Source organism: Hemiscyllium ocellatum, chromosome 35 (genome assembly GCF_020745735.1).
Source record: "Hemiscyllium ocellatum isolate sHemOce1 chromosome 35, sHemOce1.pat.X.cur, whole genome shotgun sequence".
Lineage (NCBI taxonomy): Eukaryota > Metazoa > Chordata > Chondrichthyes > Orectolobiformes > Hemiscylliidae > Hemiscyllium > Hemiscyllium ocellatum.
This window is the reverse complement of record NC_083435.1, coordinates 31,615,913-31,688,001: the sequence shown is the minus strand read 5'-3', so window position 1 is coordinate 31,688,001 and position 72,089 is coordinate 31,615,913.

Sequence of the window (72,089 nt, the reverse complement as noted above, 5' to 3'; positions counted from 1 at the left end):
TAGGTAGATTGTTTATACTCAGTCGAGCCAGGGATGGGCAGGCTCGGTGGGTTAACCATGGGAAATTCGGGATAATGCAGATATGGCTCATTGGGCGGTCAGTTAACATGCAATTCGCCAAATGAACGCTTTTCTGCATTGGCGGATCCCATGATTCACTGATGATAACGCCATTGAATGTTGGGGACAAGGGTTACACTGTCAGTTATTGATGATTCTCTTGGATTTCTGTGGTACGAATAAATTATCATTTCTCTGGAGAATATCCAACTGTTTTTTTTTTGCTTTTGAACATTGATTGCGTCATTTTATGGGAGTCATGAATGGTGCAGAGCCTTTTGCAATGGTTGGTGAACATCCTAATTCTGGTGAAATGATGGAGCGAAATTAATTGATGAAGCAGACACTGCCCTGAGGAACTCCTGCACTGATGACCTGGAGCTGAGGTGGCTAACCTGCAACATCCAGAACCATCTGTTCATGTGCCATAGATAATTACAACAAGCAGAGCGTTTGCTTCCCGTTGCACACGAATTGCAGTTTTGTGAGGGATTCTTACTGCCACACTCGGTTGAATGCATCCTCGATATAAAGGTCGGTGACTCTCACCTCATCCTGGAATTCAGGTCTTTTGTCCATGTTTGAACCAAGGCAGGACTGTGGTCAGGATCTGATAGGCTTGAGTGGAAGCGAAACTGGGCATCACTGAGCAGGTTATTAATGAAAAAGTACTGAGTGATAGCACTGATGGTGAAACCTTTCATCGCTTTACAGATTATCAAAAGTAGACTGGAGGAGCAGTTATTGGCTAGGTTCGATTTGTACTCGAGTTTGTCTTTTTGTATACAGAGCACACAGAGTCAGTTTCCCATGTCAGTTTGAGTGCATGTTTTAAATGTACTAGATGAACTCTAGGCATGGGGATTTCTGGAACGCAAGTCTTCAGTACATTTGAAGGAATGGTAGTGTGGACCATAGCCTTTACACTATCCAGTGTCTCTATCTGTTTATTGATATCAATTGGAGAGAATTTAAATGCTTGAGGACTGCTATCTGCTCTGCTGGGAATATGTTCAGGAGGCCGAGTTGGATTATCCATTCAGCGCATCAAGCTGAATGTTGTCGCGAATGCTTCTGCTGTACCTTTTGCACTGATGTTTTGGGCTCTTCCATCATTTAGCATGGGAACATTTGTGGAGCCTTCTCTTCCAGTGTTGCATTTTCACCAACTAGATATTGGAGGCACCGAAGACCATGGGGACGCCAGGAATTTATTTGGTCAGCGACTGAACCCAAGAAACTACATGTGCAGTGTTTCCTAGCCTACCTCCTCCTCTAACTTGTGTTCGATTGATACATTAAGGCTTTTCTATTTCTTTTTTTTTCTGTACTATGTGATTATTTAAAAATTTGCTTGCATTTTTTAATTATCTATTAATCGGTTATTTGAATTAGACCATAGCAGAGAAGTACTAGAAATTATTTAGATCATAAATTTGTATAAAGGAAGTACCAAAGAAGAGATGGATTGCAAGGTGATGTGATGTAGCTGTATGATGTGGGAGCTGTCTGATCCCATTGTGAACGGCAGTGCTCACATTTGCAGCAAATTTTGGTTGCTGGAAGAAGTCTGGTTCAGAGTTGTTGACATGGAATCTGATATTCAAACACTGCAGCACATCCGGGAAGCGGAGAGTTACTTGGATCCTTTCCATCAGGAATCAGTCACAACTGGGAGATTATGTGATTCAAATTCAGGTAGTAATCAGGGACAACAGCGTGTGATTGCAAGTAAGGCATGTCGGGGGTGGGTGTAAATTTCTGAGTTCAGGAGTGGAGGAGCCTTTGCTTTTGTCCTTATTCAAGGTATGAGATTCTTGCTCCCCATGTGGTGGAGAGAAAGGGGGCGGGGAGGATGAGCCAACTGACCATGGCACGATTCAAGAGGGGGGAGCAAAAAGACAAGCAATTGTTTCAGGGGATTCTATAATTAGGGGGACAGACAGTATCCTTTGCAAGCCAGATTGCGAGTTCTACATTGTGTGTTACCTGGCTGGTACCAGCGGGTAGGATATCGCTGACAGGCTTGAAATGATATTGGAGCCGGAGGGGGAAGATCCAACTGTGGTGGTCCACATTGGGACTAACATTATAGGCAAGGCTAGAATGAAGGACATGTCCCTGAATTTTGAAGCACAAGGAACAAAAGGAAGGAACATGTCCTTGAAGGTCATAATCTCTATATTACTGACCGAGCCATGATCGAATCGGCTTAGGGGTAAGAAAATTGGGGAAGCAAACACGAGGCAAAGAAAATGGCTTGGGAAAATGGGGTTACTTTCATGGGGTATTTGCATCAATTTTGGAACCCAAAGCATCGGTACCAATGGGATGGTATCCACCTGAACTGAAAAGGAAAAATAGGTTGATCGCGTGGACATTAAACCTGTGAGAAAGTGAGGATTGTAGATGATGGAGATCAGAGTCGAGAGTGCGGTGCAGAAAAAGCACAGCAGGTCAGGCAGCGTCTGAGGAACAGCAGAATTGACGTTTGAGTCAAGAACCTTCCTGATGAACGGCTCTTCCCTGAAACATCGATCTCCTGCTCCTCGGATGCTTCCTAACCTGTTGTGCTTTTCCAGCATCACATTATCGACTTTAAGATTGTGAGTTGGGTGGAAGCGAATGGGAAATCTGCAGGAAGTATTACGATAAATAAAAAGGTAAACAGCAGGATCGCCTGCATGCAGCAGGGTTTATGTTAAGAGTGGACAATGAAAGAAGCAAAACAGAAGGATAATTCAGGAGATAATAGAGATGTTGTGAATCATGACGGTGCTAAAGCTAGCATAAAGGTGCTTGACCTCAATGCTCAGAGCATTCGCAACAAGGTTTGTGAGTTAATGGCACAAATCATCGCAAATGAAAGTGATTTGGTAGTTATTACAGAATGGTCACGACTGAGAATTAAATATCCAAAGGTACAAGACTATTCAGAAGGGCAGACAATAATGTTCATTAGCAGAGGGATTGAACACAAGAGTTGTGAGGTAATGTTGCAGCTGTACTGGACCTTGGTAAGACCACATTTGGAGTACTGTGCGCAGTTCTGGTCGCCTCACTTTAGGAAAGATGTGGAAGCTTTGGTGAGGGTGCAGAGGAGATTTACCAGGATGTTGCCTGGAACGGAGAATAGGTCGTACAAGGAGAGGTTGAGAGTGCTGGGCCTTTTCTCATTGGAACGGTGGAGAATGAGGGGCGACTTGATAGAGGTTTATAAGATGATCAGGGGAATAGATCGAGTGAACAGTCAGAGACTTTTTTCCCCGGGTACAACAGTGTTACAAGGGGACATAAATTTAAAGTGAAGGGTGGAGGTATGGGGGGATGTCAGGGGTAGGTTCTTTACCCAGAGAGTGGTGGGGGCATGGAATGCACTGCCTGTGGGAGTGGCAGAGTCAGAATCATTGATTACCTTTACGTGGCAATTGGATAGGTACATGGATAGGTGCTTAAGTTAGGACAAATGTTCGGCACAACATCGTGGGCCAAAGGGCCTGTTTTGTGCTGCATTGTTCTATGTTCGATGTTCTAATGTAAGGGAGGTGGAGTAGCTCTGACATTCAAAGACGACATTAGGGCGTTGTTGAGAAATGACATTGGGCCGACAGAGAATGTAGTTGAATGCATTTCGGTGGAAATTAGCAATTCTAAGAAGGAAAACGTACTCAGAGGCATAGTCGATAGGCCACCAAATAAAAGTATCAACTTGGTTCAGGCAATAAATAGGAAATAACTGATGCATGCCAAAATGGTATGGCTGTTATCATGGCGGATTTTAACCTGCATGTAGATTGATCGAAGCGGCTCGATCAGGGTTGCCTTGAGGGTGAGATCATTGAGTAAATCCGTGATAGATTTTTTTAACAGTCTGTAATGGAATCGACGAAGGACCATGCTATCCTCGATCTGGTCCTGTTTAATGAGACAGGATTAATTAATGACCTCATCGTTAAGAATCCTCTTGGAAGATGTGATCACTCTATGGTTGAATTTAGAATACAGCTGGAGAGTGTGAAGATAAAATCCAACACTGGCGTCCTGAATTAGAAGAAAATAGAATGAGGGCGGACCTGGCTAATGTAGACTAGAAACAAATATTTTATGGCGGGACAGTTGAAGAGCAGTGAGGACTTTCAAAGAAATTTTTCAAAGTCCTCAAGAAAAGCACATTCCGGTGAAAAGGAAGGTCTGGAAGAAGAGATGTAATCTGCCATGGTTGTCTACGGAAATAAAGCATGCTGTCAAATTGAACGAGGATGCTTACAAATTGGCCAAAAGCAGCATGAAACTAGAAAATTAAGAAAACTTTAAAGTTTATCAGAAAGCTACAAAAAACAATAAGAAAAGTAAGATAAAGCATGGGAAAAAATTAGCACAGAATATAAGATGGATAGCAAACGTATCTATAAATACATAAAGCTAAAAAAAAGTGGCTAAAGTAAATGTTGATCCTTTCGACAATAAGAAGAGGCATTTAGTTATGGGACATGATGAAATGGCCGAGACATTGAACAGGTATTTTGCATCGGTCTTCACAATGCTAAAAATATGCCACTAAGTGACGAAGCGATGAAGGGCGGTGAGGGCATGGAAACTATCATTATTATGGAAGAGCTACTGTTGAGCAAACTACTGGAACTAAGGACAGATACGTCTCCAGGTTGTGATGGAATGGATCACAGAGTAGGAAAAGAGATGGTGGGAGAAATAGCAAGTGCACTGGTTGTAATTTTCCAAAATTCCCTGTACTCTAGTGCAGACTCAGCAGATTGGAAAACAGCAAATGTGATGCCATTGTTTCAACAGGGAGGTAGACAAAAGATAGGGAATTATAGACCAGTTCACTTCACTTCTGTAGTGGGCAAAACGCTTGTGTCTACTATCAAGGAAGAAATAGAAGGGCATCTCGAAGGAAATTGTCCCGTTGGACAGAAGGAGCATGGGTTCATGAACTGCAGGTCATGCTTAGCAAATTTTCTGGAATTCTGTGAAGACATTGCGAGAAAGTTAGACAATGGGGACCAAGTGGGTGTGGTGTACTTAGATTTCCAAAAAGCCTTCGATAAGTTGCGGCACATGAGGCTGCTGCATAAGATAAGGATGCATGGCGTTTGGGGTAAATTATTATCATGGATAGAGGATTGGTTGACAATAAGGAAGCGAAGAGCGGGGATAAATGAATGCTACTCTAGTTGGCAATCGGCGGCTAGTCATGTGTCTCAGGGATCAGTGTTGGGACTGCAATTATTTACAAATTATACGGCTGATTTACAGTTGGGGACCACATACACGATGTCAAGGTTTGCAGATAACCCTAAGGTGAGTGGCAGAGGAAAGTTTGCGGACGACTGGGAAACTTTGATGAGGAAAATACATAGATTGCGTGACTGAGCAAAGGTCTGGCAGATGGAAAACAATGTTAATAAATTTGAAGTCATACATTTTGGTAGGAGTAACAAGAAAAAAGATTATTAGTTGAAAGTTAAAAAGTTGAAGCATGCTGCGAAGCAGAGGGACCTGGGTGCTTTTGTGCATGAATCGCAGAAGGTTCATCTGCAGGTCCAACAAGAAATTAGGTTGGCAATTTACAGTTTGTCCTTCATTACGAAACGTAATGTTGCCGCTATACAAGATGTTAGTGAGGCCAAGCCTGGAGTACTGTGTGCAGTTTTCGTCTTCTTACTTCAAAACAAAGGATGTACTGGCACTGGAGGAGATTCATTAGGTGATTTCAGAGTTTATGGACTAGATTATGAGGAGAGAACTTGTAGACTGGGATATATTCAATGGAATTCAGAAGAATGTGGGGGATCTTATGGAAACATATTAACTGATTAAGGGAATCGATAAAATTGAAGGAAATAAAATGCTTCCACTGGGAAGTGAATAAAGGGTAAGAGGCCATAGCCACGAGATTAGTGGGAGCAGATTTAGGACTGAATTGAAAAGGAACTTGTTCACCCAGAGGGTTCTTAATTTATGGATTTCCTTGCCCAAGGATGTAATTGACGCTACTTCAGTAAATGCTTTTAAAGCTATGGTAGAGACACTTTTGAAAAATAAACGAATTAAGGGATATGATGAGAATGTGGATAAGTGGGGCTTAGTCCATGCAAAGATTATCCACGATCGGATTGAGTGGCAGAATAGGCTAGAAGGGCCAGATGACTTATTCCTGCTCTTAGTTCTTATGTTCTTATGTGGCAGGACTGCTGAGTTTAGATCTGAAGCTTTGGTTGTACGAAACCTCAGAGAAGTCTGTCTATCACTTGCTGCCGATGCTGTTAGGCATGTAAACAACTGTAGCCGTTAACTGCCCTGTGAGTTTTCTTCGGCTGCCCTCTAAAAATGGCCCGGTAATTCATTTTAAAAGAAACACATATTTACATCTTAAAAATGAACCTTATTCAGGTAGTTTAAATCTGTACTCATGACAGCATGGGTCTTCCTCTTCTTGAGAATATGTTACCTGAGACTTAAAGGCCCACACCCTGCTTTACCAGTTAAATAAACTCAATTCCTCTTGATGCATTGGTACTGGGTGAACAACAGAGAACGTGCAGGTGAACATACGAAGAAGAAAGTTTTCCATTCGAAGCAGCTGAGTTCAAGAATTTCCAGAGCAGATTGTAGTGCAAATTTGTTATTTTAATTCATATTCTTTTGATACATTTGGAGGGATAGTATTGTGGAACATGTTCATCATTGAACTCTCATTTACAACGCACGTTAAGAAAAGAATTGGAAATCGAAGACAATCCCTGATCTTGCATTACTTAAAATTCAAGGGATAGAAAAACTCGTTGGGATACATTTTAACATGCACTTCGTTACAATCCCATTTACGAAAATGGTCAAGATTAATAATAAAGTCCTTATTTCATTTAGTAACGTGTTTATAGTAATTTATAGTACAAAGCCAGAGTATTGCTGAAAAAAGACCAATTTTCACAAAGGTTTTCACGTTGCTGTCAACAGTTCAATTCATAAGGAATAATAAAGTAAAAGAGAGTACACCATTTACGCTGTACAAGAGAAGGGTGCTGGTTGTTTCATAAGTGGACTGTCATTGGGAGAGGCGTTTCCATTGAAATGAAGATGTTTGAAAGTCACTTGTGCACACTAAAAGCTGCAAATATTAATAAACCAAGCTCTGTTATCTACAGAGAGATAGACCATAGATGACAATGCGCCTGTTTTAATACAATAATAAAGGATAAAGCGATTACCTGGTTCAGATTTCAAGGGTTGCCTTGATCAATCAATGTCACCTTGAGTAATTTAGGAGCTGAAAACGTGTTGCTGGAAAAGCGCAGCAGGTGAGGCAGCATCCAAGGAACAGGAAATTCTACGTTTCGGGCATAATTAAGGAGGCCAACAAAGTTTATCTATTAATTATGACCATCGTCAAATCAATGCATTGTCCATGATCATACATCTACTTATAGAGTCTACTTGTCAAACTGACAGAAACCCCCACTCATAGAGCATGAATGTTAGTTTCACTTGATCTTAACATTTACTCAAAATTGTACAGATGAATGAAAGAGTAAAAGTTTCAGCATCATGTGCTTTCTTTTTCACAGTAATTCATTCAAGCTTCCTTGCACGAATGCATGATTAGAGTCACGGGACGCGTAATTGTGTTGATCATTTCCTTTCTGAATTTGCGCTGGGTAAATGCATAAATAAACGTGTTTATGCAGCAACTCGTGGACTTCAGGATATATCCAGATTGTTCGACAATAGTAAACGGATTGTTTTAATTTGATTCTAAAAACAATACGTCAGCAAATTGTATCCAAAAGTAAGACACGAGTGTCAGACTCCACAAAAGCAGAAAGCTGCCAGAAATAGCAAGTAATAAAATAATTGATTTTCTTCGGTTCTCTATCACGGGATCGTTGTAATTCTGATCTTTATTCTTTCCAATGATACTGCTTCTTAGTGTATTTGCCTGTAAAATACTTCTGATGGTAAATACATTGAACAGGAATATTAAAGCAAACGGTAAAGCTGGGGTTAGAATAGTTTCAATCCACAGAAATGTAACCCATATCGGTAAAATATAAAAGCTTGCTTTTGCAATGCAGGACCATGAGATGTCATCAATTATTTCACGGGCTTCATACGGAAAATAGATGGGAACGATCTGCAAAGTACTCAGACAACACACCACAACTATCATTGTTGTTGCAGTTTTAGTAGTGCAGAAGTTTCTTTGTAGCTTGTGACAGCAAATAACAATAAACCTATCAATGGTGAATGCCACAGTCAACCACACAGAACAATCAACACAAACAAAGCTCAGGACGAGGTTCAGACGGCAAATTGGAGTGTAGTTTAGGAATGAATACGGAAAACACGAATCTTTAATCTCGTAGAGCATTACGTCAACTACCAGCACAAACAGATCTGCCACCGCCTTGGCCACGAGGTATGTGGTGATGCATTTGGAGAGCACACAGCGTCCGCGGGAGAGAATTACAATTGCCACCATATTTGCTGCGACGTGAAAAAAATATATTTGATAACATTGCCTATAGTATGAGGATGATCAGTCAATTTACAATTTTCTGATCAAAATATCGTGCACTGTTTATGTTGGTACTTGCCAGCTAGCGAGAGTTGGAAAATGAGTCACATTGTGGTGTTTTGCTCGCAATCAGTATTATCATGCTTCACAGCTGCAAGGAATAAAATTTTTGCACTCTGAAATAAAGCGTCGACTGGTCATGACAGTTTCCAGAAATTTGGAATGTTCTAATTTCTGCTACATTGGGTGGGTTGGCTGATGTGTGAAAAGGAGTGTCTGTTCCAAGATTGTGCTGACACAAAACTTTGTCTTTTCATTTGATTCATAAACTGAGTATGATCATTGATTAAATATTTCAGAAGGGCTTGCTTGATACAAGTAGTGTCTCCTCTTTGCACATACAATCGAGCAAAATTTGATTTTTTAAAAAATTGTAGTGTTATCTCATAAAAGGAGGAAATCAAAAGATTAGTTTAATAAATTTATAGGATGGGTAGGAAAACAGAACTTCCACACAGGTGTGAGTGACATAGCCTATCTTATCAGGAAAAATAAAGTTTTAATGCATCATTTAGAAATTAAATGACAAAACAGTGTGCGGGACAAGTGGATATAGGCGAATGGATCCAGAGTTCATTAAAGAAGCTATACACTAAAAAGTCCGAAAATATCCCAAAAATCACAAGGTTTCATCATTGCACGGCCATAGATATGAACTTTAAATCAATGTTTTATATCAAAGTAACATGACATTTTATAAAACCAATCTTAGAATTCTGCGAACAGCATTTGTCTCATTAATATTGTAAAATAAATGAGGCATTGCTAAGATTAATGTTATTTGGAGAGTGAAAGTGAATTAACAGACTGTATCCATCAACAGGTATTGAAAGTTTTCCCATTGGAAATCCAAATCGAAGAAAGAAGTGTGAAGACAGTTCAGGAGATCGTAAAATCACCACTCAAATGCACATGTATAAAGGGTATCCAATTGCAATCAAAAATGGAAAAACAATTCACCATTTGTTCGTGAATCCAAGAGAAATATTATTTAAAAAGTCATATTCAAAATGTGGAACTGGTTTCCATAAGCATACGCAGAAGGGAATGTTAAGAATGTATCCAATCGAATATAACTGACCTCATGAATAAGAAAGCAATATAGGTTTCCAACGCTGCAACCTGTTTTTATGACGGAAATTATTCCATTATTTCGTAAAATGTTTGGCAAAATACAATATTGGTGCAAAGTAAAACGGATTCTTTTTTCAGGTTAATCAACATTCATAAAATTTGTCCATAAAATTATTTGATTTGTCTTTCTCCAGAGAAACTGGGCGAATTTGTGAATGTTTCTAGTGTTCGAATTCTACATCAGATTTCTAATCTTCACAGTGTTTGCTTCTGAAGATACAAAAGCAATCTACAAATGAAACTAACTGACTATGTACATTTTTTTTAAAAAGGAGAAATCGTGTTTCCAAGAAAAATATTCTGACCAGAATTTCTAACATAGATGGAGTGTTCTTAGTATTTAATTTATGAATGTAATTAACATCAATGGCCTATAGGCAAACAGAACATATCATTGACAGAAAGAAAAGTACTCCAGTTCAACAGAATTGATCATAAATTTTAAATGATTATAAAATGCTGACCAGGAATACCAACTGCTACAAGAATAGGGTAGAAAATATTTTCCACCTGTATGAGTGCTGGTTGAGCCATGTTCGAATAATGTTCTCAAACCAAAATACAACTAAGCTTGCCTTTATACTTCACCTCACCTGACAACACGAATATTACACAATGATTGACATCAGTTTCAGTGCTACGAACAATCAGATTACCCCAAGGTGTATATTCAATAAATTTACAATTTTTTGTTCAAAATATCATGCACTCTTTATGTTGGTACTCGCCAGTGAGGGGTTGTCGGAAACATCGTTCTGTCTCACTTCCAATCAGTACGATCACACTTCACGGTTGCATGGAATAAAATTGCTGCACTCTGAAATAAAGGGTTGAGTGGTCATGACAGTCTTCAGGAAGTTGGCATGTTCTAATTTCTATATTGGGTGGGTTGGTTGAGGCGTTAAAAGGAGTTTCTATTCCAAGGTTGTGCTGCAACAAAACTTTGTCGTTTCTTCTGATTCACGTCCTTGGCAGGAAAGTCGAATGAATATTTCAAAAGGGTGTGCCTGATACAAGTAGTGTCTACTCTTTGCACAGACAATTAAGCAAATGTTTAAAAATGCTAATATTGTGGGGTCAGCTTATACAAGGAGGAAATCGAAAGATTACTTTAATACACTTTTACAATGGGTACGAAGCCCCTGTGAAGAGAATTCAGTGTTAACGTTTCGAATCCAGTAACCCATCCTTGAGCCTCTGTACCTGAAACGTTAAATCTGAGTTCTCTGCGTAAGACCTGCTGAGCATTTCCAGCTACTTCTGTTTTTCGAAATGAAAAATAGTGTTAAATGAAAAGAACATCTTACTTATAATTCAAAGGAATATTAACCAAAAACCAATGGAGTTGAATGACTTACTTGATCTAATGTTGCTTAAATTTGTCAAAATTGCGATGAAATGTTCAGTGTGATTAGAATAGCATTCGACGTCGGAGAGTATAGACAAAGAGTTATATCAAACTTCTTACCATCAAAGTTATGTTTACTGAAGCGTGCATGTAAATTTCAATATCATATAATGAGGTATTCTGACCATCATGGTCGAGAGATAGCAAATATACATTTTCAACATACAGTTGAATTTTTCAGCTTGGAGCACTGTACGCTGATGCAATATTTCATTTTCATCAAAGCGAAACTGATGGATTGAATTCAGTATGTTGTTCCGGGTTAATGGTTTATGCCATAACCTTGAGTAACCACTTGGTGCAAAAGTTAATTGCAGACCAATCTCTATTCTTTTGTCCATGTACTTAGTAAATAAATAAATTCTGAACATTAAGATATATTCTGAGAATTTACGTGGAGCTGCTCAATTCTCCCTCATTCTTATTATGGTAGGACAAGATAGGGAAATGTTTTGGTGGTCATTGTCTTCTCACAGTTTAACCAGTAAGCAGATACACACTTGTACATTTTGACCTTAAGGTCAGTGACAAGAACAAGCAAGGCTTCTGTAAAACCAAAAGTTGTCACTACTTCAAAATGACCGGAAAATGGTGGAATGTAGTCGGATAAATGAGAGAATCAGCATGTATCTCAATGTGCAATTAAATCAGATGACATGAGTAATCACATAAATCACTGTGGGACACGACATAAGCTTCAAATACGTGCCTGAGGTTTTCAAGATTGGAGGATATTTGATCAAAGACTTCAAGTTTGCGGCCAGGTGCAGTGCCACTTTAACTAAGATTTCAAGCAGCAAAACCATAGCATATCATAGAGGAAAGATATTCAGACTGGAAACTCAGAACAGATATCTGATAGTCCTCCTTTCACCAAGATATGAATGTCATAGCCCCTTAGCAATGGAGAAAAAAAGATGTTTGGTAAAAGTTATCAATCGAGGCATGATCCCCTCAGTCAAATCATCTTCGGAACCCATCATTCAATGTCTAACGTCTGAGAAGATGCAGTAGGCCAGCAGCAATGGATGCAGAAGTGATGTCGCCAGTGGCTGTAGAGAAAAAAGCACATTGTGAGGAGTTGATAAAGCGTGGAGCTGGGAAAAAGCACAGCAGGTCAGGCAGCATTTGAATTGCAAGAGTTGATGTGTCGGTATAAGTCGAGAGTGTGGTGCTGGAAAAGCACAGCAGGTCAGGCAACATCCAAGGAGCAGGAGACTCGACATTTCTGGTATAAGTTTTTCATTAGGAACCTTCAGCAATTATTGTCTTTCCAGATCTTCTACCCCACACCCGCAGCCATGCGGCGCCATCTACTCTCCCCACAGTCAACAGTCAGCCCTCGCTCAGCTCATAGCCACACTCTCCCAGTCTCCTGCTCCTCGGATGCTGCCTGAACTGCTGTGTTTCCAACGACACACTCGCTACTCTGATCTCCAGCATCTGCTCTCCTCACTTTCTCCTAGTTTCAGGCACCACCCTTCTTCAGATTTCGGGTGGGCAAAGGAGACTGACAGATGCATAAGGGAGGGGGTGTGACGCTGAGAAAAGATAGCTGGGACAGCGATAAACGGGAGAAGGTTGTAAGTCACAGTGATCGGACGGTGGGAGGTGTTGAGCTGACAGGTGTGAGGACATTGCCAGGACTTCGAGAGCAATATAGGACAATGGTCACTGGAGGAGCGGAGAGTGTGAAGTTGATGGGCACACAAGATGAATTTTTTAGAGCTGTTTCAGTTTTAGTCATATTCATTTATTCAATACTTTACCATTTGTAGAATGTATTCAGTAATTTATTCAGTAATCCATGATGGTGCTGGAAGGCAGAGACATTATTTACTTTTCACTATCCCCAGTTGCAAGTGACAGTCTATTAAATACGTAGACAAAGTAAGTTGTTATGGTGATCTGATGTCGTTATTAAGAAGAAACTGGTGCCTCGAAATTGTGTAAATGGGAAAAAAGTTCTCACAGCTCTCAAAAGGGCAGAGGATGCCGGCGAAAAGACCACCAACTTAGGGGAAATGGGGGCCTGGAACCGAGAGAAAAGTTCAAACATCTCGTGTCTAAAAGGATACTACTTAAAACAGAGATGGGGCGAGGCTTCCTCAATGAGAAGCTTTGAAATTTTGGAGAGACTGGTGATAAATATATTCATAAACATAAACACATTTCTCAGTATTGAAGATATTTGCAGATGCAAGAAAGGAAAACTCAGGAGTGAGGAGGGTTATGGTGGGCGCTGCCTTGGAATTTGAAATTTGTTTACTCCTCCAGTCAGAATGCAGATCTAAGTTTGTAGATGACAAAAATGGAAGGGCATGTAAGTTCTTGGGCAACCAAAGATTCCCAATAGTTACAGATGCGTTAAGGGCAAAACCAGTGAATGACGGAGTATTTTCAGAATTAATATTGTACATCAAGAAGCCATTCCGCCCATCAAACCTACGGCACTCCTTTGAGCACTTCGGCGTTCTACTAAACTCCTCCTATGATTTTTCTGCATAACCCTACACTTTGTTTTTATTTAAATAACCATCCAGTGTACTCTTGAATGTCACAATCTAACCGTCCTCCACCAAAAGGCAGTGTATTCAAAACTGAGACCATTCACTCCACACTCATATAAAGGATTACGATGACAATTTAGGAGACATGTTGAGTAAGTGTGCAGATGACACCAAAATTTGTGGCATACGGAATAGTGAAGAAGGTTCTCAAATTTTCTTAAACTTTATACGCATAGAGCAGAGACATTTTTAATATCGCTGAAAAGACATTTTTTAAAAACATCGTGAATAGAGATTTATTATTTTAAATGGAGGTGCGTTTAGAGAGCTATTGGACAGGGCTACAGGTGGATGGCCATGAAGTGAGACTTCTTTTTATAACAACAGAATGAAAGCTGCCTGCTAGACTTTTTTTTAATTTGATAGATCTAATAAGTGATTGAATGTATTCAAGGTTCATATGCTTGATTCTTTATCACATTTTCGCATCGTTTGTATGAATCATTTGGTGAAGAGGGAGTTCATTCAATGTTTAACGTGCAGTTGTACTTTGCTTCTTTTTAGGCTTAATGAAACTGAGGGCATAAAAGAGTCACAGATTTGGAGGACGAGTAGATTTAGAGAAAATTATACTCTACACCCCTTCAATTTTCACCCAGAAATGGAGAAATAACTTTGTTACGAGATCTCAGTTAACTGTAAGAATAATAGGGTGGAAATGGTGGGGAATTTTAACTTACCAAACACAGACTGGGATTGCAGTTGTGTTAAGGGATGGACATGAATTTATTAGGTGTGTTGAAGAAACGTTTCTGTTTCAGTGGAAGTACCTACAAGAGAAGTAGGGAAATACTGTTGAAAAGCATAGTCTATCCGAGGAAAATAGAAGAAACTGCAATATGTTGGACACAAATTTTGTTTTAGGTGGGCTTTGACATTGCAAAGAATTTTTTTACGTTCTGTCCTGTCAAAGGAACAGACAGGAGATTCTACAGCCATGACCGTGAGCCTAGGATAATATGCTGTCTTCTCGGTGCCAGGATTAAGGATACGTCTAAAGGTTTCAAGCATGTTGTTTAAGGGGAGAGTAAGAAACCAGATGTTATTGTACACATTGGTCGGAATGGCATTGTGAGGGAAAAGATTAAGACTTTACAGAGTGAATGTAAAAGGTTAGGTAGAAGATTTGATACAAAACCTCAAATGTAGCAATTTCTGCATACACCTACTGACAAGCTCAAATGAGGGATATTGGAGATAAACTGCTGAAGATATGGTGCAATTTTCAGTAATTCCGATTATTGGATCATTTTGGTGTTTTCTGGGGTAGAAAACACCTGTTCAAAAAGGATGGCTTTCGCATCTGCTGGAATTTGTCGATTATCTTAGTCGGAAGAAATGCTAATCCTGTTAAGGGACACTGTAAACTATTAGAAAGAGGAGTTGGAAAGTAAATGGGAAAATGGATGAGGATAGTTTTGATTCTGAAAGTAACAAGTTAATAAAAAAATGACAAACAAGAACAAGTCAGAAAACGAAGTGTGCTGAAGAATTAAACTTCATTTATAGCAATGCGAGGTTCCTTACAAGTAAGGCTGATAAGCTCAGGGCATATTTGGAAAACTGGGATTTTAAGGTACCAGCTGTCAATTCGCCCAGCGATGAACAGGACTGGCAGCTCAATCTACCAGACTTCAAATAGAAAAAGATGCAAAAAAGGAGTGGGACTACCAAATGACAGGACCAATGAACAAATTAAACAGGCAGCTACATCGAACCAGCAATTTTATCATTCATGGTCTCACTTTATTTTTATTCATTCTTGGTTTGTGGGTATCGCTGACTGAAAAGAATTTATTGCCTGTCCCAAGTTGCCCTCGAGAATGTATTGGGGAATTGCCCTCTTAAACCTAATGTAGTGGCTTGAACCATAATGCCCGAAAGGAGGAACTCCATGACTTTGATCCAGATGACCCAGAGCTGAGGTGGCTAACCTTCAACATCCAGAACTATCTGCCCATGTGCTACGGATAATTACAGCTGGCAGAATTTGCTTTCCGATGCACAACAAATTGCATTTTGATGAGGTCTTCTAACTGTCACACTCGGTTGAATGCAGCCTCGTTGAAAAGGGTTATCACTCTCACCTCAGCCCGGAATTCAGCTCTTTTCTCCATGTTTGAACCAAGTCTGTAACGTGGTCAGGAGCTGAGTGGCTCTGGTGGAACTGAAACTGGGCATCAGTTATTGGATCGCACTGGTGATGACACCTTTCATCATTTTACATATTGTTTGAAGTATACTCCTGACAGGGCAGGAATTGGCCAGATTGGAGTTCCCCTCGAGTTTTTCTTTTTGCACACAAGTGATGCCTCGGCAATTTCCTATGTTGTCAGTAGCGATACATGTCTTAAATGTACGAGAAGCGCTTGTCTTTCGGAATGGGAAGTTCTGGACCACAAGGCTTCAATACTATTAATGGAACGGTGGCGTGGACCATAGTCTGTACAGTATCCAGTGTCTCTAACCATTTCTTGTTATCAATAGAGAGAATTGAAATGGCTGAGAACTGCGAACTTCGATGGTGGGAACATCTGCAGGCGACTGAGATGGATTATCCATTCCATGTTTCAAGCTGAAAGTTGTTGCGAATATTTCACCTTCACCTTTTCCGCTGATGGATTGGGCTCTTCCATCATTGAGTATGGGAAAATCTGTGGAGCGTTCTCCTCCAGTAAGGTGTTTAATTTTCAACAACAAGATGTGGAAGACACTGAAGGTCAGGGGACTGCTGGCAATATATTTAGGCAGCGGCTGAACCCAAGGCACGACACGTATAGTGTTTCCCAGCTGCCTTCCTCCTCTCACCAAAAACAGAACTCTATGTTAGGTTGATAAGGTAAGACATTTCCATTTCTATTTTTTTTCTTCTTCTGTACAATGTGATTGGTGAAAATTTACTTTCTTTTTTATTTATCTATTAGTTTTTTTTCATAAGCCCATAACAAGGAAGTACTAGAAGTTATTTAGCTCATAAATTTGCATAAATTAATTAACTAAGTAGAGAAGGCTGGGCAGTTGATCCGCTGTAGCTGCATGATGTGGGAGCTGCCTGACCCCATTGTTAATGGCTGTGGTCATATTTGCAGATGGTATTGGTTGCTGGAAGAATTGCTGATCAGAGTTGATGATCTCAAATCTGAGCTTCAAACACTGCGGCACATTCAAGAGGGTACGCATTACCTAGACGTTTTGCTTTAGGAGGCAGTCACACCTGCTAGATTAAGTCATTCAAATACGATTTCTGATCAGGGACAAGAGATGAAGAGGGGATCTGAGTTCAGGAGTAGAAGAGCCTCATCTTTTGACCTTATCCAAGGTATGAGGTTATTGGTCTCTGTGTGAAAGAAGAAATGGAAAGTAGGGAGGATAAGCTAACTGGCATGGCACCATGACGAATTTCAATTCAACAGGGGGGAACAAAAAGACAAATCGTTTTTTAGGGGATTCCATAAATGGGGGACAAATAGTATCCTTTGTAAGCCGGATCGACATTGTGTGTTACCTGTCAGGGATAGGATATCTCTAACTGGCTTGAAAGGATATTGGAGCGGGAAGGAGAAGTTCCAATTGTTGTGGTCCACGTCGGGACTACCAATATAGGCCAGGCTAGGATGGAGGACCTGTTTGGGATTTTGAAGTACGAACAATAAAATTAAGAAACAGGTCTTTGAGAGTCATAATCTCCATATTACTGACCGACACATGATCAAATTGGCTTCGGGATAAGAAAATTAGGGAAGTAAACGCGTAGCTCAGGGATTGGTGTGGGAAAGAAGGTTTCCATTTCATGTGACATTGACATCAATTTTGGAACCCGGGTATCTGTACCAAAGGGACAGTCTCCACCTGAATTGATCTGGAACCAGTGTTCCAGCAAAAAGGATAAATAGTGCGGTCCCTATGACTTTAAACCTGTGACAAAAATTAGATCTGCAGATGTTAGAGATCAGAGTCAAGAGTGTGATGCTGGAAAAACACGGTAGCATCCGAGGAGCAAGAGTGACATTTCAGACAAGAACCTGTCTGATGAAGGATCCTTGCCCGAAACGTCGATTATCCTGCTCCATGGATGTTGCCTGAACTGTTGCACATTTGCAAAACCACACTCTCGACTTTAACCTTGTGAGTCGGGCGGAAGGGAAAGAGAATGCGACAAGAAGTATTATGATCAATGAAAAGGTACGCAGCGGGTTAGCATGTATACAGGAGCGTTTGGGTTCAAGGCAGACTATTAAAGAAGGAAAAAAGGAAGGATAATTTATGAAATATTCAAGATGTTGGGATTCATGATGGTCAGAAAACTCGCATAAAGGCAATTGACCTGAATGCTCATAACATTCATAACAAGGTTGATGAGTTAACATAACAAATCATCATGATTGAATGTGATTTGGTAACCTTATGGAGACATGCTTACATGATTGTCATGAATGAGAATTAAATATCCAAAAGTACAAGACTATTCAGAAGGACGGACAGTAACGTAAGGGAGGTGGAGTAGCTCTGATATTCAAGGATAACGTTAGGGCAGTGCTGAGAGATGATATAAGCTCTAAGGAGAAAACAGTTGAATCAATTTGGGTGGAAATTAGAAATTCTAAGAAGAAAAAGGCACGGGTAGGCATAGTCTATAGGCCAAAAAATAATAGCATCCCATTGGGTCAGGCAATGAACAAAGAAAAGCTAATGCCTGTAAAAATACTACGGGCTATTATCAAGGCGGATTTTAATCTGCATGTAGATTGGTCGAAGCAGCTCGATCAGCGTTGCCTAGAGGATGAGGTCATTGAGTGTATCCGTGATAGATTTTTTTGAACTGTCTGTAATGGAGTCGACGAGGCAGCAAGCTATGCTAGATTTGGTCCTGTGTAATGAGGAAGAGATAACTAATGACAACGTAGTTAGGAATTCTCTTGGAAGAAGTGATCACAGTATGGTTGAATTGAGAATACAGCTGGAGAGTGTGAAGATAAATTTCAAGATCGGGGTCCTGTGCATGAAGAAAGGGAGGACGTTGATAAGGTAGATCAGACAGAATTATTTTATGGTGGGACAGTTGAAGAGCAGTGGAGGACTTACAAAAAAATGTTTCAAAGCCCTCAGCAAATGCATATTCCAGTGAAAAGGTAGAACTGTAAGAAGAGGGGTAATCTGCCATGGTTGTCAAAGGAAATAAGGCAGGCTGTCAAATTGAAAGAGAGGGGATACAAAGTGGCCAAAAACAGCATGAAACTAGAAGATGAGGAAAACTTAAAGCTTACAAAAAGCCACAAAAGGAGTTAGAAAGAAAAGTTAGATCGAGCATGAGAGAAAAAAAACTAAAACAGAATATAAAGACGAATAGCAAAAGGATATATGAATACATAAAATGAAAAAGAGTGGCTCGAGTAAAGATTTATCCTTTAGAGGATGAGAAGAGACATTTAGTTATGGGACATGATGAAATGGCCGACACATTGAACAGGTATTTTGTATTTGTTTTCACAGTGGAGGACACTAAAAACATGTCAGTAAATGATGAAGAGACGTAGCTGGGTGAGAATCCGGCAATTATCAATATTATGGAAGAGCTAGCGTTGAGCAATTTACTGGAGCTAAGGATAGTTACGTCATAATTTTTCGAATTTCTTGGACTCTGGGGCCGAACCAGAATATTGGAAAACAGCAAATGTGATGCCACTGTTTCAAAAAGGGAGATAAAACAAAGAAAGGGGATTATAGACCAGTTAGTTTAAACTCTGTCATGGGGAAGATTCTTGAATCTATTAATCAAGGAAGAAATAACAGGGCGTCTCGAAAGAAATTGCGTCATTGGACAGAAGCAGCATGTGTTCATCAAGGTCAGGGCATGCTTGACAAATCTTCTGGAATTCTGCGAAGACATTTCGAGCAAGCTGGACAATGGGGACCCAGTGGACGTGGTGTACTTAGATTTCCAAAAGGCTTTCGACAAGTTGCCACACGTGAGGCTGCTGCATAAGATTAGGATGCATGGCGTTAGGGGGAAAGTATTGGCATGGATAGAGGATTGGTTGACAGCATGGAAGCAAAGAGTGGCGATAAATGAGTGCGAGTTTGACTGGCATTCAGTGACTAGTGGCATGCCTCAGAGATTGGTGTTGGCACTGTAATTATTTACAATTTATATGGATGATTTGAAATTGGGGAACACATGGACGTTGTCAAATGTTTGCATGTGACAACAAGATGAATGGCAGAGCAAGGTTTGCAGAGCAGCATAAATAGATAGAGTGACTGGGCAATGGTTTGATATTTTGATAGGAGTAACAGAAAAAAAGATTATTACTTGAATGGTAAAAGTTGAGCATGCTGCTATGCAGAGGGACCTGGGTGTCGTTGTACATGAATCACAGAAGTTCGTCTGCAGGTACAGCAAGGAATTAGGTAGGCAAAGTAAATTTCGTCTTTCGTTGCTAAAGGGACTGAGTTTAAAAGCAGAGTCATAATGATGCAAATGTACAAAGTGTTGGTGAGGCCACACCTGGAGTACTGTGTGCAGTTTGGTCTCTTTATTTGAGAAAGGATGTACTGGCACTGGAGGAGATGAGGGGGTTGGCTTATGAGGATAGACTGAGTAGAGTGGGACTAAATTCATTGGAATTCGGAACAATGGGGGAGATCTTAGAGAAACATATACAATTAGGAAGGGAATCGATAAAATAAAGTAGATAGGATTTTTCCACGAGGAGGTGAAGCAAGGACAAGAGAGCACAGCCTCAAGATTATAGGGAACATATTTAGTACTGAATTGAGAACGAAACTCTTCACCCAGAGCGTTTTTAATGTATGGTATTTCTTGACAAGTCTGCCTTTGATGCTACTTCAGTAAACGCGCTTAAAGCTAAGGTAGCCACATTTTTGAAATATAAAGGAATTAACGGATACAGTGAGTGTGCGGATAATGAAGCTTAGTCCACGAAATTATTATCCATGATCTGATTGAGTGACAAAATAGGTTTGAAAGGCTGGACAGCCTATTCTTCCTCCTAGTTCTTATGTTCTGCTGTGTCAGGAATGCAGAGTTCGGATCTGGAGCATTGGTTGTACGACATCTCAGATAGGTCTACCTATCAGTAGTTTGTGAGTTTTCTGAGTTCTGATGTAAAACCGTTCAGTAATTGACTTTTAAAACAAGTAACTTAGTTAAAACGAATATTATTCAGGTAGACTACATCTGTAGTCATGACAGCATGGCTCTTCTTCTTCTTCTTGAGAATATGCTGCCTACCACTTTCATGCCCACACCTTGCATTACCAGTTAAATAAACTCAATTCCACTTGATTGGTGAAGAAAACAAACGTGATGATGAAAATACAACGAAGGAATTGTTCCATTCGCATCTAATGAGTGGAAAATTTCCAGAGCTGACTGCACTGCAAATTTATCATTTTAATAGATGTTATTTTGATACATTTGAAGGAACACAATTGTAGGACGTTCTCATCTTGGAATTCTCATTTGAAACGAATGTTCTCAAAACAATTGCAATCCGAAGACAACATCTGATCTTGCATTGCTTAAAATTCAAGTGACAGAAAAACTAGTTGGGATACATGTTAACATGCAGTACATTACATGTTCGTTTTCTTAAATTGTCAAAACTAAATATAAAACCATTATTTCATTTAGTAATGTCATTTACTTTATAGTACAAGACCAGAATATTGCTGAAACAAGACCAATTTTGACGAAGTTTTTCACGTTGCTCTCAACAGATCAATTCATAAGAAATAGTAACGTAAAAGAGAGAACACAATTTGTGTTGTATCAGAGGAGGGTGCTGGTTGTTAGCAAGTGGACTCACATTCGTAGAGTCGTTTGCATTGAACGTGATGATGTTTTAAAATCATTTGTGCACACTGGAAGCTGCATATCTTAATAAACAAGGCTTTCTTATCTGCAGAGAGAAAGACCATATATAACACAGTGCCTGTTTTAATAGAAAATAAAGGATAAAGCGATTATCTGGTTCAGATCTCAAGGAATTGCCTTGACCAATCAATGTTGTCTTGCGTGATTTAAGAGGCAAGAAATGCTTGTCTATAAATTATGGTCACGGTAAACTCAGTGCATTGTCCATGATCATACATCTACGAACAGCATCCACTTGTCAACCTGTCAGAAAACCACACTCACAGAGCACGAATGTTCGTTTCACTTGATCTTAACATTTACTCCAAACTACACTGATGAGTGAAAACTTAAACGTTTTGACAAAATGTGCTTTCTTTTTCACAGTACTTCGTTCAACCTTATTTACACGATTGCATGATTAGTTTCACGGGACGCATTATTGTGTTCTTTATTTCCTCTCTGAATTTGCGCTGAGTAACTGCGTAAATAAATGTGTTTATACAGCAACTCGTGAACTTCAGGATATATCCAGAGTGTTCGAGAATACTAAATGGATTGTTGTAATTTGACTCAAAAAACACTATATCTGCAAATTGCACGCAAAGATAAGACACGAGTGTTAGACTCCACAAAAGCAAAAAGCTGCCAGAAACAGCAAACAATAAAATGATTGATTTTTCTTCTGCTCTCTCTCACCGAATCATTGTAATTCGGACCTTTGTTCTTTCCGATAACAATGCTTCTTACTCTATTTGCCTGTAAAATACTCCTGATGGTCAATACATTAAACAGGAAAATTAAAACAAACGGTAAAGCAGGAGTTAGAATAGTTTCAATCCACAGAAATGCAACCCATATTGGTAAAGTATAAAAGCTTGCTTTCACAGTACAGGACCATGTGATGTCATCAATTATTTCACGGGTTTCGTATATAAAATAAATGGGAGCGCTCTGCAAAGTGCTCAAGCAACACACCACGACTATCACTGTTGTTGCAGTTTTAGTTGTGCAGTAGTTTCTTTGTAGCTTCTGACAACAAATAGCAACAAACCTATCAACGGTGAATGCGACAGTCAGCCACACAGAACAATCAACACAAACAAAGCCCAAGACGAGGTTCAGACAGCAAATTGGAGTGTAGTTTAGGAATGAATACGGAAAATACAATTCTTTAATCTCGTAGAGCATTACGTCAAATACCAGCACAGACAGATCTGCCGCCGCCATGGCCACGAGATATGTGGTGATGCATTTGGAGAGCTCACAGCGTCCGCGGGAGAGAATTGTAATTGCCACCAGATTTGCTGCGAAGTGAAAAAAATATATTTGCTATCATGGCCTATAGTCTCAGGATGATCAATCAATTTACAATTTTCTGTTCAAAATGTGCACTGTTTATGTTGGTACTCGCCAGCTCTGGAGCTTTGACAACCGAGTCATGTCATGAAGTTTTAGTCCCCATCAGTATTATCACACATCATGGCTGCATGGTATAAAATTGCTGCACTCAGAAGAAAGGGATCAAGTGTTCATGACAGTCTTCAGTAAGTGCAGATGTTCTAATTTCTACAACATGAGGTGGACTAGCTGATGTGTCAAAATGAGTTTCTGTTCCAAGGTTGTGCTGACACAAAACGTTTCCTTTTCATTTGATTACTTGGCAGAAAAGTAGATTAAATACTTCCAAACGGCTTGCCTGACATAAGTATTGTCTACACTTTGTACGTACAATCATGCAATTTTTTTAAGTTGCTAAAATTGTAATGTAATCTCATAAAAGGAGGAAATCAAAAGATTACTTTAATAAACTTATGGAATGGGTAGGAAAACAGAACTTCCTTACAGGTGTGTGTAACACAATATATATTAGCAGGAAAAATAAAGCTGTAGTGTGCCTTTTAGAAATTAAATGTCAAAACAGTGTGTGCTACAATTGGATAGGGGCAAATGGATGCAGACTTCATCAAAGAAGCTATGTCCTAAGAAGGCTGAAAATATCCCAAGTAATCCCAACGTTTCATTAATCCATATCTATAAATATAAACATTAAATCAATGTATTCTATCATAGTAACATGATTTTATATAATGCCAATTGTAAAATATTGTGAACAACAGTTGTCTCATTGCTATTGTAAAGTAAAAGAGGCATTGCAAATGTTAATGCTATTTGGAGAGCAAAACTGAATTAACAGACTGTATCCATCAATAGGTACTGATAGGATTCTTTTCCATTGGAAATCCAAATCGAAGAGAGAAGTGTGGAGACAGTTCACGAGATCATAAAATGACAACTCAGGTGCACATATATGAAGTGTCTCCAATTGCAGTTATCAAAAGTGGAAAAGCCAGACACCATTTTTTCGCGAATTGAAGAGAAATGTATTAAACATACCATATTCAAAATATGGAATTGGTTTCCATAAGCATACGCTGAAGGAAATACTAAGAATGCATTCAATCGAATCTGACTGACCTCATGAATGAGAAAGAAATATACGTATCTAATACAAAAACCTGAAATTATTTGATCTGTCTTTCTCCACAGATACTGGATGCATTTGTGAATGATTCTAGTATCTTAGAATTCTACATCAAATTTCTAATCTTCGCAGTGTTTGCTTCTGAAAATACAAACGCAATCGACAAATGAATCTAAGGGACTTCAGATCAATTTGTTGAAGGGAAGGAGGAACTGTGTTTCCAGGCAATTCATTCCATCTAGAATTTTCAACACACAGGGAGTGTTCTTACTATTTGTTTTATGACGGCAATTAATATCACACATCAATCACATCCAGGCAAACAGAACATATCATCGACAGAAGGCAAAGTAATCCACTTCAACAGAGTTGACCATAAATTATAAAATATTATAAAATGCTTACCAGGAATACCAACTACTGCAAGAATAGGGTAGTAAATGTATTCCACCTGCATGATTACTGGTTGAACCATGTTCATATAGTGATATTCACAACGTGCGTTCTCAAACAAAAATGTAATGTTATCAAACTAAGCTTGCCTTTATACTTCACCACACCTAATGAAGCGAGTATTACACAATGATTGACATCAGTTCCAGTGTTTGAACAAACAGATTGCCCCAAGCCGTATTTCCATGTGCTGCTGAAATAGTATGATTACATTAGATGGTTCCTCGTTTAAAAGAATCAAAAAGAGTCCATGTATGTGATCAATTGTCTGAAATGCACTTTAATCCCTACACTCTAAAAAATACCAAGACTCATGATTCTAAAAGTATTAAATAGTACATTAATAATGCTTAGATAATTTAATAGATGTGCATGTTTCAGTGGAATAGCGTCACCACTTTCTGATAAATTTGTACACTATTATACATATTTAATTAGCTACTCGATTCATGTATTCAAAGAATCCCCACAAACTATACAGAGACCTATTATGATGCTGAATCAGTAATCTGATGGAATAAGGGAAAACTGCGAGTTTAAGGGTTTCGGCATGAACTGACAATGTTCATTGAAATTCTAGAAGATACATTCAGATAAAATTGATAATATTCACCTCAAAAGACAGCCGGAGTTTTTTTTTTCTTTTGCTGTAAATTATGATCGTCCAAACGTTCTACATATACTTGATAGTGAAAGAGAGAAGGAACATTGAAAGTGAGATATTTGACTCGCTTGTTTTGATTCGTCCCCTCTTCCATTTACTTAACAAGTAAATACATTCTGAATATTTAGATTCAATTGGAATACTTTACCTTCTGTCGATGATATGTTCTGTTTGCCTGGATGTGGTTGATGTGTGATGTTAATTGCATTGATATGATCTCCACCTCTATCCCAAAATTGATATTAGTAATGTGTCTTAAAGTTCGCATGTTTGGAGCTGTTTGGAGGTTCTATTTCTCATAAACGGAAAGTGAGGACTGCACATGTTGGAGATCAGAGTCGAAAAGTGTGACGTTGGGGCAAAAAAAAAGCAGTTCATTCCTGGTGAAAGGCTTATGCTCGAAATGTCAGCTCTCCTGCTTCTCACGTGTTGCGTGACCTGATGAGCTTTTCGAAGGCTACACGTTTTCATTTCTCATGATTTGGTTAAAAAGGAATGCAAGGATGGATTTGTGTTTCGATACAATTATTTCAAACAGGAAGTCAAAGCATTCTACTGTTGCCACGGGAAATTCGATATTAATTGTGTCAGCATTCAGACTAAACCAGAAAAATTGAATTTGCACAAAGCTTCAATGTTTCCTTTGGGTATTTTTAATTGAATGAAAATGTTGTATAATGCAGAGAACATCTTACTTGCAAAACAAAAGAATATCAAAGAGAAATGAATGGAGGTGACTGATTGGCTCAATCTAACCGTTGCTCACGTTTGGTTATTGTTGATGAAATGTCCAGTGCAGACAGAATAACACCCGGCAAAAATATTATACAGACCAGTAGGCAAATCAAAATGTTGTCACCAAGGTTACAATAAATTGCAATATCGTATCTTAAGGTGGGTTGACTTTTATGGCATGGAGATTTCAAGTGTTTCTGTTTGGTAGAAAATTGAATTATTCATATTGGAGAATGAGGATGAAATATTTCTTGTCAGTAAAGTGAATGTGAGTTAATGAATTCAGAATGTTATTCTGAATTGATTATTTATATCATCCCTTTGTGTAATCACTTTGCTGATTAATGTTTATTCCACATTAATTTATCTTCTTCCGTCCATTTACTTAATAAGTAAATGCATTCTGGATATTTAGATTGATTTTGGGAATTTACCTGAAGCTGCCCCTCTCCCCCCTCACTTTCACCATGTTTCGGAAAGTACAGGGAAATATCTTGATGGCCAGTGCCTTCTCAATATTTGATCAATAAGCAGATGTGCAATTGTTCAGTTTGAGCTTAAATTTAATGACAAGAGCAAATAATGCTTGTGCAAAAGCAAAAGCAGTCGTGACTTCAAAATGTCAGCAAATTAGTGGAATGCTGTCAAAACTCTGAGAGTACAGGAGCCCCATTTCACCCTGCGAGTTAATCAGATAACATTCAATGAACTCAAGAATGTGCAATTTAATGTTAAATCTAAATAACATTTTAGGGATTTTAATGCTAGGAATATAGCAGTCAATTGCAAAATACGCTTCCCAGTTGTGCCTGAGACTACCATGCATCACTAAACAAGACATGGTGGAAATAATCATGTATGGCAGAAGAGAATCTCAGGTGGCAGTTCAAATGTTTGTTTCCACTCTGAAAAATGCAATGCATAGTGTCATTCATTCAAATAGATGTGGAGAAAGTGAGGATTGCAGATGCTGGAGGTCAGAGTCGAAAAGAATGATGCTGGAAAAGCACAGCCAGTCAGCCAGCATCTGAGCCGTATAGTCGACGTTTCGAGCATAAACTCTGAATCAGAAATGAAGCTGGTGCCCCAAGGGAGCTGAGAGATGAAAGGGAAGGGGCGTGAGTGTTTGGAGGTAAACCGGAAATGCGATTGATAGAAGAAGGTGATGATGATAAGTGGGAGAAGAGGATGGCTGATTCAGGACGTGGCTGAAGAGCTTCAGGGTGGAGAAAACGACGGGGAACAGTAAGAGAGAAACTCACTGAGATCCTTGCAGAGGGAGGAGAGAACATCTTCAAGGTAGGCATCCTTGGAAGAGGCTTCACAGCAAGGTTATAATCAACAAGGAGAAAATGAGGACTGCAGATGCTTGAGATCACAGTCGAAAAGTGTGGTGCTGGAAAAGCAGAGCTGATCAGACAGCTACCCTTCGAATGCATCCTGACCGGCTGTGCTTTTCTAGCACCACACTTTTAGATTACCATGGTGGAGTTGTCAATCCTCTTCTTGCATTTTGTGTGTGTGTCTGTCTGTGTGTTTTAGTGTGTGTGTGTGTGTGTGTGTGTGTGTGTATTATTTGGAATGCATCAAAGGCTAGGGATATAGTGAAAACTTCAGTCCATATCCAATGATAGTTGCCCAGTGGTGAGATCTCTGTTTAATCAGTTATGCCTTGTTTCTTTTTCAAAGGCAAGAAATGGAAGACTCCAACAGGGAGATAGCTATGATCAATCAAACATCACTCAAGTCCAAGTGGAGGAAAGAAATAAGTATCTGATTGTAGCTGGGCAATTGGATAAATTTATCAATGCCAAAACATTAAATCAAAGTCTTGAGCATATTTGAACATGACGTTGCCGCTTTTCGAGCATGATTCCAAGGAAAGGATATTATATCCAGGCACCAGTTTAGATTCAATGACTCCAACAAAGTCAATTGTTCATACTGGACTAAATTTATTATTAATTTCTCTTAGCAGAAGATGACAACACTTTACAAGCCTTTTACAATTGGAATTGTAAGTCAAAACTACAAAACAGGAGAGTTTTTTTTAAAAACGTGGACAAGGTATGGACAATAAATTCAGACTAGGTCAACATTGTGCTCGTTCTCTTTCTTCTGACATACCGGAGAATTATTTTTGTCTAATTCACTCGTGCCCTCTTTGGGATTTGCCATTGTGCTTGTACATGAGTCCACACGTCAAACAGTCACCACTGAGGATGAACTGTTACATTGACTGCTCTAATCTCATCACATCAAACTACACGTTGCATGAATCATTCATCCAGATCTATAGGCATTGCATCCTTTGTCATGTTTTATCTTCTGCCTCGGTATACCTTTCTGTCAATTCTTTAGTCCAGATTAGTAATGTGGGTGTAATTAGGTCATGTGTAGGGGTCTTGTCGATTTGGCGTTGAGTAGTCAGTTGTTGCTCTGTTTAGTTTTGCCAGCCAAGTACTAGTTTATACCTGAGATTGATCAATATAAACATTTCGGATGTCATAATCCAGGTCGGGCTGAAATCAGTGCAAGAGGCTTCTGTGTAATAGACGTAATAAATGAGTAATACATATCACTGAATGGAAGGCTAAACTTTGGGGATTATTTCACACAATGTTTGTGTGCCTTGCGTCTTAACGTTTCAAACACGGTTCCACCACTTTTGCCCAGATTTTGGTGTTCTGGATATTAGACATTCCAAGCCTATTTGTTCAAAGATCTGGGCTCCCTAACACATTGTAAACACTGCCAACCTCCACCATTACACCGTTCGCTCCAGCCGCCAAACCCCTCCCACCCCCCACAAGCTTTGTAATTGGTGATCACAATGTGATCACCAATTACCACGTCTTGAGCAAATAATTGGTTAATTTTGAACCACATGGTCAGTAAACTGTTTCCAGCTCTGTTTGTTAGTTCCACGCTTTGATTGTATTCTCATTGGTGTGTGTACATCTTGGCTATACCTTTTACAGGTTGAAACGAAATCAACACATTTATTTGTCTGTCACTTTTGGCGCAAATTTCGTTTTGACTTTCTCATTTATTATTTCGTTTCAATTTATTGCTGCTTGCATGAAGATTGTGAGTGTTGTTGATTTGGTTATGTTTGTAAAAAGAATTTAGTTCTATGTATACTTCCATTCCCCAATAGTAACAAGGCAATGAAGTTAAATATGCTTGCCATAAAGATTTCGATTGACACTTTTGATTTTACATCGGTCCTTATTTTTCAGTTATACTGAAAAGCTGTTGCAAAACTCTAAATGCACAATATATTTTCAAAAAGTAACGACACAATCGATGACATATTTTCCCACAGAGAGGATTTTGACATCGTGAATTCCAATTCAACACAAACTGAATTGATGCCCGATATTGTTGTATTTTCTTATTCAATTATCATGATTTCACATTCAACATCGTCTGAGTAAGAATTGAACAGCAACTGAACTTTGTTATGGACTCGGCCGGACCACACAAAACATTCTTCTTCAGCCAACCTAAATCATAACTTTGCAATTTGTATGGGTATGTCTGCAGTGAAAACTACCCGGTTGAAGTTCGCTAGGTTGACTATCAGGTTTTAAAACATACAAAAACATGCACGATTAGACAATGAAACACAAAGAACAGACTAAAGAATACCTTCAGAACTCAGTCTATCCAAACTAAACTTAAATATGCTGTTTAGAAAGTACACAACAGCACCAAAAGCAAACCCATTAAACACAGTAAAAATGGGGAAAAATGCACAGAGGTTGAAATTAGAAAGGCAGAAGGAGAGAGTTTAGCAGCCTGTTTCCACACAACTCACTGTTGAACTCCCGAACGAGTTCTGGACTGAACCTCACAGCTTAAGTGCTGGCCACGTCCCCTCAACATATGCAGGTTATTTCTAAAACCATAAATGCTTTGGCCAAAATACTCATCTGTTTCCATATAAACAAAAAGATATTTCATCTCTGTACCAAATCCAGCCCTTGTGGAGCCCGGCCTGTTTAAAAATCTTCTGAAAAAAAAATCTCAGGATACAGTATCTTTGAGAAAAGTAACAGCTTCGAGAAACAAGAATCAGCTTTGTGACAACTGAAATAGACAAATTAGTATCTATGTGGCTCAAAGAACAAGTGGGAGAAACCTTGCAACAAATACGTCACCTCTGAATTGTTCAAAACCTGTCCATAATCTGCAAAGTACAGGTCATTGCAGGTGGCATCTTCTTCCTGACCTCTCCGCCCACACTCCCACTCCGGGCTATCAACCTCACCTTAACCTCCTTCCGCCTATCACATTTCCAATGCCCCTCTCCTAAGTCCCTCCTCCCTACCTTTTATCTTAGCCTGCTTAGCACACTTTCCTCATTCCTGAAGAAGGGCTCAAGCCAGAAACATCGATTCTCCTGCTCCTTGGATGCTGTCTGACCTGCTGCGCTTTTCCAGCAACACATTTTCAGCTCTGATCTCCAGCATCTGCAATCCTCACTTTCTCCTACATATCATCCACACCTATTTTGCATCTGCATTGCTCCTTTAACACCATTAACACTATCATTTCCTTTTGTGATAGGTACCCTCACCAATAACAACGTTTCCTACATTAAATACTTTGGAGGCATTTAAAACTATTGTCCACAGCACTGACGATTGTTAAATTAATTGTCTATTCTACAATTAAATTCAGTTAATGTCAGCAAAATGTCAGGAATTTCCTCCATTAAAATCGTTTAATAAGTAAACGTACTAAAGCCACATAGCCTTTTGAACAAAGACATCATTAACGAAACGACATGCTTAATCATGTTCTTCAGTTCATCTCTCACTTTTTTTTCTCTACGGAACTGCGCAAATAAATGTGCTTGTGCAACAATTCAAAGTCCTGAAAATGTATCCAGATTGTTCAAAAATAGGAAATGGTTCATTATAATTTGCTTTGAAAAACTGAGTGCCTCTAAGTTGGACACGTAAATGTGATACCAAAGTCACCATCCATAAAAGTATAAAATTGCCAGAAATGGACAGCAGTAAAATTATTCATTTGCTTCTGTTCTCCATCTCAGGATCATTGTAATTCTGATCATGTTTTTTTTTTATTTTTGCAGTCCGCTTCTCACTCTGCTTGCTCCCAAACTGAGCCAAATGGTCAGTGTTTTAAGCAATAAAATCAAAAAAATGGACGAAATGGAGTTAAAATCGTTTCCAACCAAATAAATGCGACACATATGAGAAAGCTATAAAAACATGATGATATCGACCAGGACCATGATACATTATAAATTATTTCCCAAGGTTAATAGTTTCAAAAATGTTCAAGGAACAAACCACTGTGATTACCACAGCTGCAGTTTTAGCAATAATTTGTTTGTAGATTCTGACAAGAAATGGCCACAACCCGTCCAAAGTGAAAACGACAGTCAACCAAACAGCGCAATCAATGGAGATAAGAAGTAGGGCCAAGTTAAGGCAGAAAATTGGGCTGTAATTCAGGAATGAATATGCATAATAGGCATATTTATTCTCACAGAAAAGCACATAAAATATCAGGACAGACAGGGCCACTACTGCCATTGCTACCAGATATTTCGTGATGCATTTGGAGAGCTCACAATGGCCATGGGAGAGATTCTCAATTGTTATCAAATTAGCTGCAATAGAAGGAAAGATATAAGTTACCAATAATTGGAAAGGTCTTAAGTCTAAACGTATCTTTTTCTGAATATTAGTATGCCCCTTAACTCTTACTCGAAGTTTCCTGAGGAATGAGAATCCAATGGTATTGAATGGAATGCTTCACTTGTTCTGCACCCAATAAACAGGACAATGATGACATCCCACATACAAACCGCAGCTGCAAGAGGAGGTCAAGGACTCAGATTTCTGCAGCCAATAAAGAACAAAGAACAAATAACAAATGAATGCATCTCTCTGTTTCCTGCACATTCATGTATCTGTCTCGATTTATCTTAAATGACACTATAGCCTGCCTCGCTCACCTCTGCTGGCAACCCACCAACCTGAAATAAAGAACTTTCCATGCATATTTCCCTTAAACTTTTCTCCTCTTACATTGAACTCGTGAACCTAAGCAATTGAGTTCGGAATTCTGGGATAAAGCTTCTTGCTATCCACCCTGTTTAGAGATCTCATGATTTTGAAGACCACAATCAAGTCCCTCCTCAAAATCTGACTTTCTAATGAAAACAATCCTAATCCACTCAACTTCTTTTCAGACCGAGCGTCCTCCACATCAGGCAACATTCTGGTTAATCTCCTCTCAACTCTCTCCAAAGAATCCACATCCTTCTGATAATGTGATGCTCAAAACTGTACACATTATTTGAAATGTGTCCGAACTAAAGTCCTATACAACTGTATCATGCCTTTCCAAACTTGCACTCAATACCCCAATCAATGAGAAAAGCATGCCTTGCACATCGATTTTCCCCAAGGCTTTTTCATTTACCATATAACTTGCTCTACAATTGTATTGCCAAAATGCATCACCTCACATTTGCCTGGACTGACTTCCATGCAACATTTCTCCACCAAACTCTCAAACCTATCTATATTCTGCTGCAATCTTTGACTGTCCTCTTCACTGTCAGCTACTCCAGCAATCTTAGTGTCATCTGCAAACGTGTTCATCAGACCACCTACACCATCCTCCAGCTCGTTTATAAAAATATATATCACAAACAAGACTGTACCCGGCATGGATCCCTGTGGAACACCACTGGGCACAGAAATTCCCTTCCATTATTACTCTGTCTCCTGTTAGTTCTCTATCCATGTAGCTAGTACACCTTGGAACACATGCAACTTCACTTACTCCATCAGGCTACCATGGTGAACCTAATTTAATGCCTTATTGAAGTCCACATACATGGCATCTACAGCCCTTCCCTCATCAATCAACTTTGTGATTTCCTCGAAGAATTCAATTAAGTTGGTGAGACATAACCTTCCCTGCACAAACCCATGCGGGCTTTCAATGATAAGCCAGTTTTCTTTCAAATGTAAATAGATTCTGTCCTTCATTATATCCTCTAGCAACCTCCCTACCACTGATGTCAGCCTCGCCGATTGATAATTACCTGGATTATTCTTGCTACCCTCATGCAGTCAGAGATGTACAGCATAGAAACAGAGCCTTTGGTCCAACTCATCCATGCCGACCAGATGTCGTAACTTTATCTAGTCCCATTTGCCAGCACTTGCCCATATCAATGTAAATCATTACCATTCATATACCCACCTACATGCCATTTAAATGATCGATTTGTACCAACCTCCACCACATTCTCTGGCAGCTCATTCCATGCACACACCACCTTCTAGTTCAAAATGTTGCCTCTTATATCCCTTTCACAACATCAATCCGAAGGGAGGGTGACCAGAATTGCCAACAATACTCCAAAAGTGGTCTATTCAATATCCTGTACAGCCAGAATATGATCTCCCAACTCCTATACTCAATGCTCTGCCCACAAAGGAATGCACTCCAAATGCCTTCGTCACTACCCTATGAGGGATCTAAGAACCTAAACTCCAAGGTCTCTTTATTCAGCAACATTCCCCAGGACATCACGATTTACTTGCCTTTCCAAAATGCAGGCACTCACACTTGTCAAAATTGGCCACTCCTCAGCCAATCACTTTTCGTTTGCAGCAGGAAAATAGATTAAAGACTTCAAAACAGCCTGTCTGATATCATTACTGTTTACCACTTGCATGTACACTCAAGCAAAATGTGTCAGTTACCAAATATGTTTAGTGTATCTCATAAAAGGAAGAACTCAAAGGATAGTTTTAATAAACTGAGAAAGGTTGGAAAAAGAAATTTCCATCCAGATAAGTGAAAACTAGTACATTTTTTCAGGAAGAATAAAGTCGCAATATACGTTTTAGAATTTAAATGTGAAAACAGTGTCAAGGACTGATGGATGTTTTTTACATGAATATATTCATTGGAAACCTTTTTAAATCATTTACAAAACATCTGTACGCAAAAACAGTAATATCAAAATACAGAAGGATAGAGAAAGCAAAACAATGCAATATCATAAGACTATTAATAATGAACGTCTATTCTACCAGAACAAACGTATTTTGAACTAAAGTACAACCAAATTAAAAGGAAATTATATTAAACTGAATTCAAATAAATTAAAATTAAATTATATCTCAATTTTTTTTTCTATTTCACTCATCACACCTCCACTGAGGTTCCCATCTCTGGTAGCACCAGTTGTTTTACACGTATTCATTTCCCCAGCCTCCCCCTCCTCGGGCCGTACGGGCGCCCAGACTGATTCCCACGGGTATACCACGGCCCTAATTAATGTGGCTGATAAGTCTGCGTCAACGTAATTAAAAAGGGCCGCTGTCTCTTTTAAAAATGTTCCGTTTTGTGTGCACCATATTTGTGAGATATTCTTGGGGTAAATGCTCCATCACTAGCTTAAGCCTCCCCATAAAACCTGGTGGTTTTTCCAACGTCTAATTCATTAAATGTTCTTCCTCGCACAGTGGGTCAGAATGTTCCACAACCTCATCACGTGTTCCTCCAGAGAGGACAAATTTGGCAGTCCCAGAAGAAGAAATACTGGATACACTTTAACTTCAATCTCCAGGATGCCCTTCAACTCCCTTACTACAGAAATCCAGTATCTCTGGATCTTACAGCATGACCAGTAGCATTGTGTAAAATTCCCAAACTCATTTTAAATTTCAGTAACCCTGGTGATGATCTTCGTTTGAACTTAGCTCGCCTCTCTGGCGCCAAATGAGCCCTGTGTAAACTTTTCAATCGCATCGCCCACGCTTTGTGACATACTGAAATTTTCTTTACATTTTCCCGTATATTTTCCCATCCTCCAATGAGATATCTTCTCCCTGCTCTTGATTCCACATCCTACAGAGTCCATCCACATTTGTTAAAGCACGTCCTTTCTGTAAATAAAACAAAGTACTACCTGAAAAAGTGCCCGGACACCGGAGCACTATTTTCTCCACGTCTGACTTGTAAAATTGAGCCAGGAATGCAGTCTTCCTCTTCCTCTGCACATAATCCCTTATCTGAAAGTATTGGAAAAGGTCCCCATTGTACAATCTAAATTTCTCACTTAGCTGGCTGAAAGACCTCCCCCTCAAATAAATTTCCTCGTGAGGAGATTCCCTTATTATCCAATAACTTAAAGCCGAAGTCCATTGCCCCAGGTATAAATCTCTCAACAACAGTGTAAATGGCGAGTTCTTGCGCCAATTGCCCTCGTCTTGGCTCATTATTCTCCAGGGTGTCACCGAATTTAAAATGATTGGACACTGACACAGCTTCGTCACGGATTTCATGAGGCTTCGACATCAAGCCAAATCCACTCTTGAATTCCCACATACCTAGTCAGCTAACAGGGCACTTATTGAATATCTCTTCAAGTCTGGAAGGCCACACCTCCCGCACTCTGTGAAAGCTACAATTTAGTAAATTTAATTAGGGGGCACCTGCAACGCCAAATAAAAGAACCTCGCCTCCAAACTACTCAAATAGGTAGTAACAACGGAAGCACTCTCATCGAGGACAACAGACGAGGAAGAACATTCATTTTAGTCAGGGCTCTTCGGCCTAACCGTGATTACCATGGGCGGCACGGTGGTTAGAACACCTGCCTCAGAGCACCGGAGACACAGGATCACTTCCCACCTCAGACGGCTGACTGTGTGGAGTTTGCACATTCTCCCCGTGTCTGCGGGGGTTTTGTCCACGTGCTGCAGTTTGCTCCCACAGTCCAAAAATGTGCAGGTTAGGTGCATTGGCCGAGCTAAATTGCCCGTAGTGTTAGGTTAACTAGAAATGTAGGAGAATGGGGTCTGGGTGGGTTGCGCTTTGGCGGGTCGGTGTGGACTTGTTGGGCCAAAGTGCCTGTTTCCACACTGAATCTAATGTAAAAACAGTAATCTCTCCCACTGCTGCAAATCCTGTTTTATCCTCTCCAATAGTTGTATATAGATAGTTTTACGCAGCTGGTGGAAGGCTGGAGTAATAAAATTCCCAAGCACAGAAAACCTTCTGACGGCCATCTGAACAGGAACTGCATGCCATCCGTGAGTTCAGGCACCTCCAATAATATCTCATTCGAGGCACGGGAAGATATACGGGAAAATGTAAGGAAAATTTCAGTATGTCACACAGCGCAGGCAATGCAATTGAAAACTTTACACTGGGCTCGTATGGCGCCACAGTGGCATTGCTTCCGATTTTATAAAATTGATTTTATAGATCAAAAAACTATCAATAAAATTCATTGTTTGAATTAGTCTAGGAACAGACTCCTCCCGATTGGCCAACAAAAAGGACGTCATCAGTGTATAGAGGATTCTTACACACACCCATTCCCATATCTGGCCACTATTTCAGGATCCCTCCTGATAGCCTCAACAAACAGCGCAATTGTCAAGGTAAATACCAGCGGTGAAAGGGGACACCCCAGTCGACAACCTCTGCTCATATTAAATTTATCTGACTTAGAGCCGGTTATAATGGCCATCATCTCAGGATCATTAGATAATACTGGCACCCATCTGGAAAAGAATCTCGCCAGACTAATTTGCTCTCGGATTCCAAACATGTGCGACCATTCTATCCATTCAAATGGCTTTTCTGCATCAACGGAAACCGCTAAACCCGCGATTAATCTTTCCTGGCACACCTGCACTCTGTTCAGTACCCTCCTGACATTGTTGAAAGATCTATGGACGTTGCCAAAACCCGCCGGATCTTCTATTATACTGTGGGTCATCACCTTTGCCAACCTCAGGGCCAGCATCTTGGATAGAATATTAAAATCTACATTCAACAGTGAAACTGGTCTGTATGAAGCACATTCATAGGATCCTTTCCCCTTCTTTAAAATGAGAGAGATATTAGCCTCCCGAAAAGAGGACAGCAGAACGTCCTCTGCATATGAATTGCTATGCATCCGCAGAAGGGTCTCAACCTGCACATTATTGAATTTCTCATTGAATTCTCTTAGGAATCCATATGGTGCTGGATTTTGCCATCCTGGAGCTGCTTTATTACTTTCTGCACTTCCAGGACTGTCATTGGCGCATTCAACAGGGAAATCTGTTCCGCATTTATACTGGGGAGGTCCAGGTTCTCAAAAAAGGCCTGCATCCTCGATGCAACGTGTTTCCCTCCCACCAATCGATATATCTCTGTCAAGAATTCCCAAAATCCAACATTGACCTTCTTCAACTCACGGGTTACCTTGCCAATCTTCTCTCTAGCACATATAATAGATTAGGAAGCATTTTACTTTTACGCCAGATGTGCCAGATATCTACCTGTCTTATCTCCAAATTTAAACCGTCTTTTTTTTCGCAAAGAAGACCTCTTTTATTGCCTCCTGTATGTACAGTGAGTCAAGGACTGGCCAGAGGACCTTGCCCTTCTGCAGCTTGACAAAGAGGGCCCATTATAGTATACTCCCTCAGGTGTCTACCGCTGGGTCTCCAGCATCCGTTGTTGCTCCTCCCTCTGACTTCTTCAAGTCATGGAAATCGAAATAACTCGGCGTCATAGATGTGCCTTAGTGGCCTCCCAAATTATTGCCGGATAACTGGCCGTATCCGAGTTGATTTTGCAGAAGGCCCTGAACTCTCTTGTGATGTACTCAAAGAATTTGCAGTCCCTTACCAGAAATGGGTCTATGCCCCAGTGCCGTGCATCCATTTCAACACCCTTGGTTTTAACATCGACATACACGGGTGGAAGTTTTAGATAGTTATATCCCCAATTTTGCACGCCAATGTTTTGTCCAAACAATCTGATTGCATTACAAAAAAATGTGAATTCACGCATGGCACTTGTGCGGGTTGGAATCGATAGTGAAGTCTCTTCAATTAGGGTGGAGGTGCCTCCGCACATTCACTGATCCAAACTCCTCACACACATACACCAACTGCTTAGGTCGCCCGGGTATATTTTCTGGGCCTCTTGGTATCCTGTCACCCTCTGGATGTTTTAGGCGATTAAAATCCCCTCCTCTGATCATGCAGTGCACCCAAGACTCATTAATTTAGTGACTATGTAATTAGAAATTTAAGACTGCGTGCCAGCGGACCATACATATTCAGGAAGCCATACTCTTCTCCATGTCTTAGACCATTAAGAATGATGAACCGTCCATATTCGTCCTTAATTTATTCAATTAACTGGAAAAGGAAGTTCCTTCTAATCAGAAGAGCCACTCATTTGTGTTTCAGCTAAAGGAGGATAGGAATGTCCTGTCATAACCACACGATCCCTCCCGCCTCCCTCACACCCAACCCCGCTGCAGTTTCAGATGTGCGAGGGACAAAACATTAACTGCATAAAGGCGAAACACTCCTCTGATAAAAACTACTACAACAAAGAAAAACCAATCACAACATTTAACTAAACCAAGCACCCAAAAAAAAACTCCAAGTCACTAGAGATCTCCCCCATTGTCCATAGGGGGCACTCCTCACAAACCTTGCTTCCACCCCAATGCTGTGCCCTTGCCCCAGGCAATTAACAAATGAAGGAAACTTGTTGTTTACATTCTGAGAATTAACAAATGATGCCCAACCACTGCACCCCGCCACCCACACACATAAACATGCACACACACACACACTTATCTTAACCACATGTGTACCCAATCCCAATCCACAAACAAAAGGACAGCAGTTAAAGAAAAAGCCACAGATAATAACAACCCAACTGAAACATGAAATAATCCCGGTTTTACAGCAAGGCATTACGGATAAAGCTGATAACCACTGAAGAAAGGGAAAGAGATGGGAAAAGAATGGGCAACTAAAAAAAACATGTCATTGTCTGTAACGATGCTACTCCCCCACACCCCGACCTGAGTCCTTTAATTCGGAGAATTCACAAAGACCTTCACCTTTTCTGCAGGATCAAAATGATATGCCACTCCTTCATGAGCGAAACGCAACAGGTAATTTACTCTTAACTTCATCAAAAGCCCTTTCCTTAATTAGGGCCCCTGAGAAGTCCTAACAACTCACTAAACTTGATAATTTGTACATTAAAGCCTGTGAATATCTTTGCAGTCTTCTTGATGTTTCAATCACTAATTGTTTTTCTTTGTGACACAGACAACACACTGGGACCGTGTGGTGGCGTTGGTCCAACCCGGCCCTGCTCATTGCAATCCAGTCGGTCCGCTCGACAATCAGCAGGTCTGACTCCAACCCCAGCCCGAGGCACTTCAGGAGCCACTTCTCCAGGAAGCTGACGAGGTCTAGCAGCAAGACGCACCAGGATATGGTCAACTCCTTGCCAACTCCTGCGTGCAGATCTAAGTTTCCTATTCCCTACAATCGTTCCACGCTCTTCAAAATTAATACCATGCGTTTTTTTAGAAAAAAAATACTAACACCTCTGTTTTAGCTTGTAGAATTATTGTGTATAATTCTGGTCTCCTTCCTATTGGAAGGAAGTTATGAAACTTGAAAGGGATCAAAAATGGTTCACAAGGATGTTCTCAGAGTTGGAGGGTTCGAGCTGTAAGGAGCTGTTGAATAGGTCGGGACTCTTTTAAATGGAACATCGGTGGCTGAGGAGTGACCTTACAGAGGTTTATACATTCATAACGGGCATTGTTATGGTAAATATACAAGGTCTTTTCTCTGGGGTGAGAGAGTCCTGAAATAGAGGGCAAATAGAGGAGACAAATATAAGAAGGAGGGAACTTTGTCACACGGAGGGTGGTGCGAGCATGGGTTAAACAGCCAGAGGACGTGGTGAAGGCTGGTAGAGTTTCAACATTTAAAAGGCATCTGAACGGGTCAATGAATCAGAAGGAATATGGGCTAAGTGTTGGAAAATGAGGCAAAATTACCTCAGGTTTCTGGTCGGTATGGACACGTTGGACTGAAGGATCTGTTTCCGTGCTGTACTTGTCTATGACTTTCTGACTGTAAGTGATTACACAGCAGCATCAATCAGATCAGTGGGTGACTGTTAGGAAAGATAAGAAGGTAATTCAAAAGTCTGCTGTCACTATTTTTATCTCAATAGATATTCAGTTTTGAGTACTGCTGAAAAGCATAATCTCTCCGAGGAAAATGGAAGAGACTGTGATAAATTGGGCACAAACTTTATGTGAGGCGAGCTTTGACAGTATTTGAAAGAGTAATTTTTAGGTTCTGCCCTGTCAAGGGAACAGGCAAGAGATTCTGCGGCAGTGAGTGTGAACCTCGGATAATATGCTGTTTTCTTGGTGACAGGATTAAGGATACCTCAAAACGTTTCAAGCATGTTGTTAAAAGGGAGAGTGAGAAACCAGAAGTTATTGTACACATTGGTTGGAATGGCATTGTTAGGGAAAAGATTAAGATATTACAGAGTGAATATAAAAAGTTAGGTAGAATATTAAAACAAAGAACCTCAAATGTAGCTATCACTGTGTATTCCCACTGACAAGCTCAAACGAGCATAACACTAAAAGGATAATGGAGATAAATCAATTGCTGAAGATATGGTGTAATTTTCAGGAATTCGGGTTCTTGGATCATTTTGATGTTTTCTGGGATCGAAAAGACCTGTTCAAAAAAGGCGGCTTTCACCTCTACTGGAATTTGTCCATTATCCTTGCAGGAAGCAGTGCTAATCCTGTTAAGGGAAATTGTAAACTATTAGAGAGAGGAGATGGAGGGATCCTAACTTCCAGTAAAAATGGGTAATTACGTGAGAACAGTTTTGATTCTGAAAGGAACAAGTTAATAAGAAATGACAAACAAGAGCAAGTCAGATAATGAAGTCGTGCTGATGAATTAAACTTCGTTTATTGCAATGCAAGGTGTCTTACAGGTAAAGCTGATGAATTCAGGGCATGTTTGGAAACATGGGATTTTGATGTAATATCTATTACTTGCTACAACGATGGGCAGGAATAACAGCTGAATCTACCAGGTTTCAAGAGCTATCGGTTGAATCGAAAAAGACGCAAAAGAGATGTTCATAGCAAATGCCACTATCAATGAACAAATTAAACAGGCAGCTGCACTGATCGAGCCATTTTATCATTCATGATCTCACGTTATTTTGATCCATTCTTGGGTCGTGGGTGCCCCTGGCTGGAACGAATTTATTGCCTTTCCCACGCTGCCCGCGAGAATGTATTGTTGAATTGTCCTCTGAAACCAAATGTTGTAGCTTGAATCACAATGGCGTAAAGAAATGAGTTCCATGACTTTATCGAGCAACAGCAACATAATGGGGGGATCTTGCTGGTTCTGGTGCTGCCATGCGCCTGTCTCCTTTATCCATCTAATTGAAAATTGGTGTGCGCTTGAAACGTGCTGTCTGGGGAAGGATAGTGAATTTGTGCAGTGTTCTTAATACACACGATTGTCCATGAGCATAGACAGTGGAGGACGTGGACGGTCCCAGCCAATCGAGTGGACTACATTGTCTGGAATAGTATCAAGCTTCTTGAGTGTTGTTGGAGCTACCCCCATCCATGCTAGTGGAGCAGAATCCACCATATTCCTGATTTGTGCCTTTTAAATTACAGACAAGATTTAGCGAGTCAGGCTGTGAGTTACTCGCTGCAGTATTCCTAGCCTCTGACCTGCTTTTGTGGCATACATGAAAGGTAACCCACAGAACATGGTTATTGGGAGATTCATTAACGGATCGAAATGTGGCTCAGTGGTTACCACTGCTATTGCACAATAGCAGACAGCTGGCCTCAATTCACTATTGGGGTGAACTTTACGCAGTCTCGCCATATCTCTGTGGATTGCCATCTGATGCTCCAGTTGCCTCCCATGTTCCAAACTCGTGCAAATTAGTGAGATTGTTCATACCCAGTTGAGCCAGGGATGGGCAGGCTAAATGGGTTAACCATGGGAAATTCGGGATAATGCAGATATGGCTCATTGGGCGGTCAGTTTACATGCAATGGGCCAAATGGTCTCTTTTCTGCATTGGCAGGACCCCATGATTCAGTGATGTTAACGTCATTGAATGTTGGGGGCAGGGGTTAGACTGTCAGTTATTGAAGATTCTCTTGGATTTCTGTGGTATGAATAAATTATCATTTGTCTGGAGAATATTCAGATGCTTTTTTATTTTGCTTTTTAACATTAATTGCATCATCATATGGGAGTCACGAATGGTGCAGAGCCTTATGCAGTGGTTGGTGAACATCCTACTTCTGGTGATATGATGGAGCGAAATTAATTGATGAAGCAGACACTGCCCTGAGGAATTCCTGCACTGATGACCGGAAGCTAAGGTGGCTAACCTTCAACATCCAGAACCACCTGTCCATGTGCCATAGATAATTACAACTAGCAGAGCGTTTGCTTCCCGATGCACACTAATTGCAGTTTTGTGAGAGCTTCTTACTGCCATACTCGGTTGAATGCATCCTCGATATAAAGGTCGGTGATTCTCACCTCACCCTGGAATTCAGCTCTTTTGTCCATGTTTGAACCAAGGCAGAACTGTGGTCAGGATCTGAATGGCTTGAGTGGAAGTTAAACTGGGCATCACGGAGCAGGTTATCATTGAACAGGTACTGTTTGATAGCACTGGTGATGACACCTTTCATAACTTTACAGATGATCAAACGTAGACTGAAGGAACAGTAATTGGCCAGGTTCGATTTGTACTCAAGTTTTTCTTTTTGGATACAGAGCATACCGAGACAATTTTCCATGTCAGTTTGAGGGCATATTTTAAATCTACTAGAAGAACTCGAGGCATGGGAATTTCTGAAACACAAGTCTTCAGTACATTTGAAGGAATGGTGGTGTGGACCATAGACTTTACAGTAACCAGTGTCTCTATCTGTTTCTTGATATCAATTGGAGAGAATTTAAATTCTTGAGGAAAGCTATCTGCTATGCTGGGAATATCTGCAAGAGGCCGAGTTGGATTATCCATTCAGCGCATCAAGCTGAATGTTTTCACAAATGCTTCAGCTGTACCTTTTGCACTGATGTGTTGGGCTCTTCCATCACTGAGCATGGGAAAATTTGTGGAGCATCCACTTGCAGTGAAGTGTTTGATTTTCACCAACTAGATATTGAAGGCACCGAAGACCATGGGGACGCCAGGACTTTATTTGGGCAGCGGCTGAACCCAAGACATTACATGTGCAGTGTTTCCCAGCCTACCTACTCCTCTAACTTGTGTTCGGTTGATAAGGTAAGGCTTTTCTATTTCTATTTTTTGTCTTCTGTACTATGTGATTGTTCAAAAATTTGCTTGCATTTTTGTAATTATATATTAATCGGTTATTTGAATTAGACCATAGCAGAGTACTAGAAATTATTTAGATCATAAATTTGTATAAATGAAGTAAATAAGAAGACATGGATTGGCAGGGTATGTGATGTAGCTGTATGATGTGGGAGCTGTCTGATCCCATTGTGAACGGCAGTGCTCACATTTGCAGCAAATGTTGGTTGCTGGAAGAAGTCTGGTTCAGTGTTGATGACCTGGAATCTGATTTTCAAACACTGCAGCACATCCGGAAGGCGGAGAGTTACTTGGATGCTTTGCATCAGGAGGCAGTCACACCTGACAGATTAAATGATTCAAATTCAGGTAGTAATCAGGGACAACAGGGTGTGATTGCAAGTAAGGCATGTCGGGGGTGGTGTAGATTTCTGAGTTCAGGAGTGGAGGATCCTCTGCTTTTGTCCTTGTTCAGGGTATGAGATTCTTGCTCCCCATGTGAAGGAGAGAAAGGAGGGCGGGGAGGATGAGCCAACTGACCATGGCACGATTCAAGAGGGTGGAGCAAAAAGGCAAGTAATTGTTCGAAGAAATTCTATAATTAGGGGGACAGAGAGTATCCTTTGCAAGCCAGATTGCGAGTTCTACATTGTGTGTTACCTGACTGGTACCAGTGTGCAGGATATCGCTGACAGGCTTGAAAGGATATTGGAGCGGGAGGGGCAAGATTCAACTGTGGTGGTCCACATTGGGACTAAAATTATAGGTAAGGCTAGAATGAAGGACAAGTTTCGGAATTTTGAAGCACAAGGAACAAAAGTAAGGAACATGTTCTCGAGGGTCATAATCTCTGTGTGCCTAACCAAGCCATGATCAAATCGGTTTAGGGATAAGAAAATTGGGGAAGCAAACACGAGGTAAAGGAAATGGCTTGGGAAAATGGTGTTACTTTCCTGGGGTATTTGCATCAATTTTGGAACCCAAGGTATCTGTACCAATGGGATGGTCTCTACCTGAACTGAAAACGAAAAATAGGTTGATTGCGAGGACTTTAAACCTGTGAAAAAGTGAGGACTGTAGATGATGGAGATCAGAGTCGAGAATGTGGTGCAGGAAAAAGCTCAGCAGGTCAGGCAGCATCCAAGGAACAGGAGAATTGACGTTTGGGATAAGAACCTTCCTGATGAACGGCTCTTCCTTGAAACATCGATTCTCCTGCTCCTCGGATGCTTCCTGACCTGTTGTGCTTTTCCAGCATCACACTCTCGACTTTAAGCTTGTGAGTTGGGTGGAAGCAAAAGGGAAAGCGGCAAGAAGTATTACGATAAATAAAAAGGTAAACAGCAGGCTCGCATGCATACAGCAGGGTTTATGTTCAGGGCGGACAATGAGAGAAGCAAAACAGAAGGACAATTCAGGAGATATTAGAGATGTTGTGAAACGTGACGCTGCTAAAGCTAGCATAAAGGCGCTTGACCTCAATGCTCAGAGCATTTGTAACAAAGTTTATGAGTTAATGGAACAAATCATCGCAAATGAAAGTGATTTGGTAGCCGTTACACAATGGTCACGACTGAGAGTTTAATATCCAAAGGTACAAGACTATTCAGAAGGGCAGACAGTTATGTACGGGAGGTGGAGTAGCTCTGACATTTAAAGATGACATTAGGGCGTTGTTGTGAGATGACATAGGGCTGATGGAGAATGAGGTTGAATGCATTTGCGTGGAAATTAGTAATTCTAAGAAGGAAAACGTACTCAGAGGCATAGTCTATAGGCCACCAAATAATAATATCACATTTGATCAGGCAATAAACAAAGAAATAACCGGAGCTTTACCTGCTTCTAGATTGGTCGAAGCGGATCTATCAGGGTTGCCTTGAGGGTGAGGTCATTGAGTGAATCCGTGGTAGATTTCTTGAATAGTCTGTAGTGGAAACGACGAGGGACCAAGCTATCCTAGATCTGGTCCTGTGAAATAAGACAGGATTAATTAACGATCTCCTATTTAAGAATCCTCTTGGAAGATGTGATCAACCATATGGTTGAATTTAGAATAAGTTGGAGAGTGTGAAGATAAAATCCAATGCTGGGGTCCTGTGTTTGAATAAAATAGAATGAGGGTGGTCCTGGCTAATGTAGACTAGAAACAAATATTTTATGGCGGGACAGTTGAAGAGCAGTGAGGACTTTCAAATAAATTTTTCAAAGTCCTCAGGAAAAGCATATTCAGGTGGGAAGGAAGGACTGTAAGAACAGAGGTAATCTGCTATGGTTGTCTACGGAAATAAGGCATGTTGTCAACTTGAAAGCGAACGCAAATAAAGTGGCCAAAACCAGCATGAAACTAGAAGGTTAGGAAAACTTTAAAGTTTGACAGAAATCCAAAAGAAAGGAATAAAGAAAAGTAAGATAAAGCATGTAGAAAAACAACTAGCACAGAATATAAGATGGATAGCAAAAGTACCTATAAATACATAAAACGAAAAAATGTGGCTAAATTAAATGTTGATCCCTTAGACAATGAGAAGAGGCATTTCGTTAAGGGACATGATGAAATGGCCGAGACATTGAACAGGTATTTTGCATTGGTCTTTGCAATGAAGGATACTAAAAACATGCCACTAAGTGACGAAGAGATGAAGGACGGTGAGGGCATGGAAACTATCATAATTATGGAAGAGCTAGTGTTGGGCAAGCTACTGGAACTAAATACAGATACGTCTCCAGGTACTGATGGAATCCATCACAGTGTATTAAAACAGATGATGGTAGAAATAGCAGGTGCACTGGTTGTAATTTTCCAAAATTCCCTGGTCTGTAGGGCAAACCCAGCAGATTGGAAAACAGCAAATATGATTCCACTGTTTAAAAAGTGAGGTAGACAAAAGGTAGGGAATTACAGACCAGTTCGCTTGACTTCTTTAGTGGGTTAGATGCTTGAGTCTTTTATCAAGGAAGAAATAGCAGGGCATCTCGAAGGAAATTGTCCCGTTGGACACAAGTAGCATGGGTTCATGAATGGCAGGTCATGCTTGGCAATTTTTCTGAAATTCTGTGAAGACTTTGTCAAAATGTTAGACAATGGGGACCGAGTGGATGTGGTGTACTTAGATTTCCAAAAGGCCTTCGATAATGTGCTGCATATGAGGCTGCTGCATAAGATAAGGATGCATGGCGTTTGGGGTAAATTATTATCATGGATAGAGGATTGGTTGACAATAAGGAAGCGAAGAGTGCGGATAAATGAATGCTAATCTGTTTGGCAATTGGTGACTAGTCGTGCGCCTCCGGGATCAGTGTTGGCACTGCAATTATTTACAAATTATACAGCTGATTTGCAGTTGGGGACAACATACACGATGTCAAGGTTTGCAGTTGACACTAAGATGAGTGGCAGAGGAAAGTTTTCAGAAAACTGTTAGACTTTGCAGAGGAACACACATAGATTGAGTGACTGAGCAAAGGTCTGGCAGATGGAATACAATGTTAATAAATTTGAAGTCACACATTTGGTAGGAGTAACAATAAATAAGATTATTAGTTGAATGTCAAAAAGTTGAAGCATGCTGCTATGCAGAGGGTCCTGGGTGCTGTTGTGCATGAATTGCAGAACATTCGTCTGCAGGTACATCAACTAATTAGGTTGTCAATTTAAAGTTTGTCCTTCATTGCTAAAGGGATTGAGTGTAATAGCAGAGACGTAATGATGCAGCTATATAAGGTGTGAGTGAGGCCACACCTGGAGTACTGTATGCAGTTTTCGTCTTCTTACTTCAAAACAAAGGATGTAATGGCAATGAAGGAGGTTCACTCGGTGATTCCAGAGTTGATGGATTTCGATTGTGAGGAGAGACCTTGTAGACTGGGATATATTCAATATAATTCAGAAGAATGATGGGGATATCATGGAAACATATTAAATGATTAAGGGAATCGATAAAATTGAAGTAGATAGAAGGTTTCCACTGGATGGTGAAGCAAGGATTAGAGGGCACAGCCGCGAGATTAGAGGGAGCAGATTTAGGACTGAATTGAGAAGGAACCTCTTCACCCAGAGGGTTGTTAATTTATGGATTTCCTTGCCCAAGGATGTAATTGACGCTACTTCAGTAAATGCTTTAAAGCTATGGTAGATACACTTTTGAAAAATAAAGGAATTAAGGGATATGATAAGTATGCAGATAAGTGGAGCTTAGTCCATGCAAAGATTATCCACGATCGGATTGAGTGGCAGAATAGGCTCGAAGGGCCGGAGGACTAACTCCTTCTCTTAGTTCTAATGTTCTTATGTGGCAGGACTGCTGCGTTTAGATCTGACGCTTTCGTTGTACGAAACCTCAGAGAAGTCTGTCTATCACATGCTGCCGATGCTGTTCGGCATGTAAACAAGTTTAGCCGTTCACTGCCCTGTGTGCTTTCTTAGGCTGCCCTATTTAAATGGCCCAGTAATTGATTTTAAAAGAAACACACGTATTTACATCTTAAAAATGAATCTTATTCAGGTAGTTTCAATCTGTAGTCATGACAGCATGGGTCTTCCTCTTCTTGAGAATGTCCTACCTGCGACATACCTAACGCCCACACCCTGCTTTACCAGTTAAATAAACTCAATTCCTCTTCGAAGAAGAAAGTTTTCCATTCGAAGCAGCTGAGTACAAGAATATCCAGAGCAGATTGTAGTGCAATTTTGTTATTTTAATTCGTATTCTTTTGATACATTTGGAGGGATAGTATTGTGGAACATTGAACTCTCATTTGCAGCGCATGATAAGAAAAGAATTACATATCGAAGACAATCCCTGATCTTGCATTGCTTCAAATTCAAGCGATAGAAAACTCGTTGGGATACATTTTAACCTGCATTTAGTTACAATCCCATTTGCTTAAATTGTCAAGATTAATAATAAAGTCGTTCTTTCATTTAGTATTATAATTTCCAGTACAAAGCCAGAGTATTGCTGAAAAAAGACCAATTTTGACAAAGGTTTTCACGTTGTTCTCAACAGTTCAATTCATAAGGAATAAGAAAGTAAAAGAGAGTACACCATTTACGCTGTACAAGAGAAGGGTGCTGGTTGTTTCATAAGTGGACTGTCATTGGGAGAGGCGTTTCCATTGAAATGAAGATGTTTGAAAGTCACTTGTGCACACTGGAAGCTGCATATATTAATAAACCAAGCTCTGTTATCTGCAGAGAGATAGACCATAGATAACAATGTGCCTGTTTTAATACAATAATAAAGGAAAAATCGATTATCTGGTTCAGATCTCAAGGGTTGCCTTGATCAATCAATGACCTCTTGAGTACTTTAGGAGGCCAACAAAGTTTATCTATTAATTATGGTCATCGTCAAATCAATACATTGTCCATGATCATACATCTACTTACACAGTCTACTTGTCAAACTGACAGAAACCCCCACTCGTAGACCACGAATGTTACTTTCACTTGATCTTAGCATTACTCCAAATTACACTGATGAGTGAAAGATAAAATGTTTAACATCACTTGCTTTCTTTTTCACAGTACTTCGTTCAATCTACCTTATCGAGTGCATGATTAGAGTCACGGGATGCGTAATTGTGTTGATTATTTCCTCTCTGAATTTGCGCTGGGTAAATGCATAAATAAAAGTGTTTATGCAGCAACTCGTGAACTTAAGGATATATCCAGATTGTTCGACAATAGTAAACGGATTGTTGTAATTTGATTCTAAAAACGATACGTCTGCAAATTGTATCCAAAAGTAAGACACGAGTGTCAGACTCCACAAAAGCAGAAAGCTGCCAGAAATAGCAAGTAATAAAATTATTGATTTCCTTCGGTTCTCTATCACGGGATCGTTGTAATTCTGACCTTTATTCTTTCCAATGATACTGCTTCTTAGTCTATTTGCCTGTAAAATACTCCTGATGGTTAATACATTGAACAGCAATATTAAAGCAAACGGTAAAGCAGGGGTTAGAATAGCTTCAATCCACAGAAATGCAATCCATATTGGTAAAGTATAACAGCTTGCTTTCACTGTACAGGACCATGAGATGTCATCAATTATTTCACCAGCTTCATATGTAAAATAGATGGGAGCACTCTGCAAAGTGCTCAAACAACACACCACGACTATCATTGTTGTTGCAGTTTTAGTTGTGCAGTAGTTTCTTTGTAGCTTCTGACAGCAAATAGCAACAAACCTATCAACGGTGAATGCCACAGTCAACCACACAGAACAATCAACACAAACAAAGCCCAGGACGAGGTTCAGACTGCAAATTGGAGTGTAGTTTAGGAATGAATACGGAAAATGCGAATCTTTAATCTCGTAGAGCATTACGTCAAATACCAGCACAGACAAATCTGCCACCGCCATGGCCACTAGGTATGCGGTGATGCATTTGGAGAGCGCACAGCGTCTGCGGGAGAGAACTACAATTGCTACCAGATTTGCTGCGAAGTGAAAAAAATATATTTGATAACATTGCCTACAGTATGAGGATGATCAGTCAATTTACAATTTTCTGATCAAAATATCGTGCACTGTTTATGTTGGTACTTGCCAGCTAGCGAGAGTTGGAAAATGAGTCACACTGTGGTGTTTTACTCACCATCAGTATGACCATGCTTCACAACTGCATGGAATAAAGTTGTTGCACTCTGAAATAAAGGGTCGACTGGACATGACAGTCTCCAGAAATTTGCAATGTTCTAATTTCCGCTACATTCGGTGGATTGGCTGATGTGTGAAAATGAGTTTCTGTTCCAAGGTTGTGCTGACACAAAACTTTGTCTTTTCATTTGATTCATATACTTGGCAGGATAGTTGATTAAATATTTCAGAAGGGCTGGCTTGATACAAGTATTGTGTACTCTTTGCACATACAATCGAGTAAAATTTTAATTTTGCTAAAATTCTACTGTTATTTCACAAAAGGAGAAAATCAAAAGATTAGTTTAATAAATTTATAGAGTGGGTAGGAAAACAGAACTTCCACACAGGTGCGTGTGACATAGCACATCTTAGCAGGAAAAATATAGTTGTAATGGGCCATTTAAAAATTAAATGACAAAACAGTGTGTGGGACAAGTAGATATATGCGAATGGTTGCAGAGTTCATTAAAGAAGCTACACTCTAAAAAGTCCGAAAATATCCCAAGAAATAACAAGGTTTCATTAATGCACGGCCATAGATATGAACTTTAAATCATTTTTTATATCAAAGTAACATGACATTTTATAATACCAATCTTAGAATTCTGCGAACAGAGTTGTCTCATTAATATTGTAAAATAAAAGAGGCATTGCTAAGATTAATGTTATTTGGAGAGTGAAACTGAATTAACAGACTGTATCCATCAACAGGTATTGATAGGTTTCCCATTGGAAATCCAAATCGAAGAAAGAAGTGTGGAGACAGTTCAGGAGATCATAAAATCAACACTCAAATGCACATATATAAAGGGTATCCAATTGTAATCAAAAATGGAGAAACAATACACCAGTTTGTACGTGAATTCAAGAGAAATATTATTTAAAAAGGCATATTCAAGCTAAGGGTGGCACGGTGGCACAGTGGTTAGCACTGCTGCCTCACAGCGCTAGAGACATGGGTTCAATTCCTGACTCAAGTGACTGACTGTGTGGAGTTTGCACATTCTCCCCGTGTCTGTGTGGGTTTCCTCCCACAGTCATAAAGATGTGCAGGTCAGGTGAATTGGTCATGCTATATTGCTCGTAGTGTTGGGTGAAGGGGTATGGGTCCGTGTGGAACTGGTTTCCATAAGCATACGCTGAAGGGAATATTAAGAATGTCTGCAATCGAATATAACTGACCTCGTGAATAAGAAAGCAATATAGGTTTCCAACTCTACAATCCGTTTTTTTTAACGGAAATTGTTTTATTATTGTGTGAAAAGATTGGCAAAATACAATATTGGTGCACAGTAAAACGGATTCTTTTTTCAGGTTAATCAACATTCATAAAATTTCTCCATAAAATTATTTGATTTGTCTTTCTCCACAGAAACTGGGCGAATTTGGGAATGTTTCTAGCATCTTAGAATTCTACATCAGATTTCTAATTTTCACAGTGTTTGCTTCTGAAGATACAAAAACAACCTACAAATGAAACTAAGGGACTATGTACCAATTTTTTAAAAAGGAGAAACTGCATTTCCAAGCAAATTATTCTGTCCAGAATTTCTAACATACATGGAGAGTTCTTAGTATTTAATTTATGAATGTAATTAACATCAATGGCTTATAGGCAAACAGAACATATCATTGACAGAAGGAAAAGTACTCCAGTTCAACAGAGTTGATCATAAATTTTAAATGATTATAAAATGCTTACCAGGAATACCAACTACTGCAAGAATAGGGTAGTAAATATTTTCCACCTGTATGATTGCTGGTTGAGCCATGTTTGTATAATGTTCTCAAACGAAAATGCAACTAAGCTTGCCTTTATACTTCACCTCACCTGACGACACGAATATTACACAATGATTGACATCAGTTGCAGTGCTTTGAACAATTAGATCACCACAAGGTGTATTTCCATCTCCTGCTGAAGGAGTCTGATTATATTCCACTGTTCCTCGTTTAAAAGAGTAAAATTCATTTAAAAGAGTCAAAAAGAGCCCATGCATGTGATCAATCGTCTGAAATATATTTTAATCCCTACACTCAATGAAAATGACAAGACTCTTGATTCTAAAAGTATTAAATACTAGATTAATAACAATGAATTAATTTCATAAATGTGCATGTTTCAGTGCTCTAGCGTCACCAATTTCTGGTAAATTTGTACACAATAATAAATGCTTCCTGATTCATGCATTCAAAGAACCCTCACAAACTATACAGAGACCTGTTATGATTATGAAATCAGTAATTTGATGGAATGCGTGCAAACTGCGGGTTTAGGTTTCGGTATAAACTGACAATGGACGGGGTATAAAGATAGGGATTGGTTTAATATTCATTGAAATTCAGGAAAATGAATTCAGATAAAGTTGATAACATCTATCTCAAAAGTCAATGGCGGTATTTATTTTGCGCATCAAATTAAGATCTTCAAAACATTCGACACATCCTTGATAGTGAAAGAAAGAAGGAAAATTGCAAGTGAGTCATTTGTTTCGATTCGTCTCCTCTTCCTGGATTATGTTGCATTGATATGATCTCCACATCTATCCCTAAAATGACATTAATAATGCTTCTTAAAGTTCGCATGGTTGGGACTTTTAGCAGGTTCCATGTCTCATAAAGGATAAGTGAGGATTGCACACACTGGAGATCAGAGTCGAAAAGTGTGGCGCTGGAAAAACAAATGCAGGACATATCCTGATGAAGGGCCCGAAACGTCAACTCTCCTGCTCCTCACATGCTGCCTGACCTGCTGAACTTTCCCAGCGCCCGACATTTTGACTATATTTCTCATTTCTTCGTTAAAAAAGTGCTAGGATAGATTTGTGTTCAGATACAATGATTTCAAACAGGAAGTTAAAGCATTCCACTGTTGCCTCGGGAGTGTCAATATGAATTGTGTCAGCAGTCAGACTGAAGCAGAAAAATCGAATTTTCACACAGCTTCAAAGTTTCATTTGTGTATTTTTTGGGAATCAATGAAATGAAAATATTGTTTAATGAAAAAAAAATCTTACAAACCAAAAGAATATCAATGAGAAATGAATGGAGTTGACTGATGACTCGAACTAACCGTTGCTGAAATTTGGTAACTTGGTGATGAAATGTCCAGTGTAGACAGAATAACACCCGGTATCAGTACTGTATATATCAATAGCTATATCAAATTGTTATCATCAAGGCTACAGTAAATTGCAATATCATATCTTGAGTGGTTTGAACTTTATGGCATGGAGATTTCAATTGTTTCTGTTTGGTATAAATTTAAATTATTCAGATTGGAGAATGATGATGAAATATTTCTTTTCATTAAAGTGACCGTGAGTTACTGAATTCAGATGTTTCTCCTGGTTAATTATTGAAATCATCCCTCTATGGAATCAATTTGCAGATTAACGTTTATTGCACATTAACTGCTCTTCTTGCATCCATTTACTTAGCAAGTAAATAAAATCTGAATAATCAGATTTATTTTGTGAATTAACCTGAAGCTGTCCTATTCAACCGCACTTTCACTAGATTTAGGAAAGAACAGGCATATACCTTGATGGTCATTGCTTCCTCGTTATTTCGTCAGTAGGCAGATGCACAGTTCTTCACTTTGAACTTAATGTAAATGACATGAACAAGTCATGCTTGTGCAAAAACAAAAATAGCAGCGACTTCTAATTGTCAGCAAATTGGGTGGAATGCTGTCAAAAATCTGAGTGTAGAGGAGTTTCATTTCATCTTGCTAGTTAATCAGATAACACGCAATGAACTCAAGAATTTGCAATTTAATTTGAAATCTAATTCACATTTATAGGGTTTTTATTGCTTGGAATATAGCAGTCTGTTGTGGAAAACTGTTTCCAGTTGTGCCTGAGACCATCATGCATCGCTAGACAAGACTTGGTGGAAATCATCATATGTGGAAGAAGAGAATCTCACGTGGCATTTCAAATGTTTGCTTGCACTCTGAAAAATGCAATGCATAGTGTCATTTATTCCAATAGATGTGGAGAAAGTGAGGACTGCAGATTCTGGAGATAAGAGTCGAAAAGTGGAAAACCACAGTCGGTCAGACAGCTGCTTCTCGGATTTTGTCTGAACGGCTGTGCTTTTCCAGCACCACAATTTGAGATTCGAGTAAATGTACCCACATGGTGGAGTTGGCAATCCTCTTCTTGCGTTTTGTGTGTGTGTGAGTTTTGGCGCATGTGTGTGCGTGTGTGTGTGTGCACGCATGTTTGCGTGTGTGTGTGCTTGTATTATTAGGAATACATCACAGATAAGTGATATAATAAACGTTTCAGTCCATAACTAAGAACAGTTGACCAGTAATGAGATCTCTGTTTATCAGTTGTGCTTTATATATTTCTGGAAGTCAGGAAATGGGCCAACTCCTAATGAACACAGCCGTGATCAATCAATCATGTGCCTAATGGTCAGTGCATTAACCAATAAAATCAAAAGACATTGAATAAATGGAGTTAAAATGATTTCCAAGCAAAGAAATACGACCCAAATGGGTAAGCTATGAAAGTTTGATGATATCGAACAGGTACATTATCAATTATTCCTGAGGTTCACATACAAAGTAGATTGGGGTGCTTTCTAAAATGCTCAAGGAAGACACCTCTGTGATTACCACAGCTGCAGTTTTAGCAGTACAATAGTTCGTTTGTCGCTTCTGACAACAAATGTACACAAACCCGTCGAAAGTGAAAACGGCAGACCACCAGACAGAGCAATCTCTGGAGATAAAAAGTAGGGCCAGGTTAAGGCAGCAAATTGGAGTGTAGTTCAGGAATTAATATGTATAATGGGCATAGTTAATCTCACAGTAAAGCACATCAAATATCAGGACAGATATTGCTAGTAGGTATTGCATGATGCATTTGGAGAGCTCACAATGGCCACTGGAGAGAATCACAATTGTTATTAGATTAGCTGCGATGAAAGGAAAGATAAAAATTACCAATTATTGAAAAGATCATCAGTTTATAGTTATCTTTTTCTAAATATTTGCATATTCCTTCAACTGTTACTCAAAGCTTCCTGAGAAATGAGAATCCAATGGCAATGAATGGAATGCTTCAGTTACTCTACACCCAATAAACAGGACTGTGACATGAATTCACAAACAAACTCCAGCTAAAAGAGTGGGTCAAGGACTCGGAATTCTGCAGCCAATAAAGAACAAAGAACAAAGAAATTTATACCAGAGGAACAGTCCCTTCAGCCCTCCAAGCCGGCGCTGATCCAGATCCTCCATTTAAACCTGTCACATATTTTCCAAGGATCGACATCCCTCTGTTCCCTACCCACTCATGTATCTATCTCGATATATCTTAAATGATACTATTGTGCCTGCCTCTACCACCTCTGCTGGCAACATATTCCAGGTACCCACCACCCTCTGAGTAAAGAATTTCCAATGCACATTTCCCTTAAACTTTTCCCCCTCAGCTTGTACTCTTGACTCCTAGCAATTGAGTAACCCATTCTGGAGATAAAGCTTCTTGCTATCCACCCTCTTAGATTTCTCATGTTTTTTTGTATACCTCAATCAGGTCCCACCTCAAAATCTGTCAATCTAATGAAAATAACCCTAATCCACTCCACTTCTCTTCATACCTAGCGCCATCTATACCAAGCAACATACTGGTTAATCTCTTCTCCACCCTCTGCAAACATCCAAATCCTTCCGGTAATGTGATGACCAAAACTCTACACATTATTCCAAATGTGGCCAAACCAAAGTCCTTTACAACTGTACCATGACCTGTCAAACGTGTACTCAATACCCCGTCCAATAACAGAAAGCATGCTTTGAGCTTTTTCGACCACTGTATGAACCTGTGTTGTCACCTTCAGAGTACAATAAACCTGAATGCCTAGATCTCTTTGCACATCAGTTTTCCCCAGGATTTTTCCATTTACGGTGTAGCTTGCTCCACAATTCAATCTTACAAAGAGCATCACCTCACATTTGAATTCCATGCATCATTTCTCCACCCAACTCTCCAATCTATCTATATTCTGCTGCATTCTTTGACAGTCCCCTTCACTCTCTGCTACTCCACCAATCTTAGTGACATCTGCAAACTTTCAATTAGACTACTTATACCTTCTTCTAGGTCGTTTTTATATATCACAAACAAGAGTGAGCCTAGCACGGATCTCTCTGGACCACCACTGGACACAGTTCTCCATTTGAGACACTCCCTTCCACTAATACTCTCTGCCTCCTGTTGCCAACCAATTCTTTATCCATCTCACTAGTACACGCTGGACCCCATGCAACTTCACTTGCTCCATCAGCCTGCCATGGGGAACCTATTCAAATGCCTTATTGAAGTCCACATACATGGTAGCTACAGCCCTTCCCTAATCAATTAACTTGATCATTTCCTCAAAGAATTCTATTAAGTTGGTACGACTTAACCTTCCCTGCGCAAAACCATGCTGCCTTTCACTGATACGCCCATTTTCATCTAGATCCTATCCTTCATTATCTTCTCTCGCAGGTTCCCTTTCACCAACGTCAGCCTCACCGATCGATAATTACCTGGATTATTCTTGCCACCCTCATTCAGTCATAGAGATGTACAACACAGAAACAGGTCTTTTGGTTCAACTCATCCATGTCAACCAGATATTATGACTGAATCTAGTCCCATTTGCCAGCACTTCGCCCATATCAATATTCCAAAAGTGGCCTAACCAATGTCCTGCTCCGCAAGAATATGACCTCCCAATTCCTATACTCAAATGCTCTGACAAAGGAAAGCATACCAAATGCCTTCTTCACTATCCTATGAAGGATCTATGAACCTGCACTCCAAGGTCTCTTTATACAGCAAAACCCCAGGACGTCACCATTTATTGTATCAGTCCTGCTCTGATTTGCCTTTCCAAAATGCAGCAACTCACACTCACCTAAATCTGCCACTTCTCAGTCCATGTCTTTTCGTTTGATTCATATATTGACAGGAAGACAGATTAAATACTTCAAAAGGGCTTGTCTGATATAATTATTCTGGATTAGTGGTGCTGGAAGAGCACAGCGGTTCAGGCAGCATCCAAGGAGCAGCGAAATCGACGTTTCGGGCAAAAGCCATTCATCCAGAAACGTCGATTTCGCTGCTCCTTGGATGCTGCCTGAACTGCTGTGCTCTTCCAGCACCACTAATCCAGAATCTGGTCTCCAGCATCTGCAGTCATTGTTTTTACCTCTCTGATATAATTATTGTCGACCACTTGTATGTACAATCTAGCAAAATGTGTCAGTTGCAAAATATTGTTGATGTATCTCATAAAAGGATGAATTCAAAGGATTGTTTTAATAAACTTTTAGAATAGGCTGGAGAATAGAACTTCCATCCTAATGTTTTATCTAGAAAAATAAAGTTGCAATATACGTTTTAGAATTTAATTGTCAAAAAAGTGTGAAGGACAAACGGATTTTTTAAATAAATGTTTTTATTGGAAACCTTTTAAAATCTTTTACAAAACATCTGTTTCCAAAAAAGAGTAATATCAAAATCCAGAAAGATAGAGGCTGTACAACAATGTCATATCACGATACTATTAATAATGAACGACTATTCTACAAGAACAAAGGTGTCAACTTAAACTAAACTACAAACATGTTAAATAAAATTTAAATTAAACTAAATTCAAATTAACTTAAATTAAATTATATCTCACTACTTTATTCCATTTCACTCATCACACCTCCATTGACACTCCCATACTTGGGAGCACCAGTAATTGTACTCGTATTCATTTCACCAGCCTCCCCCTCCCAGGGCTCTATGGGCTCTACAGACTGATTCCCACGGCTATACCATGGGCCTAATAAATATTGCTGATAAGTCTCATCAACATAATTTGAAACGTCTTGTAAAACAGCTCCATTTTGTGTTGCACAATATTTGTGAGATAGTCTTGAGGGAGTTGCTCCGTCACCAGCTTATGCCACTCCATAAAACCTGCTGGATTTTCCAACGTCCAATTCATTAAAATGCTCTTCCTCGCACAGAAATGAGTCAGACTGTTACACAATCTCTTCCTGTGTAATTCCACAGAGGGCAAATTTGGCAACCCAAGAAGAATTGTCGGATCCACTTTTACTTCGATCTCCAGGATGTCCTTCAGCTCCCTTACTCTCGCACTCCAGTATCTCTGGATCTTACAACATGACAAATAACAATGTGCAAGAGTGCCTATACTAATTTTAAATTCGGGACACCCTTGTGATGTTCCTCTTTTGAACTTAGCCAGCCTCTCTGGCGCCGTATGCGACCCGTGTAAAATTATCAATTGCATGGCCTGCGCTGTGTGACATACTGACATTTTCCTTACATTTTCCAATATATCTACCCATGTCTCCAATGAGATAGCGTCTCCTAACTCTGGATTCCACATTCTGCAGGGTCCCTCCATGTCCCCTAAAGCACGTCTTTTCTGTAAATTATACAAACTACTAACTGAAAGAGCGCCTGTACACCGGAGCACTCTTTTCTCCACGTCTACCTTACAAAACTGAGCCGGGAGTGTGGTCTTCCTCTGCATTTAATCCCTCATCTGAAAGTACTGGAAAATGTCCCCATAAAGCAATCTATATTTCTAACATAACTAGCTAAAAGGCATCAAGATCTCCCCCTCAAATAAATTGCACAGACAGGAGATTCCCTTATTCTCCCATAACTTAAAGCCTGGAGTCCATTGCACCAAGTTTACATTTTGGGCTGCCACCAGCGGGGAAAACGGCGAGGCTTAGCGCCAATTGCCGTTGTCTTGCCTCATTATCCTCCAGGCTTTTTATTGTATTTAAAATGATTGGACTCTACCACTGCTTGGTCACGGATTTCATGAGGCTTCAACATCAAGCCAATTCCACTCTAAATTGCCTCATACTGAGTCACCGACACATGGTAACAGGGCACTTATTGAATATCTCTTCGAGTCGGGAAGATCCACACCTCCCGCACCCTTTGAAAGCTGCAATTTTGTAAGTTTAATTAAGGGGGCGCCTGGGACACCAAATTAAAGAACCTAGCCTCCATAATACTCGTCGATGGAGCTACAATGGGGGCATTCTCATAGGGTACAACAGACAAGGTAGATCGTTCATTTTAATCAATGCTATTCGGCCTAACAATGATAACAGTGATCCCTCCCTCTGCCGCAAATCCTGCTTTATCCTCTCCAATAGTTGTGCATTGTTAGTTTTATGCAGCTGGTGGAAGGCAGGGGTAATAAAAATTCCCAAATACACAAAAATAACTTTAGACGACCATCTGAACAGAAACTACATTCCATCCTTGAGATCAGGCATCTCCACTAATCGCCACACCTGTATGGCTTTCGATTTTATAAAGTTGATCTTGTAGCCCAAAAAAGCTACCAAATAAATTTATTGTTCGAATTAATCGACGAACAGACTGTTCCAGATTTGCCAAAAACAAAAGCATGTCATCAGAGTATAGAGTGCTCATTCCCATTCTGGCACCACTATTTCTGTATTCCTCCTGATAGCTTCAGCTGACGGCTCAATTGTGAAGGTAAGTAACAGTGGTGAAAGAGGACACTCCTGTCGACTACTTCTGCCAATAATAGTTATCTGACTTAGCGCCGATTGTAATGACTGCCATTTCACCCATCTGGAAAAGGATCGCCCCAGACCAAAGTGCTCTAGGACTCCAAACAGCTACGGCCATTCTATCTGTTCAAATGCCTTTTCTGCATCTAGAGATACCTCCAAACCCACGATCAATCTTTCCTGATCTTCCTGCACTATGTTCAGGAGCCTCCTGATATTGTTGGAGGATCTACAGACATTGATAAAACCCGCCTGATGTTCTATTATTAAATGGGGCAACACCTTTTCTAACCTCAGGGCCAGAGTCTTGGAAAGAATTTTAAAATCTACATTCAAAAGTGAAATTGGTCTGTATGAAGCACGTTTTCGGGGACTTTCCCCTTCTTTAAAATGAGAGAGACATTAGCCTCCCTAAGAGAGGGCAGCAGACAATCCTGTGCATGTAAATAGTTTTGCATCCCCAGAGGTGGCTCAACTGGCACATTAATGAATTCCTTATAGAATTCACTCGGGAACCAATCTGGGGCCGGGGTTTTTCCACCCTGGAGCTGCTTTATTGCCTCCTGTACTGACATTGGCGCATTCAACAGGGAAGCCTTTTCTGCGTTTATACTGGGGAGTTCCAGGTTCTCAAAAAAAAGACTGGATTCTCACTACACCGTGTTCACTTCCCTTCAACTGAGGTAACTCTGCGAAGTATTCCCTGAATCTAACATTGATCTTCTTCAACTCACAGGTAACCGTGCCAGCCTTCTCTCTGACATAATAGATTAGGAAGCGTTTCTTTTTATCACCAGATATGCCAGATATCTGCCTGGCTTATCTCCAAACTCAAATAACCTTTGTTTAACAAAGGAGACTTCTTTTTTTTGCCACCTGTGTGTGCAGTGCATCGCGGGCTGCCCGGAGGGCTGTAATCCGTTGCAGCTTTACAAAAGAGGACCCATTACAGTATACGTCCTCAGCTATCTGCAGCCTGGTCCCAAGCATCCGTTGTTGCTCCTCCCTCTGCCTCCTTCTAGTCATTGAATGTGAAATGATCAGACCTCGTGGCCTCCCAAAGTATTGGCGGATTACTGGCCATGCCCGAGTTGCTATCCCAGATGGCCTTGAACTATCTTGTGACGTACTCAATGAATTTGCTATCCCTGAAAAGGAGTGGGTTCATGCCCCCATTCCACCACACATGATTTTAACATCTAAATACGCTGGTGCTTAGTCTGAGATCGTTATATTCCCAATTTAGCACGCCACTGTTCTGTCCAAACAATCTGATGGCATTAAGAAAAGCATGTCAATTCACGTAAGGCACTTGTGTGGGTTAGAATAGAATGAAAAAAATGTTCAATAGGTGGGGGTGACTCCACACATCCACTAACCCTAACTCCTCATACACATGCACTAACTGCTTAAATTGTGTGGGTGTACTTCACGGGGCCATTGGCACCATATCAACATCAGGAACTATTAGGCCATTAAACCCCCTCCTGTGATCATGCAGTGCACCTGGAAACTCATTAATTTAGTAACTGCATCAATTAGAAATTTAAGAGAGTGCAGCGGACAATACGCATTCAGGAAGCCTTACTCTTCTCCATGTATTAGACCTTCAAGAATAATGAACCGTCCATATTCGTCCTTAATTTGCTCAGTTAACTGGAATGGCAAGTTCCTTCTTCCCAGAAGAGCCACTCCTCTACTCTTAGAGCGAAGGGAGGTGAAGAATATCCTGTAGTAACGAACTCCACCCCCCACCCCACGCAACCCATGCTGCGGTTTCAGATGTTCTTTATCAGTTAAATGCGTCTCTTGCAGCGGGGCGATGCCCACTATTTCCTTCCTAAAGCAGCATTGTATTTCTTTTAGTAGGAGAATAGCTCCTATTTTACATTCCAGGTGCACCGCCTGAATAAATCACTCGCCATGGTCGTCCAGGATAGCCCATGGTTTCCCAAGAGGAGGAAGTTGATCTGAGGTGTGGCGAGCGACAAAGACATTAACTCGATAAAGTCTAAAAACTACTTAGTTAAAACCTATTACAACTAAAAAAACCCATCACTAAATTTAACTTAAGTAAACACCCAAATAAACACCAAATCACTAGCGATATCCCCCTTTTCCCACAGTGGGCACTCCTCCCAATCCTTGCCCTAGCTCCAGACAATTTACAAATGAAGAAAACTTGTTATTTACATTCTGAGAATTCATAATGTATGCCCATCTTCGCCACCCACCCCCCCACCCCCCACCCCCACCCACACACATCTTAACCAAAGGTATAGCCAGCCTCAATCCAAAAACGACAGCGGTAAAACAAAAACCCCAGAGAGTAACTAACAAGGCAGTACATATAAAGCCAATACCCACAAAAAGGTGGAAGAAATGAGAAAAGAAAGGGCAATTTATAAAGCCATTTCATTGTCCATAAAGATGTCCCTTCCACCACCCCCCACCCACCCAAAACCACCACCATCACGACCCAATTCCTTTAATTCAGAAAGTACACAAAGTCATTCGTCTTTTCTTCTGAATCAAAATTATACATCGTCCCTCCACGAGCGAAATGCAACACGGCTGGATACATCAAGGAATACTGAATGTTCAGATCCCTTACTTTTCACTGAACTTCATCACTCTCCCTTCTCTTCTTAATTAGGGCTCCTGAGAAGTCCTGAAAAATCATTATTCTTGAAACTTTGTACATTAAGGCCTGTGACTGTCTTCCAGGTCTTCTGGTTGTTTCAATCACTAACTGATTTTCTTTATTATGCAGAGGTAGCACTGGGACTGCGAAGGGGCGTGGGACTGACCCAGACCTGCGCATTGCAATCCAGTGGGCACGCTACACACTCAACAGGCCCGACTCCAACACCAGCCTCAGGAACTTCTGGAGCGACTTCTCCAGGAAGCTGACGAGGTCTAGCAGCAAGATGCTACCGGCTATGGTCGACTCCTTGCGAACTCTTGCGTGCCGATCTAAGTTTCCTATTTTCTACAATCATTCTGCTCTCTTTAAACTGAACAGCATGTCTTTAAAAAAATTACTAATACCTCTGTTTTATCTTTTGGAATGTTATGTATAATTCCGTTCTCCCTCCTATCGGAGTGATGTTGTGAAACTTGAAAGCAATCAAAAATGATTCACAAGATGTTGCCAGAGTTGGGCAGTTTGATCGGGTGGTAGAGGTTGAATAGGTAGGGGTTGTTTTCCCTGAAGTATGGGAGGCTGAGGAGTGACCTTACAGAGGTTTATAAATTCATAAGGGGCATTGTTAGGGTAAATATACAAGGTATCCTCCCTGGGGTGGGAGAGAGCAGAAATTGAGAGCAAATTTTAAAGTTGAGAGGAGAAAACTATGAAGAAGGATGCAACTTTTTCACACAGGTTGCCGCATGTATGGAATGAACAGCCAGAGGATTTGGTGGACACTGCTACAATTTCAACAATTAAAAGTTATCTGAATGGGTATATGAAGCGGAAGGGTTTAGTGGCATACGGGATAAGTGCTGGCAAATGATGCTTAATTACTTAGGATACCTGATCGGCATGAACTGAAGAGTCTGCTTCCGTGCTGTACTTGTCTATGGCTTTATCACTGTAAGTGATTCCACAGCAGGATCAATCAGATCAATGGGTGACTGTCAGGAAAGATAAGAAGGTAATTCAAGTATCTGCTGTGACTATTTTTATCTCAACAGGTAGTCAGTTTTGAGTACTGTTGAAAAACATAGTCTTTCTGAGGGAAGTGGAAGAGACTAATAAATTGGGCACAAATGTTATGTTAGGGGGCTTTGACAGCATTTGGAAGAATATTTTTAAAGGTTCTGTCCTGTCAAGGGAACAGGCAGGAGATTCTGCGGCAGTGAGAGTGAACCTCGGAGAATAGGCTGTTTTCTTGGTGCCAGGATTAACGAAACTCAAAGCGTTTCAAGCATGTTGTTCAAGGGGAGAGTGAGAAATCAGACGTTATTGTACACATTGGTTGGAATGGCATTTTTAGGGAAAACAGCAAGACTTTACAGAGTGAATATAAAAAGTTAGGTAGAAGATTAAAACAAAGAACCTCAAATGTAGCAATCTCTGTATATTCCAACTGACAAACGAGGGAAAGAATAATGTGATAATGGAAATAATTCATTGCTGAAGATATGGTGTAATTTTCAGGAATTCGGGTTCTTGGATCATTTTGATGTTTTCCAGGTGGAAAAGACCTGTTCATAAAAAGGTGGTTTTCACCTCAACTGGAATTTTTCCATTATCCCAGTAGGAAAAATTGGTAATCCTGTTCAGGAAGACAGTAAACTATGAGAAAGAGCAGATGGAGGGGCCTTAAGTTTCAGAGTAAATGAAAAAATAAGTGAGAATAGTTTGGATTCTGAAGCTAACAAGTTAATAAGAAACGACAAACAAGGGCAAGTCAGATAACGAAGTCGTGCTGAAGAATTAAACTTCATTTATTACAATGTAAGGTGTCTTACAGGTAGGGCTGATGAACTCAGGGCATGTTTGGAAACATGGGATTTTGATGTAATATCTATTATTTGCTACAGCGATGGACAGGAATAGCAACTGAATCTACCAGGTTTCAAATGCTATCGGTTGAAGAGAAAACGATGCAAAAGAGATGTTCATAGCAAATGACGGTATCAATGAACACACTAAAAAGGCAGAAACATCGATCCAGCAATTTTATCATTCATGGTCTCACGCTATTTTTATTCATTCTTGGGTCACGGGTGTCCCTGGCTGGAAAGAAGTTATTGCCTGCCCCAAGTTGCCTTCGAGAATGTATTGGTGAATTTCCCTCTTAAACCCAATATTGTAGCTTGAATCACTATGGCATAAAGGAGGGAGATCCATGACTTTATCCAGCAACAGCAATAAAACGGAGGGGAACTTGCAGGTTGTGGTGACCCCATGTGCGTGTCACCCTTATCCTCCGAAATGGAAAATGTTGTGCACTTAAAATCTGCTGTCTGGGGATGTTCAGTGAATTTGTGCAGTGAATCTTGTTCATAGTACACACGACCGCCACTAAGCATAGGTAGTGGAGAGAGTGGATAGTTCCTGCTAATCGAGTGAACCACGTAGTCTGGAATGGTATCAACCTTCTTGAGTGGTGTTGGAGCTACACCCATCCATGGCAGTGAAGCATAATCTATCATATTCCTGACAATTATGGACAAGCATACAGGAGTCAGGGGGAGAGTTAGTCGCTGCAGTATTCCTAACCTTCGACCTGGCATATATAAAAGGTAAATCACAGAACACTGATAGAGGGGATTCATTAAGAGACAGAAATGTGGTTCAGTGGTTACCACTGCTGATGCACAATGCCAGGCACCTGGCCTCAATTCCAGTCTTAAGGTCATTAGCTAGGTGAATTTTGCGTTGTCTCTCCACACATGTCTGCATTCCCATCTGAATTCCAGTTTCCTCCCACTTTCCAAACACGTGCAAATTAGACAGATTGTCCATGCTAAGTCAACCCATGAGTCCAGGGATGTGCAGGTTATGCGAGTTAACCATGAAAAATTCTTGATAATGCAGATTTGGCCCCTTGGATGGTCAGTATGCAAGCAATGGGACAAATGGTCTCTTTTCTGCACTGTAGGGATCCCATGATTCAGTGATGGCAACCATTGAATGTCGGGGAAGGGATTAGACTGTCAGTTATTGAAGGTTGATTGGGATTTCTGTGGTATGAATAAACTTATCACTTGTCTGGAGATTGTCCAGATGCTTTTTGTTTTGCTTTTGAACAGTATTGCTTCAACATATAAGGAGTCACGAATGGTGCTGAACCTTATGCAATGGTTGGTGAACATCCCCACGTCTGGTGATATAATGGGGAGAAATTCATTGATGAAGCAGACACTGCCCTCATGAACTCCATCACAGATGACCTGGAGCTGAGGTGGCTAATCTGCGACATCCAGAACCGTCTGTCCATGTTCTGAAAATATGTTGCTGGAAAAGCGCAGGAGGTCAGGCAGCATCCAAGGAGCAGGAGAGTCGACATTTTGGAATTCTTCAAGAATTCCTGCTCCTTGGATGCTGCCTGACCTGCTGCGCTTTTCCAACAACACATTTTCAGCTCTGATCTCCAGCATCTGCAGTCCTCACTTTCTCCGTCTGTCCATGTGCCATGTATAATTACAATTAGCAGAGAGTATTCTTTCCGATGCACACTAATTGAAGTTTTGTGAGGGTTTCTAACTGCCATACTCGGTTGAATTCATCCTCGATATAAAGGTCGGTCAATCTCACCTCACCCCTGGAATTCAGCTGTTTTGTCCATGTTTGGGCCTGTGGTCAGGATCTGATTGGCTCTGGTGGGACCGAAACTGGGCATCAATGAACAGGTTATTACTGAACAGGTACTGCTTGATAGCACTGGTGATGACACCTTTCATCACTTTACAGATGATCAAAAGGAGACTGACGGGGCAGTAATCGGCCAAGTTGGATTTGTCCTCAAGTTTTTCTTTTTGTATACAGGGCATACTGAGGCAATTTCCCATGTGATTTAAAGGCCATCTTTTAAATGTACTTGCATGAGTGGAAACGGTATTGATCTCGGATATAAAAGAGAAGTCAGAGTTGCAAACTTCAGTGCTATGACAACAGCTGAATTGACAGTGTGAAAAATTCTAGAAATAGAGAACAAATATTCATTTATTCAAAAAGAAACAGAAGACATGTCGCCCCACAATGTTCAAGAGATTATGGAAACATTGCTGAATTGGGATAACTTTATTACTATAATATGCCTCTCAACGGATGCACTGATATTTTACCAATCCTCATCAGTCTTTGGGTCGTGTCAGCTGCCTCCTTGACAGGCTACAGGACTTGTGCTAAATGGAGGCCCATGGAGGTGTTAAATATGTCGATCCAGTCACTTGTTTCAGCAGGGCTTGTGAAATGACAAAATAATCACAAATTAGAAAGAATGGCTTGGAGGATCGTCTACATATGTCATTGTAAATGTTAGAGGCGCCAGATAAGGAAGGAGTTTTCGCAGGATCAATACAAGCATTGCTGCAATGCATATTATATGTGGTATACATGGCTGAATCTGTGTTTGCTGGATGGTGGTGATCTTCATGATTTTCTTTTGAATTGTACTCATTCATCCTTTTTTAAAATTAGTTAATTACACAGCTTTTTTGCATCTTCTCATCGGCAAGGCAAAGAAGATTATTCTCTTGCTGTAGAATTCATAACCTCTGAGAAATGGCAATTTGATAGTATAATTGGTGACTCATTCCGTCTGAGTTGGAACATTGAATATAATACAAAGAACAGTACAGCACAATGCAAGGCCTTCGTCCCCTCGATATTGTCTCGACTTTTTATCCTAATCTAAGATTAAACTAACTTACATACAGAACAGTATACTATCATCCATGTGCTTATCCAAGTGTCAATTACATCTTCCGAATGTATCTGAATCTACCACCACTCCTGGCAGCACATTTCACGCAGCCACCACTCTCTGTGTAAAGAACTGACCTCTGACATCTCCCAAAACCTTCCTCCAAGCACTTTAAAAATACGCACCCTCATGATAGCCATTTCCACTCTATCCATGCCTCTCATCATCTTGTGTACTTTTCTCAAGTCATCTTTTCTTCGCTCCAATGAAAAAATCCCTAGCTTCCTCAACCCACCACTGATAAATCTCGTCTGCATGCTCTCAAAAGCTTCTGTTTCCTTCCCATCATGCAGTGATGAGAACGGAAAAAAATATTCCAAGTGTGATCTAACCAGGTCTTTACCGAATTGCAGCATAACCTCGCGTTTCTTAAACTCAATCAAGTCTAATGGGGGCGAACACACCATTCACCTTGTTAATAATCCCATCAATTTGAGTGACAAATTTGCAGGATCAATAGATATGAACTGTTAAGCGTCCTGTCTTTAATCCTACAATCTGCATTCAAATTCGACATTCCAAAATGTATCATTTCACATTTTTTCCAAGTTAAAATTCATCTGGCAATTTACAAATCAGCTCTATATCCTGGTAATGTCCCATTACAAATATTGTACATTATGAAGGTTCATTGTAAAATAATTGAAATGACTGGATATATGTTGTTGAAATTAATTACACATAACTAGAAGAATTTCCGTATTGCAAGCATTTTAGCAGTCTGGCACAATTTGGCTTGAGGCCCGATTAATTCATGACCATGCAGTTTCAGTACTTTTGCTGAAAATCTACCGAGATCAATATACTTTGCAGAATTCAGTGCCTTCAGTCAATTCTCAATCAAGCCTAGAGCCAAACTAACTTACTGAATACTGTCATTTGTTATGCTGAACACCTCAGTGGTCGGCTGAGATAGTTCTTGCATTCGACAGTTCCACTTGACAGGAGATGTTTACAGTTGATTCAGCATAATTTGGTTGGATTGCAAAATCAGTAAAAGCCTCCTCGTCCATTGCATCACTCATGCACCTACTTCTGCTGAGGCGTGCAGTTGCAAAGGTTTCGATACAATAAATTGGTTATTTATAACCTTCGCTTGGACTAGTATTTTCCACTTACGGTACTTGGAATGCAAGTAACTCTGTCTTGTAGCTCCATCGGATTGGTATTTCATTTTTCGTTGCAGCTTTGCTGTGAAGAGAGCATCAAAAGCTGAAGGCAACATAACCAGCATAATTGCGAAAATGAAGTAGAGTGGGGTTAGGTATGAAATTGCCAATTTTTGAAGAACGAATGAAAAAGAAGCATAACATCTGAATGATTCGAGATTGCACTGATCTGAGGTACAGAATCATGCATCGAGCAAAGAAGTTGGACACGAAGTAATCTCATCAATCAGGAAAGTTATGGAACATTGAAGTTTATTGCAACCAAAGTTTATGGAAGAGTAAGACGTGAAATTTCGTTTGTTCAGGGCACTGGTGTGCAAAGACGAATCCTCGTTAGCATACTTCTGGAAGGAGATGAGTACATTTGATACGGTTGAGAGAAGGTTTACTAGATTAATGCCTGGAATAAATAGATTACCTTATGTGTAAAGGTTAGACACTTCGAACTCTCCGAGGTGAATTAACTGATCTAAGTTGAGACATTTAGTGGGTGTTCTCTTAGTGGGTGTTCAGACTTTGGAATTCTATTAATCAAAAGGTTATTAACACTGATTTTTTAAGTGTTCTTTCAGCCAGAGGTGTTGTATTCATGATTATTACGAGCAGAAAAGATTGTCAGGGATATGAATGAACATGGATTTGAGGATACATTCAGATCAGCCTCCATCTTATTGAATGTGATCAATACTCGAAGTTCCAAGTCGATTTCTTACATTTCTTCTTCGTAATGCAACTTGTACGATGCTGGCCTGTATTTTTTCATGAAGCACATCTGTGATGTTAATGATGTTGTAAACTGGGTGGACAACTCAGAGTGTGCACGTTAAAATAACTCATAAGCACGCATTATTTAACTGCTAGATAATGTCAATATCCATCCCATTTTTCATGGCGGAACACCATACCACCCAACTTTGTCTGTGCTCAACTTATTCTTTTCTCATTAATAATGTATGTTGATTCCATCCCAACAACAACACAATCCCTAATAATGTTGCAATTTTCAGATGCATCTGCTACATTGAAATTGATGAATGCCAGATCAATTAGGCTCATCTCGAATTGGTGGTTTCCTCACCACCTGCTACATAACCAGTTTTGTCATTGAATCATTTAAGACATGTTTGTCTCAGCTTTAGATGTATTGGTCTGTCAATATCGGTGATAAATGTTGAAAGGTGAATTATGTGACCATATCACCTCCTGGCCATAGGTACAGCTTGATTAATTTATTCCTTTCTTTTGGTTTCATAAAAGTTGACTGGTTTGCTGGACAAAGCTAGAAATAACAAGAGGAAATCATATTGTCTGGAGCTGGAGTTGCATGTAACCTGTACAAAATAAGGATGACGTATATCTTTCTGTAAATGAAATTCACAGCAGAAAATCATGTGTGTTTTTGTGCACACGGAAGAATGTGCACAGTAAAGAGAAATTTTGTTTCGCAGAGAGCAAAGAGAATGTGAAGTGTGTTGCCACAATAATTAGTTGAATTACATATGAACCAACATGCAAATATATGAATCAACAGCAGTAATAGACCTTAATGCCTGATGTGACTGGTTCAATCAATTCTCATTTCTGGCTATCTCCGATATCATTTCATCTCTTCACTTCTGAGCTATGAAGATGTTTTATATTTTTAATTGTAAGTTGAAATTAGAAAAATGCTGCTTTAAAATTCTTGATGTGGTGAGCGATTTCCACGCTTCTTGGAAATTATTAACATGACAATTAATGTATCTGTTGATTATTCAGTTGCTGGCTCAAGCAGAAGTCTAAGTTGAAGTTGAAATTGAATAGAGGGTTGTGTGTAAATGGAGAGAGGGAGGTCGCCAGATGCTGGAGATTCAGACTCGAAAAGCATGGTGCTGGAAAAAGCAAACAGGTCAGGCAGCGTCCGCTTATCAGGTTGGTGGACGTTTTGACCATTAGCCCTTCACTGTCTTTGCTCCTCAGATGCTACCAGATCTGTGCTATTTCGACTGTGAACAAATGGCGATTCAGATATTTGGTGTTTGGGCTACTGATCAGTTATCGTTGACAAAGTCCAACCTGCCAACAGCAATGGAAATGATTCCTAGCTCATTGAACAACTTCAGTACGTGAACGAGATCAGTTGTCCAGCAGTTTAGTATTCAGCCGTGTTAACTGAAATAAAATATACTTGGATACTGAAAAACAGCATTTTCATTTTATTCAGCATGTGAGCATGTTATGAACAATAATATATGTCAACTACTGAGGAATTCTTGAGTGCACACCATTCACAGTATCTGTCAGAATGTTATAGAGTCATAGCAAAGATAAAAGTGCCTACAACCCATTGAGTGTGCGCTGGTCAATAACAGCCACCTGATTATCCTGATTTCGTGTTGTTCCAATTAGCCCTCAGCATTTTAGGCCTTAGCATTGCCAGTTCGTAAATTGTAGAATCAATTTTGCTTGTCACATCCTTAGAGGCACTGAATTCCAAATACTATCTTTGTGAAAACAAAATCATTATATTCCTGAAAAACATACTGCCTGTCAGCTAAAATCAACGTCATATGGCCATTGATACCTCCATCAAGTGTTCGCGTGTTTTCCTGCTTGTGCTGTGCATAGCTCTCATAATTCCATGTATGTCAAGCGTGCATTGTCTCCTCAGTGCCATCTGATTCAAAAAAATACAACAGGCCCACTTATCAAATCGCACTCACGACCACAACTCTCCAGCCCATACAATGTCTTGGTAATTGTCACCTCCACTCACATCACTTCACTAATGTGTTTTCTTGAACAGCCCTCAATACTCCAGCTGCGGCCTAACCCAACTACTATATGGTTCTAGAATCAGCTGCCAATCCATGCCATGGCCAAAAAAAGCAAATCCTACATGACGCATCAATCAATAAAGCTGCTCACATGAAAAAAATCAGTGACAATTCCCACAAAGGTTGTGCTACGTTTTGGTGCTTCACAGTGTCTGATCAAATGTTGCCTCACATTGCTTATCTTTCCCAATTCCGTCACTTCACTGCAATATGATTTCAATTCCATTCCCAAATGATCAGCTCATCTGATTAAGATATTACATGTACTGTAACTTAAGGCTATCCTGCTAACTGTTGACTACCTCACCTGTTGACTTGAAGTGCACTATCCCCGTGAGGCATAGCATGACAAAAGTGGCTATGTCATTTATTTGCATCCTTAAATGCAATCAATAAAATTCCTTTCACAGTTTCTCGACATATGATTGTTCCTAGACTCATATCCTCAACTCCAAATCCCACAATCTCGTACACAAGGAAGCACGTTTCACATATTCAACCATCCTCTGAATCTTTTGTGATTTATCAAACCACAGCTTAAGTTCATGCGGATTCAAATCTCAAGTGTCCAATTATAGATTCACAGTACAATATTCAAGGTTCTCCTGCAGTAAACGTACTTCCAATGAATTTGCTTTCTACTTTTGAAAAAAGGCCAGTGTTGTCCTCTGCGTTCCAGACTGTCTCACCTGAAACTTTGGTAAAGAATCATTACTTGCCTGCTTGTATCAAATTTTCTTTTCAGTAAGCAATAACATTCTATTAGCGTTCATAAAAGCTTGTTAATTTGCATGCTAACAGTTTGTGATTCATACACTAAGATGCACGTATGCTTTACAACTCAGAGCTTTGCAATTGTTCTTCATTGAAATTAATGCTGGGCAATTTACGGACATTTTCCTACTCCCTCGTTCTAATGTTTCCCAGGCCTCTGTCCACAGTTGAAACAGTTCATTTCCCTTTGTAAGCATATTTACAGTCAGAATTTTCTTGCTGTTTTATTAAACAGAGAGCAAACCTGAACGTCACGACTCCTGAGTAAGCGGAAAGATTGAGAAAATGGTACCTTAGTGGTGCCCTGACACGTGAATTGAACCTGCCCTATTGGCGACTCTCTTTCCTACAAACCAGCCATCCAGTCAGCTGAGGTGAATAAATTCCCCTTCCCATTATTGCATTGTTATTT